This window comes from Convolutriloba macropyga, chromosome 7 (assembly GCF_964194025.1).
Source record: "Convolutriloba macropyga chromosome 7, txConMacr16.3, whole genome shotgun sequence".
Classification (NCBI taxonomy): Eukaryota; Metazoa; Xenacoelomorpha; order Acoela; family Convolutidae; genus Convolutriloba; species Convolutriloba macropyga.
Window position 1 is genome coordinate 16,726,132 of NC_134474.1, and position 66,279 is coordinate 16,792,410.

General features: G+C 34.4%; 6 protein-coding genes across 8 annotated transcripts; all 6 read right to left on the minus strand.

Annotated features, from left to right (window-relative positions):
- Nucleotides 1-799: 799 nt before the first annotated feature.
- LOC142342647 (uncharacterized) lies at nucleotides 800-12,332 on the minus strand. 3 transcript variants are annotated; one of them, XM_075394091.1, is made up of 6 exons: nucleotides 11,693-12,332; nucleotides 6,788-6,956; nucleotides 6,230-6,418; nucleotides 3,409-3,542; nucleotides 1,873-2,055; nucleotides 800-1,391 (listed from the first exon to the last, which is right to left on the minus strand). In XM_075394091.1, the coding sequence occupies exons 2-6, from the start codon at nucleotides 6,928-6,930 to the stop codon at nucleotides 895-897; spliced, it is 1,146 nt and encodes a 381-aa protein (XP_075250206.1). In that variant the 5' UTR covers nucleotides 6,931-6,956; nucleotides 11,693-12,332; the 3' UTR covers nucleotides 800-894. The 3 variants fall into 3 exon arrangements, with proteins under 3 accessions (XP_075250206.1, XP_075250207.1, XP_075250208.1); XM_075394092.1 differs by having other exon boundaries at nucleotides 6,788-6,965; XM_075394093.1 differs by having other exon boundaries at nucleotides 11,649-12,332.
- Nucleotides 12,333-12,573: 241 nt separating this feature from the next.
- On the minus strand, nucleotides 12,574-33,170 carry LOC142342650 (DNA-directed RNA polymerase II subunit RPB7-like). The gene is made up of 3 exons (XM_075394095.1): nucleotides 32,895-33,170; nucleotides 13,356-13,502; nucleotides 12,574-12,959 (listed from the first exon to the last, which is right to left on the minus strand). The coding sequence occupies exons 1-3, from the start codon at nucleotides 33,125-33,127 to the stop codon at nucleotides 12,824-12,826; spliced, it is 516 nt and encodes a 171-aa protein (XP_075250210.1). The 5' UTR covers nucleotides 33,128-33,170; the 3' UTR covers nucleotides 12,574-12,823.
- Nucleotides 33,171-33,398: 228 nt separating this feature from the next.
- Nucleotides 33,399-35,087, minus strand: LOC142342649 (COP9 signalosome complex subunit 7b-like). The gene is made up of 2 exons (XM_075394094.1): nucleotides 34,415-35,087; nucleotides 33,399-33,759 (listed from the first exon to the last, which is right to left on the minus strand). Exons 1-2 carry the CDS (start codon nucleotides 34,982-34,984, stop codon nucleotides 33,511-33,513), a joined length of 819 nt encoding a protein of 272 aa, XP_075250209.1. The 5' UTR covers nucleotides 34,985-35,087; the 3' UTR covers nucleotides 33,399-33,510.
- A 3,082-nt stretch (nucleotides 35,088-38,169) lies between these two features.
- On the minus strand, nucleotides 38,170-38,757 carry LOC142342961 (COP9 signalosome complex subunit 7b-like). The gene is given in 1 exon segment (XM_075394641.1): nucleotides 38,170-38,757. A coding segment is annotated over 1 exon segment (588 nt).
- Nucleotides 38,758-43,962: 5,205 nt separating this feature from the next.
- On the minus strand, nucleotides 43,963-45,922 carry LOC142342126 (notchless protein homolog 1-like). The gene is made up of 2 exons (XM_075393325.1): nucleotides 45,382-45,922; nucleotides 43,963-45,011 (listed from the first exon to the last, which is right to left on the minus strand). The coding sequence occupies exons 1-2, from the start codon at nucleotides 45,869-45,871 to the stop codon at nucleotides 44,017-44,019; spliced, it is 1,485 nt and encodes a 494-aa protein (XP_075249440.1). The 5' UTR covers nucleotides 45,872-45,922; the 3' UTR covers nucleotides 43,963-44,016.
- A 5,956-nt stretch (nucleotides 45,923-51,878) lies between these two features.
- LOC142342127 (adenylate kinase isoenzyme 6-like) lies at nucleotides 51,879-59,096 on the minus strand. Its single transcript, XM_075393327.1, has 3 exons — nucleotides 58,910-59,096; nucleotides 52,721-52,880; nucleotides 51,879-52,217 (listed from the first exon to the last, which is right to left on the minus strand). Exons 1-3 carry the CDS (start codon nucleotides 59,006-59,008, stop codon nucleotides 51,907-51,909), a joined length of 570 nt encoding a protein of 189 aa, XP_075249442.1. The 5' UTR covers nucleotides 59,009-59,096; the 3' UTR covers nucleotides 51,879-51,906.
- Nucleotides 59,097-66,279: the final 7,183 nt, after the last annotated feature.

Genomic DNA, 66,279 nt, shown 5'->3' on the forward strand with positions numbered 1-66,279 from the left:
ACAAAGATTGCCTAAACTCACTTTAATTTAACGATAAATTTAAGGGGGTACCACCTAAAATTTTTCCAGAACTTACCTTAACTTCACCTGAAAAGTACCTTAAGTGGTAAAAGTTAAGGTACGTTAAGGTTAAATTTAAGACACCGCGCCCTGAGCTTTTTAGGTGAATTTCAGTTAACTTAAGGTAAAGTAAAATTACATTAACATTGCAGCTAATGTGACTTTTAAGTAAATTTACCACTGTATTTTTTATTGTTCAGGCCTTAGCAATTATTTAACAATTACTTAACAGTTTGTTTTTATAACAGAAGCTGCTTTTTGAACAATAATTACGTTAGGGATTTTATGCGTCATCACTGCAAGGTATGGACAAACTGAATTGAAATTTACAACACGCACTCTTTTACTGCTTTGGGTGACAGTATTGTGTCCGTATATTTAAAACGCAGTGGATATGTTAGCTTGTATAAATGTCATTATAGTCCAAAACAAGATCACAATTAAACAAATTAATTGATTTTAATACCATTAAGCAACCAGAGATTAGCAAGCGCAATTATAATCAAGACAATTGTTTAAACTATCATTGCCAGAATAATGTGTAGCTCAACTAATTTTCGGACGTTACAATTATTTGTTCCGGTAATCCAAGGTACTAAATAGCAGAAAAACTTAAATCTGACTTGAAGCCACAGCCTTGAACTCATTGATATCATACTCATGAGCTTTAACCATAAACTTAAACTCAATGTAAATGCTAACACCAAAACAGTTCACGTCACAATTTGATTATTTAAGCATAGCAACAATTTTCTGGTAAACATTAGGCTAATCTCCGGTAACGTTAAATATTTGGCACCTAGAAACGGGGAACTGAAGGGTAATTTACATTCATTAATCTGGACTCTCGGGTACCGTTGAAAATTCTTTAAACAAACTATCTACAAGCGCTCGGTTGTTTCGTCTTGTCGGTGCCAGTGCATCGGCCGCGTCTTCGGCTACGCCTCCCAGTCGACCCGAGCCCGCAATATTTTCTGATGCTGTCGGAGAATTGCACGTCGTAGTACCTGAAGGATGGTTGCGGAGGATCAGACTGGGGTTGGAGGCTGCCGAGGATAAGGTATTGTCGTTATGATGATAGAAGACGGCAGAACTGGAGGTCGGTGGGAGGGTATCGATGGTGGCGGATGCCATCGAGTGTCTGTTTCCGATGGTGGCAATTGAGGTGGTATTGTAACTGAAGTTGTAATTGTACATGCTGGAAGTCTCTGTTTGGGAGGGTTGTCGGGAATGGACTGAGTTTGTGGAGAGATGACGATGATGATCGGGGTTCATTCCCACTAAGGGGAAGTCTACGTTGGCAGAAGGGTTGCGAGAGTGAGATCCACCACCTAAGGACACAGGAACATAGTAAATAACTTGTAGCAGCAAAACATTTACAACACTGAGGTAATCGAAAGCTGTTTGTTTACATATTTCCCAGTACAAATTCAATTGACCAACAGCATTGCCAGATTATCTTCAGACGTTCAGCTCACAGTTACTTTTTATCGTCTAACAGCTGCTTAGCATTGCAAGAGGGCGTCTCTATAGTTGATATGATATCAAATATGTGCACTTGGGTAGCAAACTGTGCATTTTCTTTAAAAAACTGCCGTGAATTAAACTCTTTAAAGAATTTCGCAAACATGGAGAGAAATCCCTTCTTGTTAGCAATAAATCAATTGTAATGCTAGATTTCAAGCAGACAGTTTTTTTTTCTAATCAAGCATTTCAGGCATGCACAATTATAGATCTAAAAAAACAAATTTAGAAAAATAGCATAAGTGCGAGTCTAGGGTAACAAACACCCGACACAGATACTTCAATTACCTTCTGGAGGTGCTAAAGTCGAGTGTATAGTAGCAGAATCAGGAGCAGCTGATCCACCCCCAGCCGAAACAGCACCAACAGAGGTAGCAGTTGCATTCGGATTCAGAATGTCAATCACATTCCTCTCTCGCAAGTTGTACGAGTTGTACTCCGTTCCAGCCGAGAGAAAACTCATCGGATCCCCTGCGCAAGCAGATACAATTTTCGACGCTGAAGGAGGGTTTTTTAAACATGTGGTTGGGATGTACACATTGCAGCCTACTAAAATTTTGGTACTGGAGTTTAAACACTGTAGCCAAAAATGGCGTGTACTAAAGCGAAATATTATCACTCATGTTATTCAAAATGAGAAATCTAGATTTGGCTTATTTTGTCAATTTTGACAATAACATTTTTCGCCATTTGAAACCGGCAGCTGCTTAAATCCGAACCCGCAAAAAAAGATCCATCAACAGAGACGAAAAAATGGAGTGAAAAAAATGGAGTGAAGAGATCAAAATTCAATACTTCTCGTTTTTATAGAAAATTTTTCAAAATCGCTTCAAAATGACACGACTGTCGAAGGCTGCTCTTTAAAAACACAAACGAGCAAAATCATAGATGCTTTCAAAACTGTTAAAGAAAAATTACAATTATGGAAAAACAAAGTTTGCCGCACCATTGAAAAAAAAATATTTTAGGCGGCCATTATGTATTTAAAGCGAGCGATGAAAACATTATACGCTTATGCAGTCGCTCATGAACATTATCCACCCAAATACGTTTACTTTAAACTTTAATTTTGAAATTAAATTTGTGTAAAGTTGTGGCAAAATATTATAAATCAGGCGCGAGTGTTGGTTTTCGATATCAGTGCTCTATGACCATTAAAATTGGTCCAAAATTCTAGTCACAAAACATAACCGACTAAACGTCGGAAGAATTGCTCTCGAACGACTAGTGGGAGCTCTAATCAATTTGAGCCTGCTTCAGTCGGTAGGGGGGACTCTAAATGGGACTAAGAAGTTCAATAGTGGGTTTCAAATAACCACATTAGAGGTTAACATATACCACTATTAAGATTTAAAATGAAAAATGGCACCAGTTTCGGCGCACTTTTCATTTTACTCTTAGTATTAAATTGCCGCCATTGAGTTCAGCTGCTTGAAATTGTGATTGAGAGAGAATTTTAGATCACGCGAAACGCAAAAAGTCAAGGGGGTAAAAGTCACTCGAAAAGTCAAAACGGTCAAGCGAAAATCTTGCATAAAAAAGAGACACACGTTTACAATAATTGCTTTGAACTTTATTCAAGAGCAATTAATAATAAACTCCAAGACGCCGCTTAGATATGTCAGGTATCAATATGCTTTACTAACTAGTATTGAGAGTATCACTTAATACTGATCGGAAAAGGCTCCTTGACCGTTATGAAAATAAATTGTTGCAAATAAACAATCAAACAATCTGCTGACAAGGTTAGCAGCACCAACACCAAAAAAACCAATAGACACAGCCACAGACGATGCTACCTAAGTAATGTAACTACAAATGCACCTCTGGTAAGTCGCATGTTGATCCTGAGAATGATTCTGGAGTTGTCCTGTCTCTCCTTCTTATTGTTCCTGTACCCTGTAAGAAGGGGCTTCCGCGTGTTCTCTCCCGGACACAGCTCTGCCAGGTTGATGTCACTGCAAACATACCAACATCAACATATGCTGACCATCAAGCCCAGTCATTAAAATGGATAGCATGTGAGAGAAGCGGAACTATTCTAATCACTGCAGTAGCAAATTTTGCACTTCTAAACACCACTTAACCATGCAAAAAAATTTAACGAAGTACATTGCGGGGGTATAGATTCAAGTTAGCCACTAAATTAGAGAATACGGAGTTTCGAGCAGTAATCTGACACAGCTGTTTGATTAATAACCAACTTGCTCCTCGATAAAGTTTGTCAGCATCCTGGTTCGTTTAATCTTACAAAGCAACAAAGATAGCTAATTTGGCTCCTAATATAAAGGCTAAATCTAACAAAAAGCTATTATAGAAGACATTTGAGTTCATTTCCCAGTTGCGTTGTAACAACTTATCATTACTTTCAAACTCTTTTAAACATAACCGACTAAAGTAGGGCGAATTGTTCTCAAGCGACTGGCGAGTGATACGCTTCGTTAGTAACCAGCTGGGGTTTAGGAATCCTGGGGCTTAGGGGTGACGGGGGTCAAAAATTTCAACAAAAAGAATCGTCCTTCACGCATTGAATTGTCAGCTCAAAATATTGTTTCGGTGAATCGCACATTTAGCGACTATTAAGGTTCTAAGAGAGCTGCTCGGCCAATTAATGCCTTCCGAGCGTTACCTCTTTAAACCACTTCTGAGGATGAAAAGTCATATGGGTCAGACAACAAATCATTCGCGCAAAAAATTGCGTAAAAAGATCACAGTACGAATATAATTGCTATAAAACGTCGTTTGAGAGCAATTAAAAACGTCTGTTTAGATCCGCAGACTCTTTTACATTAAAATAATCTTTAACAATAAAACTAACCAAGAGAGCCACTTCGATTAACTTGGTGACTGAAGCAATTATTAAAATAGAAATAGGTTGCTGATCTATTTCATGGGAGCAAACATAATTGGAGTCTAAAATCACCATTAGGCACAAGCTAAACCCCAGTATCTATCTGATTTACGTCAATAATTTTTTAAGGACTGCTAAAACTAATTCAATTGAGCAGTGAAGTATTTTTTTTGCCGATTTTATGCCTTGTTTCTTAAGAGTAAGCTCGCATCGATGAGTTCAGTAGTTGAAAACTTTCGCAAAATAAGTAAAAAAAAATGGTCAAAGATATAAACAGGACGTCATCGAAAATTTTCTCCGGCAAAAATAAATGGTGGCCTGGTTTCAACTGCAACTTCCGGGAGCATAGCATGAGAATATAGCTGGCAGACTGCCAGAAAATAGCCGCAACAGCTTCGCAGAATTGTAGTCTCAAAAAGAAAGTAAAAAAGACAGACAAAAAAACGTATTCTTTTCATAAAGGGCTGAGATAATAAATTTTGATTACGGATCTGTATAATTTATTGTTGTTTCTATTAGCTGCTATTGAACAACTTTCAATTAGAGTGATATACACTCACTTGACCTTATCTCTTTGAATCAAAGTAAAGAAAAGTCAACTTCAGAGCGAGGAAGTCATTTTTGAGAGTGAGGTGAATCACGTGTGACCAAAAAATTTAATCACGCAAATGAACAAAAAACTCGCTCCACTAAAATGACGTCACGCACGCAATTCAGTTGAAATTGCATGAACGAATGAACAAAAAGCAGATTTGAAGTGATTGTGACATCATATGGTGGTAACAAAAATCTTGACGACGAAATAAAAAACCAAGAGAAGGCCAATAAATTCCTTCGCGGCTATTAAAAAGGGCTTCAAAATATCTCATATAACCGACAAAATGTTCAACCAATCTGGGGCCCGGCGACCAATTAGAAACTGCTTCGGTGCAGGGGGTCAATCGTCGGTTTGAGAGGACTGGATGAGATGGGAGTCCAAATAGCCAATTAGGGTGGACGGGGAAAGTGTTGCGGTGGAGGTTGACTGAGGAGGACTCATATTTTCAAATTAAGCACAATCCTTCACATTAAATTGTCTCCTCAAAAAAGTTTCGGTGAATCGCATACTTAGAGATTAGAAAGGCGTCAGACTCGCAGACAGCTGCTCGGCTAATTAATGCCCTCCGAGCGCTACCTGTATATATCGTTTTTGATGACGAGGAGTCAAATGGGTCCGAAGAAAAATCGCATAAAAGACCACAGAACATATATAATTGACTGAAACGTCAACTGATTCAAATTCCAAATGTAATCGAATTTAACAAATTTTCCATTTAATTTCTAAAAGAAAACTGCCGCCGGTTAAACTAGGCAGCTTCAAATTCTCATTCAGAGCTTTTGAAAGTCACTAGAAAAATTGACAGACGACGAATAGGTCCCATGCAAATTAACAGAACTAAAATAATAGCTACCAGTTTCGTTTGAGAGCAATAAATACGTTTATTGGAGCCAACTATGAACAAAACTTGAAACCAACTTGCGCGCCCTTTTCATTTGACTTTTAGTTGTAGATTGCCATCAGTTGAGCTCAACTGCTTAAAATTTTGAATGCGAGAGTAATTTAGATCCCTAAAAACTCGACGAGTCAAGGGTGAAGAAGTTACTCCTCAAAAAGTCAAAAGAGTGCGCCTCTTATAGTTGCTTCAAACTTCGTTCGAGAGTAATTAATCAATTTTCAACTGTCATTATAACGAAAAGCCGACCAACAATAAATTCATTGCTTGAAGAAACAAAACGACTAAAAAAGTAACCGACCTGTATCCCAACTTCTTCTGTGAGTTGTTAGTGTCAATGAACTTCACGGAGACTCGCATAATCTGTGACCTGAGGACTGCTTTGCCGTCTGTAGACATCTGCACCACGAAAGAGTGACTTGAGTTGAACTGTGCCTGGTGGTTCTCTATCTTCACCGGCTCTGTTATCACCTTTCTGTCATCTTTTAGCCTGTCGTCAATTCAAAACATATTAGAGGCGAACATCAAATAAACTAACTTTCTTTCACGCTAAAATCTTAGTTAACGCTGATACTTACAAGTTGAGTGTAGGTTCTAATAGAAGATTCCGAATTATTTTTTCTCTGCCAAACGTCAGCCATAAAATTGAGACGACCGCTCATTTCTTAAGGGTATGATCTTATTCACCCAAAAAATATAATGACATTTATTTCAACTGAAGCAATATTTTTATTTTAACACAAGCAAGGACACAAAATCAAAAGCTTTTTGAGCATCTTTTCGCTTTCACAGTTTTCAATAATCTAAGCCATAGTGTTGGCATGGGTATTTATTTTCCACAAATAGAATTTTCACGAACCTGCGATTTAGAAGTAGACTTCCCCTCTTGGCTCCAAGGAGTCTGAGTTTGCACTGAATGGATCCCTGCAGTCGAGGCACATCACTCAGAGACTCAATCAACACATCGAACGTAAACTCCAACTTTGAAGAGTGCAGCTTCATTTAACAGTTATTCGATCCTTCTCTATCTATGGCAACTGTTTCATATAATACAACCATTCAAACAAATTATATTTGACCAATTGTACAAAATAATCTTAGGTCAAAGTGAATCAGTAAATTGAATTTTAATCTCAAATATGAACTTAAAAAATTAGAACTCTGAGCCAGTATATATCCTACTTATTTATGGCTGTAGTTAACACAGAAAAACAGGGGTATTGGCCGACTATCCAAATAACTATTTTTCTCATGGGGGTACGAGTGGAAATGTATGAGCGGAGCGCAGACGAGTAAAGATTTTTAAATCGATAGATCGGAGTACAACTGAAAAACAAATTGTTCAATCAGACACAACCACTTTTTCGAATCACATAGAGTGATGACAAATGTCTTATTCTTAGATCGAAACATTTTATTTTAAGTAACTTTACAAATAATAAGTAACTTCTGATATAAACAAAAAAGTAGGAAGAATTGCTCTCGAACAACTAGTGAGAGCTCAGATCTATTGAAGCCTGGGCGCTTCAAATTCACTAAGGGGATCCAAATGACGTCATCAGACATTATTATACAATACTACAACCACTAATCAAATTTGAAGTAAAAAATGACCGATTTCGACAAACTTTTCGTTTGAAATCTAAAAAAGTCAAGGGCATAAAAGTCACTCAAAAAGTCAGAGTGTTTTAAAATATTTAATTGACTAGCCTTTTGAGAGCTCATATAGCCGTACCGAAAATACAAGCTCTGAGATTTTGTGAGTTTTTTCAGTGATTATCAAGGCTATTTTTTTGCAGCTATCCTTCGAACAAAAAAGATCAGAAAGACACGTATTAATCAAACGGTTTATTATTTGGTTTGATATGACCGAACAACCGTTTCACTATTAATAAGCTGATATAAAACATAGAAGGCTAAATTTACACCAAAGTAGCATACAATATTTTGTATAAGTGGATGAAAGTTTGACTTCGACAACACGAGGCAAACAAATTTTGCGCGAACAAAATTAGAATTACTCCGAAAAAAAAGAGATTCATTTTGTCTTTATCAAGCCAGAATTAGGGATACACTTACATCTGACTTTTAAAAGTATCATCCGTCCTTCGATATTAGAATCTTTCCCATTAGCTATTACATTAATGAAAGTTCTGATAGACGAAAAAAATATTTTCATTTTTTTCTGTCTTTTAACCAAATGCTGTTAGGTATTAGCCTGCAAACCTGGGGTTAATTCTAGGCCCTATATTGGTCAATTTGTACAATAATTGAACGCTGTCAACGATTGCAAGTTCGATCTCTATGCGGATGATATGTATTTGCTGTTCAGGGTGAAAGTGAGGAAAGACCATAGAGAAAAACATATTGGTTCCGCTGTAATAAACTAACTTTAAATGAACCAAAATGTGGAATTGTTCGATTAGGTGCTGGCAAAAAACAGCAGCAACCAAACATCGTCAGAGAAAACTGATTCATTTAAGTATCTGGGATCAATTTGGACACAGAAAGGAAGTTCTGAACAGACTCAAATGAATTACTTAAGACAATTTCTCATACTATACAACGCCTACGCAAAATCAGCCATTCCATTTAGCATAGCTGGTTATGCTTTTACACTGCAAAAACCAATTATGCGAGCAAAATTTGTTGGCAGCAAATTTGATTCAAAGACAATTTAAAAAAAATATATTTTGAGTATGAATTACATGTCCAGATTTTCTGCGAGCTATTTAGACAATAAAGATGAAGATGTGATAAATTAAATGTCAGAAAGGCTTCAAGAATCCAAAACAGCCCTTGCACCAAAAGAGCATCAAAGAGGTTGATAACCCGGTTCAGCTGAAAACAACTCTTACAAGATTCAATAGCAAACAACATATCAAAAGCATTTAATGTTACAAACTTTTGAAATTGAACAAGCTCGGTACAAAGATGGACGCCATTAAGCTTCCAAATAATCAAAAATTGACCGAAACTTAGAAAAAGACTGCGGTGACGTTACCAATGTTTTCTCCTCCATTGAGAAGCAGTAAAAAATTAATATTTTCTTTAAGGTTTTCATTTGGGCAACCACTTGAACAGAAATTGGCTCATTGGTTTGTCAATGTTATTAAAATTTATCTCGCATATTCTCATCATGTCTCATATCTCATATCACCTTAAAAATAACATGGTTCATTTTGGATAACCTATTTTTCGATACGATTAGCTTGCGAAAGTCATCAAGGATTAGTTGCTAAGTGATTACTGGTGAAATAGTTACTAGTTAATTAGAGGTGAAATGAGCAATACTTAGTAAAAAATCAAGGCATCATTTCTTATTGCTATTAAACAGCTTTTACGTAGATGATGCCAACATTATGACTCCCCTAATGATGCAATGAGGAAACAAATAGACTAGCGCCAGAAAAATTTGCTCTCGAACATGGAGCAATTTAATTCAGGGGCTTTATCCCAGGATAAATTTTTCTTTACGAGTGCAAAAAATCTGAGTAGCTCAAAAACACTCAAGCAAAAATATTGCATAAAAAAGGAACACACACGTTTACTATAAATGCTTCAAATTTTGTTCGAGACAATTAAACACGTATAATTAAAAAAAGTTAAAGAATAAATAAATAAAAGAGCGGAAAAAACCAACAGCAATCTAGTTTGCTTTAAAAAATGAATTGAATACCAAAAACATAGCCGGCAGATAGCTAGAAAATAGCCCCGATAGACGCTTGTGGCATTCCATGTAATTGAAATAACTAAAGAAATAAGATAGACAGAATGACCACCAGTCCTTTAATCGACCACTAGACTTTTTGGGTTAGCTCGGACTGTCATTTTTATGAGACAAATACTTCAAATTAATATTCGAAATCAAAAATTCAAGACTCTAATACTCAAGAACTAGGGCATATACGTTTAACGCTACTTAGATGCACTCTATTGATCTGTAACTAGTAAATGTTCATAAAATTAAAGTTCATTAAGTGAATTCAGAAGTCAGTTATTTTAGTGAGATACGTCACGAAATTGACTTAAAAGCAGAAAAAATCACGTTACGCACAGAAATTTAAACTGCAAAGCAATAGAAGTCACTGAAATCGAAAAAGTCAGTGGTAGCAAGAATCATCAAAGGGGAAAAATTATAAAACATAGCAGGACACGTCCCGAATTACAATCCAAAGAATTGATTTATCTTTGAACTGACAAACAATAAGCAGTGTTAGATGTCCAATGAGAAAAATTAGCTCGACACCATTGATATTAAGCAGTTTTACCACAAGAACAAAAAAAAACAAGCAAGACTAAAAAATCAGATCTATTTTTAAAGACATGCTCAAAATCAAAAATTGACTTCTAAGAACTCAGGGTATTAATAAAATTTTCTCATTATCAACCGATGAAACCTGCCATTAATGAGGTTAAATAATAACCCAGCAGTAACGTCAATAAATACTTGCAAAACTCAAAAATTCAGAAACTGTTTTTTTTTAAAAGGCAGGGTACAAGTCAAAGAAAGCAAAGCTAATAACTGAAAAGATTTCAAAAAAAGGACAAGCTTTTTTAGAAACAAATAAAAACGGTCAATAATGAGAAAAAGAAATTATATAATAAAGTTTACAACAAAAACTCGCAAAACTCAAAATTCTATAATATTTGTTGAAAACAATTGATGTCAAAGTCATAGAAGGCAACAGCTTTGAACAGAAGCGATTTAATCGACTAAAATAACCCTATTAGAAACCTATGAGGCCTGTTATTAATGGGAATAAACGATAAGACAACAAAAACTACAAAAGTACAAAAACTCAAACATTAACTCATAATATTTGAGAACAAATAGTGTCAAAGTCATGAAAACTAATAAGCTATTAACTTGGACCATTAAATAGGTTCTTTTGTGCCTCATCATCAACCAATGAGACCTGTCATTAGTGATACTAAGTGATAAGACGACAGAAAGAATTTTTGAAAGTGCGCAAAATCGAATATTCTTTTATGTTTTTAGATAAAAAAAAGTGTTCAGGTCATAAAAAGTTGCAGCTGCCCCTTGATGAATTCTAGCAATTTCAACTAGGCGCAATTAGAACACATAGACATTGTACTAAAAGCACTCAAGGAAGAGAAACTCTGAAAACAGAACTCAAATTGACGCAAAAACTCCCTCTCTAAAAGCCCAAAATTTGTTCAAACATCAATTTCTTACTCCACTTTAAAGGTAGTTTGAAAACAATTACGCCTTAAATCTACTCTAATTTTCTCCTCATTTAGTACTTCAACGCGACTAAAATCGTCACTCTAATTTGACTTCTCACAGACCTGAAAAACCGAAAAAAGCGTGAACAGATCTAAAAAAAGACAGCACACCAATAGAATCCAAATCCTTTAGATTCGAAAAAACTAGATGTCCTCAATAATAGCCGCTATCGCTTCGCGGCTATTAACGAATCGTATAAAAAATATTTTGAATAGTTTACAACCTAATAAACGCATAAAAGTCATTGTGTTCGTTGTTTGAATTAATTGTTTTGTCCCCAGTAGATTATGACCATACAAAATTGATATTTGAACATCTTTTTAAATGGTACATATAAATTGAACTGAATCAGTCTCACCTCGCATCAGGCTACACAATAATCATCCATTATCAGGACAAAAGTAAACATTCACACAGGGTAATTAAAACCAGACAGGGAAGTAAACAGTTCATTTTTAGTTGGACATACCCTCTATGATGCAGGTCTTTTTGATGAAACAGTTCCCAACTTACAACTGGAATAATAATAATAGTTTTGGCTACTTCCACGCAGGATGTTGTATCTGTTCGAATGTATATGGGCATGATATCATTATCGATTATCGTCCGCTAATGTCCGGGTCAAATTACAAAGGCACCAAACACTCGTCTCATAACAACTAATGGCCTTCCAGAAATTGTATAATTTCTCATAAATCTTTGTCAGTAGTTGCTAAACAACACAGTTGCACAACATTCAGAAAGGATTATAATAACGTTCGAGTTATTGCAAGTTTACATGTTTAAGGTTGCAAAAGGTCTCTTGCAATTTCAGCGTGACAGCTGTGAGGTTATGCAAATGCCCATTTCATCTAAAAATAGAACATGTTGGTAGCCAAACACAATCCAGATAAGACTAACAAGCAAAAGACAACCAGAAAATACAGCGCTGGAAGACAGCAAGTCGCAAGCTGAGGTATGTTTGACCAAATTATAATTGGAGGGAGGAACTTGTAGCAAATGCCAGCAGTAATTTAATTCATTAAATAACCCCCCTTCTTGAATAAATTTAAATTAAGCTTGCCATTTTATTCTCAATCAACAAACTTTCTTCAATAACAATCGTGCTTATATAAAGCTTTTTTTTTGGAATAACTGTAGTTGTCAAAAAATTGATATATTTATATGAGTCATATTTATATTTTCACGAGGACTCACCATCAATCGGAATCGAGCAACTATGTTCGAGATAACATTCTAGTGCCTCGTGGTAAGAAAAATATGACAAAAATGTTGGGAAGGCGATAAACTATCTATATGATACGGCCGGCTAAATTTATGGAATAGCTATTGAGAGATCATGTTTTCCTAGATTAAAATTCCCACTCAATAACAGAGTTAAAAACTATACGGAACAATTTCACAAGTATTAAATTTGTTGAAGTAAGACATCAAACACAAGTTTCGAACAAAATAACTTCAATTTATAAATCTAGCAGAAGTGGAAAATGAATCCTTTGTTTGCATTGAAACAGATTGTTCACTCTCTTTTGTTAGTTTTCCATTGAAAACAAAGGAGTGAGACAGCTACACAAGTTGAAACAGAAACGGGGAGAACTTGACTCAAAATAATTTAACAGTTGAAATGATTCCACCGCGATAAGTTTAAACCGGTCCAAGGTAGTCGTCCAAAAGTGTTCCAATAGCAAATATGTCATTTGCATCTATCCTCGTCCCCATCAATTTGACCCGAATTGTGCTTCCCAAATCAATAATATCTGTTTCATCTTTCGATTTGTATCTGAAACCAAAAACTATTCACCCTGAATATGAAAACTGTTCTCCTTTTGCTATATTGCAATCTTACGGGGCAGAAGGTAACAGCAACTTCTATGACACATCATACATCATTGATTAAATTTAATTTTATTATGCAAAACGATTCAAAGGCGACACTTTTACCACAAGAATTCCGAAAAAATATTCCGATACACGGGTTGTTAATAAATGCTGCTTGCTTTGAAAACCAGAATATTTATACAACCTGTAAGGTTTTACACTCGACCTAAGAATTTGAGCCATGTATGAAGCAATCCCAAAAATAACATCGTTTTTTCCAGCAAAGACTTTCTGCAATCATATCCAAACGGGTATATCCCCCGAATAATCCTGGTGTATATATATCTCAAAGAATAACCTCGGTTTTTTGTCATCTGAGACAAACTCCATGTCTGAGGGTATGCCGTGCTTGCTAATGAAACATGCCATTGGTCCAATTTCAGTGAAAATGCCCAATTTGGTCACTTGTGTCACTACTGCTTCCAACACTTCACCTTTGAATGGCCTGAAGCAAACAATATGATTTAAATTTATCCGACCACTACATATTAGCACATATGAACACCAATACATGGCTACATATTAGCATCACTAAATAGCTACATATAAATAACAGAATCTCAGCGAAAAACTTATTTTCTATTGATTCAATTTCCAAATATATCCAATAATGATTTCAACTAATAAACACTGGCAGAATGTTACACAAAAATTCTTGAGTACCCCATTCACCATCAGTTAGAGGTAGTTTCTCAAAAAACAAATCTAAAACTTAGAATGGGAGCCAATATAAGGCCAGTGACATTAGATTGGCATACAATGAAACATTCATCAAGCATGCGCAGTAAAAATTTGCTTTAATCTGAACGCAATAACAGTAACCGTTAAATCAACTGGCAGCAATTCGGAATCCATTTCTTCAGATTTTTGTACATATCGATCCGTAAAAATGTCAAAACGCTCAATTCTCAAAACTTCACCCGATAAATTGTTTTTTCTTCAAGAGCATGCATGTAAACAAAATTTTAACGTTTAGATATTCCAGACATTGAAGATTTGAAATCAAGCCATTAACGTTTTGATGACTATGTGTTGATTAAAAAAAGTTGAAGTAAAGGGACATTGCAAGAACGTAGATAGGTTTTCAAAAAAGGAAATAAGCACTTTACGACGTTACCCAAAGTTGATGTTTCTTAGAGGAAAAATGCAAAAAGGACTAATAACACATCGTAAAATTTGCTTAAAAATGTTTTTGATGAAGGTTCAAATACACTTTTTTTTAATAAAGTAACAAAAAAAATGAGGTTATGTAAGGAAAATTTTATTACAATCCACGTTCTTTGGTGCCCTGACTTTTTACAATCCAAGAATTGTATTGTATTGGGGCTCTGACTTTCTAAAATCCAACCAAACTCAATTGTATTGCAGCTCTGTTTTTTACAATCCAAGAATTGGATTAAATTGGGGCTGTCTTTTTTTTGTAAGATGTTTTCAGACATTTTTCAATGACTTCAATCTTTCAAAACGAGATAAACAGGTAAGACCCATTGGGCATTAAGTTCGATTAGAGGCCCAAAGCTGGCTTTAGTAGTCCTTCAAGTGTTTAGAGTGGCCAGCTGCTGTGAAGGCCTTAATTGATGGTTGAAAGGTCATTTCTGTGAGTCTTTGAGCCCAAAAATGGTGCAAATTTTCACGTTTTTTGTCATTTTTCAAGTTTTTTATTTGATTAGACTTGAATTGACGTTTGTCAAAGTAGGAAAAGGTCTTTCGCAAGTTACTTTTTATGACCATTTTTTGAGCTACATGTTTTGGTACTGCAAACAAACACGAAAAATGATACAAATTTTTGTAATTTTTTTTTGAAGTTTTTTAAAAGGTTTGTCATTTTTGAGTTCTGCTAGCCTCAAAGGTCTGAAAATAGATTACTGTATTGTTTTTATTGGCATTTGAATTGTTTCCAACATTTTAATGTCATAAATTCTAGCAATTTTTAAAAAATAAAAATTGCTATCTTTATAAAGTTTTTTTTGAAAACAATTGACTTTTATTCAGTTTGCCTTGCCTCAGTGGCCAGTTAAACTCATCCATGGTTTGACAAAATTGTACTGCATATCTCCTCGTTGCAATGGAAAGGGTTTAGACAATTTATTGTCACGAATTTTTGCAATTTTATAAACCTTTCAATTGCTCTCAAATTTTTTGAATATTTTGGCATTTTTTGAGTTTTTCGAGCTCTAAGGACCAGAGAACCTCCTAAAGGGTCTGATAATAGGTTACTGCATAATTCTTAAAAGGTTACTGCAAAAAATAAGTTACTGCTTCTTAATAGGTTACCGCAAAAAATTACTGAAAGTCTTTTGGAAATAGAATTCTCTTCAACAGTTTAATAGCACAAATTTTTGCAATTTCTGGAAAGAATTTTCAATTTGTCATCTTTAAAATCAACAATTTCGGAAAATTTTTAAAAAAATTCTCAAATATTTTGAATTTGTTTTGTCATTTATTGAGTTTTTCAAGCCCACGGTACCAAGAAACATCTATGGTTTGATAATAGTTTAATGAATAGTTGTTAGTGGCAACGGAATGGTTTTCAACAATTTAATATCGCGACTTCCTGCGAACTTATGATAAAATGTAAAATTTTTTTCAAACTTTCTGAAAAATATCATGGAACTGAGTTTATCGATCTTTATGGCTCAGTGAAACTATTTTAGGCTAGGAGTTGATAACAGGATAAATTGAAAGAACAAGACAGTGAAATGGTTCCAAATTTATTAATATCACAATTTTAGCAGCATTTTAATATAAGTTGCGAATGTTTTCAAATATTTTGACAAATTGTCTGAGATTATCAAAAGATTAATGAGGCAGGCAAAAACTGGTTATGAACTTATTAATATTGCAAAATTTTTGCAATTTTCTGAAGTATTTGGCGTACTTTTCGAGTTTTTCTTTATTTAGAGGTCAATTACCCACTTTTCAAGGCTTTTGCGTGGGTAAATGGTATATTTACGTGGATGAAATTTGACTTTCAGCCTCAAGAAAAGCTTCAAGAGTAAGGGCAATGATTACATTTTTTTAGTTTGTTTGATTGTTTTGTTTCTCCAATTATGGAACTGTTTGCCTTTTTTGGCTGCCGTCAATTGATCTGCGGGTCAGATGCAGCAGTTCAAAGTTATTGAATCAATTATTTGGATTGTATTTCAGGACTTGTCCTGTCATGTTTATCGATCTTTATGGCTCAGTGAAACTATTTTAGGCTAGGAGTTGATAACAGGATAAATTGAAAGAACAAGACAGTGAAATGGTTCCAAATTTATTAATATCACAATTTTAGCAGCATTTTAATACAAGTTGCGAATGTTTTCAAATATTTTGACAAATTTTCTAAATTGTCTGAGATTATCAATAGATTAATGAGGCAGGCAAAAACTGGTTATGAACTTATTAATATTGCAAAATTTTTGCAATTTTCTGAAGTATTTGGCGTACTTCTCGAGTTTTTCTATATTTAGAGGTCAATTACCCCTTTTCAAGGCTTTTGCGTGGGTAAATGGTATATTTACGTGGATGAAATTTGACTTTCAGCCTCAAGAAAAGCTTCAAGAGTAAGGGCAATGATTATATTTTTTTAGTTTGTTTGATTGTTTTGTTTCTCCAATTATGGAACTGTTTGCCTTTTTTGGCTGCCGTCAATTGATCTGCGGGTCAGATGCAGCAGTTAAAAGTTATTGAATCAATTATTTGGATTGTATTTCAGGACTTGTCCTGTCATGTTTATCGATCTTTATGGCTCAGTGAAACTATTTTAGGCTAGGAGTTGATAACAGGATAAATTGAAAGAACAAGACAGTGAAATGGTTCCAAATTTATTAATATCACAATTTTAGCAGCATTTTAATATAAGTTGCGAATGTTTTCAAAATATTTTGACAAATTGTCTGAGATTATCAATAGATTAATGAGGCAGGCAAAAACTGGTTATGAACTTATTAATATTGCAAAATTTTTGCAATTTTCTGAAGTATTTGTCGTACTTCTCGAGTTTTTCTATATTTAGAGGTCAATTACCCCTTTTCAAGGCTTTTGCGTGGGTAAATGGTATATTTACGTGGATGAAATTTGACTTTCAGCCTCAAGAAAAGCTTCAGGAGTAAGGGCAATGATTACATTTTTTTAGTTTGTTTGATTGTTTTGTTTCTCCAATTATGGAACTGTTTGCCTTTTTTGGCTGCCGTCAATTGATCTGCGGGTCAGATGCAGCAGTTCAAAGTTATTGAATCAATTATTTGGATTGTATTTCAGGACTTGTCCTGTCATGTTTATCGATCTTTATGGCTCAGTGAAACTATTTTAGGCTAGGAGTTGATAACAGGATAAATTGAAAGAACAAGACAGTGAAATGGTTCCAAATTTATTAATATCACAATTTTAGCAGCATTTTAATACAAGTTGCGAATGTTTTCAAATATTTTGACAAATTGTCTGAGATTATCAATAGATTAATGAGGCAGGCAAAAACTGGTTATGAACTTATTAATATTGCAAAATTTTTGCAATTTTCTGAAGTATTTGGCGTACTTTTCGAGTTTTTCTATATTTAGAGGTCAATTACCCTCTTTTCAAGGCTTTTGCGTGGGTAAATGGTATATTTACGTGGATGAAATTTGACTTTCAGCCTCAAGAAAAGCTTCAAGAGTAAGGGCAATGATTACATTTTTTTAGTTTGTTTGATTGTTTTGTTTCTCCAATTATGGAACTGTTTGCCTTTTTTGGCTGCCGTCAATTGATCTGCGGGTCAGATGCAGCAGTTCAAAGTTATTGAATCAATTATTTGGATTGTATTTCCGGACTTGTCCTGTCATGTTTATCGATCTTTATGGCTCAGTGAAACTATTTTAGGCTAGGAGTTGATAACAGGATAAATTGAAAGAACAAGACAGTGAAATGGTTCCAAATTTATTAATATCACAATTTTAGCAGCATTTTAATACAAGTTGCGAATGTTTTCAAATATTTTGACAAATTTTCTAAATTGTCTGAGATTATCAATAGATTAATGAGGCAGGCAAAAACTGGTTATGAACTTATTAATATTGCAAAATTTTTGCAATTTTCTGTAGTATTTGGCGTACTTCTCGAGTTTTTCTATATTTAGAGGTCAATTACCCCTTTTCAAGGCTTTTGCGTGGGTAAATGGTATATTTACGTGGATGAAATTTGACTTTCAGCCTCAAGAAAAGCTTCAAGAGTAAGGGCAATGATTATATTTTTTTAGTTTGTTTGATTGTTTTGTTTCTCCAATTATGGAACTGTTTGCCTTTTTTGGCTGCCGTCAATTGATGTGCGGGTCAGATGCAGCAGTTCAAAGTTATTGAATCAATTATTTGGATTGTATTTCAGGACTTGTCCTGTCATGTTGATCGATCTTAATGGCTCAGTGAAACTATTTTAGGCTAGGAGTTGATAACAGGATAAATTGAAAGAACAAGACAGTGAAATGGTTCCAAATTTATTAATATCACAATTTTAGCAGCATTTTAATATAAGTTGCGAATGTTTTCAAATATTTTGACAAATTGTCTGAGATTATCAAAAGATTAATGAGGCAGGCAAAAACTGGTTATGAACTTATTAATATTGCAAAATTTTTGCAATTTTCTGAAGTATTTGGCGTACTTTTCGAGTTTTTCTTTATTTAGAGGTCAATTACCCACTTTTCAAGGCTTTTGCGTGGGTAAATGGTATATTTACGTGGATGAAATTTGACTTTCAGCCTCAAGAAAAGCTTCAAGAGTAAGGGCAATGATTACATTTTTTTAGTTTGTTTGATTGTTTTGTTTCTCCAATTATGGAACTGTTTGCCTTTTTTGGCTGCCGTCAATTGATCTGCGGGTCAGATGCAGCAGTTCAAAGTTATTGAATCAATTATTTGGATTGTATTTCAGGACTTGTCCTGTCATGTTTATCGATCTTTATGGCTCAGTGAAACTATTTTAGGCTAGGAGTTGATAACAGGATAAATTGAAAGAACAAGACAGTGAAATGGTTCCAAATTTATTAATATCACAATTTTAGCAGCATTTTAATACAAGTTGCGAATGTTTTCAAATATTTTGACAAATTTTCTAAATTGTCTGAGATTATCAATAGATTAATGAGGCAGGCAAAAACTGGTTATGAACTTATTAATATTGCAAAATTTTTGCAATTTTCTGTAGTATTTGGCGTACTTCTCGAGTTTTTCTATATTTAGAGGTCAATTACCCCTTTTCAAGGCTTTTGCGTGGGTAAATGGTATATTTACGTGGATGAAATTTGACTTTCAGCCTCAAGAAAAGCTTCAAGAGTAAGGGCAATGATTATATTTTTTTAGTTTGTTTGATTGTTTTGTTTCTCCAATTATGGAACTGTTTGCCTTTTTTGGCTGCCGTCAATTGATGTGCGGGTCAGATGCAGCAGTTCAAAGTTATTGAATCAATTATTTGGATTGTATTTCAGGACTTGTCCTGTCATGTTGATCGATCTTAATGGCTCAGTGAAACTATTTTAGGCTAGGAGTTGATAACAGGATAAATTGAAAGAACAAGACAGTGAAATGGTTCCAAATTTATTAATATCACAATTTTAGCAGCATTTTAATATAAGTTGCGAATGTTTTCAAATATTTTGACAAATTGTCTGAGATTATCAATAGATGAATGAGGCAGGCAAAAACTGGTTATGAACTTATTAATATTGCAAAATTTTTGCAATTTTCTGAAGTATTTGGCGTACTTTTCGAGTTTTTCTATATTTTGAGGTCAATTACCCCTTTTCAAGGCTTTTGCGTGCGTAAAAGGTATATTTACGTGGATGAAATTTGACTTTCAGCCTCAAGAAAAGCTTCAAGAGTAAGGGCAATGATTACATTTTTTTAGTTTGTTTGATTGTTTTGTTTCTCCAATTAAGGAACTGTTTGCCTTTTTTGGCTGCCGTCAATTGATCTGCGGGTCAGATGCAGCAGTTCAAAGTTATTGAATCAATTATTTGGATTGTATTTCAGGACTTGTCCTGTCATGTTTATCGATCTTTATGGCTCAGTGAAACTATTTCAGGCTAGGAGTTGATAACAGGATAAATTGAAAGAACAAGACAGTGAAATGGTTCCAAATTTATTAATATCACAAATTTAGCAGCATTTTAATACAAGTTGCGAATGTTTTCAAATATTTTGACAAATTGTCCAAATTGTCTGAGATTATCAATAGATTAATGAGGCAGGCAAAAACTGGTTATGAACTTAATAATATTGCAAAATTTTTGCAATTTTCTGAAGTATTTGGCGTACTTCTCGAGTTTTTCTATATTTAGAGGTCAATTACCCCTTTTCAAGGCTTTTGCGTGGGTAAATGGTATATTTACGTGGATGAAATTTGACTTTCAGCCTCAAGAAAAGCTTCAAGCGTAAGGGCAATGATTATGTTTTTTTAGTTTATTTGATTTTGTTTCTCCAATTATGGAACTGTTTGCCTTTTTTGGCTGCCGTCAACTGATCTGCGGGTCAGATGCAGCAGTTCAAAGTTATTGAATCAATTATTTGGATTGTATTTCAGGACTTGTCCTGTCATGTTTATCGATCTTTATGGCTCAGTGAAACTATTTTAGGCTAGGAGTTGATAACAGGATAAATTGAAAGAACAAGACAGTGAAATGGTTCCAAATTTATTAATATCACAATTTTAGCAGCATTTTAATATAAGTTGCGAATGTTTTCAAGTATTTTGACGAATTGTCTGAGATTATCAATAGATTAATGAGGCAGGCAAAAACTGGTTATGAAATTATTAATATTGCAAAATTTTTGCAATTTTCTGAAGTATTTGGCGTACTTCTCGAGTTTTTCTATATTTAGAGGTCAATTACCCCTTTTCAAGGCTTTTGCGTGGGTAAATGGTATATTTACGTGGACGAAATTTGACTTTCAGCCTCAAGAAAAGCTTCAAGAGTAATGGCAATGGTTATATTTTTTTAGTTTGTTTGATTGTTTTGTTTCTCCAATTATGGAACTGTTTGCCTTTTTTGGCTGCCGTCAATTGATCTGCGGGTCAGATGCAGCAGTTCAAAGTTATTGAATCAATTATTTGGATTGTATTTCAGGACTTGTCCTGTCATGTTTATCGATCTTTATGGCTCAGTGAAACTATTTTAGGCTAGGAGTTGATAACAGGATAAATTGAAAGAACAAGACAGTGAAATGGTTCCAAATTTATTAATATCACAATTTTAGCAGCATTTTAATACAAGTTGCGAATGTTTTCAAATATTTTGACAAATTGTCCAAATTGTCTGAGATTATCAATAGATTAATGAGGCAGGCAAAAACTGGTTATGAGTTATTAATATTGCAAAATTTTTGCAATTTTCTGAAGTATTTGGCGTACTTCTCGAGTTTTTCTATATTTAGAGGTCAATTACCCCTTTCCAAGGCTTTTGCGTGGGTAAATGGTATATTTACGTGGATGAATATTGACATTCAGCCTCAAGAAAAGCTTCAAGAGTAATGGCAATGATTATATTTTTTTTAGTTTGTTTGATTGTTTTGTTTCTCCAATTATGGAACTGTTTGCCTTTTTTGGCTGCCGTCAATTGATCTGCGGGTCAGATGCAGCAGTTCAAAGTTATTGAATCAATTATTTGGATTGTATTTCAGGAATTGTCCTGTCATGTTAATCGATCTTTATGGCTCAGTGAAACTATTTTAGGCTAGGAGTTGATAACAGGATAAATTGAAAGAACAAGACAGTGAAATGGTTCCAAATTTATTAATATCACAATTTTAGCAGCATTTTAATATAAGTTGCGAATGTTTTCAAATATTTTGACAAATTGTCTGAGATTATCAATAGATTAATGAGGCAGGCAAAAACTGGTTATGAACTTATTAATATTGCAAAATTTTTGCAATTTTCTGAAGTATTTGGCGTACTCTTCGAGTTTTTCTATATTTAGAGGTCAATTACCACTTTTCAAGGCTTTTGCGTGGGTAAATGGTATATTTACGTGGATGAAATTTGACTTTCAGCCTCAAGAAAAGCTTCAAGAGTAAGGGCAATGATTACATTTTTTTAGTTTGTTTGATTGTTTTGTTTCTCCAATTATGGAACTGTTTGCCTTTTTTGGCTGCCGTCAATTGATCTGCGGGTCAGATGCAGCAGTTCAAAGTTATTGAATCAATTATTTGGATTGTATTTCAGGACTTGTCCTGTCATGTTTATCGATCTTTATGGCTCAGTGAAACTATTTTAGGCTAGGAGTTGATAACAGGATAAATTGAAAGAACAAGACAGTGAAATGGTTCCAAATTTATTAATATCACAATTTTAGCAGCATTTTAATACAAGTTGCGAATGTTTTCAAATATATTGACAAATTGTCCAAATTGTCTGAGATTATCAATAGATTAATGAGGCAGGCAAAAACTGGTTATGAACTTATTAATATTGCAAAATTTTTGCAATTTTCTGAATTATTTGGCGTACTTCTCGAATTTTTCTATATTTAGAGGTCAATTACCCCTTTTCAAGGCTTTTGCGTGGGTAAACGGTATATTTACGTGGATGAAATTTGACTTTCAGCCTCAAGAAAAGCATCAAGACTAAGGGCAATGATTATATTTTTTTAGTTTGTTTGATTGTTTTGTTTCTCCAATTATGGAACTGTTTGCCTTTTTTGGCTGCCGTCAATTGATCTGCGGGTCAGATGCAGCAGTTCAAAGTTATTGAATCAATTATTTGGATTGTATTTCAGGACTTGTCCTGTCATGTTTATCGATCTTTATGGCTCAGTGAAACTATTTTAGGCTAGGAGTTGATAACAGGATAAATTGAAAGAACAAGACAGTGAAATGGTTCCAAATTTATTAATATCACAATTTTAGCAGCATTTTAATATAAGTTGCCAATGTTTTCAAATATTTTGAAAAATTGTCTGAGGTTATCAATAGATTAATGAGGCAGGCAAAAACTGGTTATGAACTTATTAATATTGCAAAATTTTTGCAATTTTCTGAAGTATTTGGCGTACTTCTCGAGTTTTTCTATATTTAGAGGTCAATTACCCCTTTCCAAGGCTTTTGCGTGGGTAAATGGTATATTTACGTGGATGAATATTGACATTCAGCCTCAAGAAAAGCTTCAAGAGTAATGGCAATGATTATATTTTTTTAGTTTGTTTGATTGTTTTGTTTCTCCAATTATGGAACTGTTTGCCTTTTTTGGCTGCCGTCAATTGATCTGCGGGTCAGATGCAGCAATTCAAAGTTATTGAATCAATTATTTGGATTGTATTTCAGGACTTGTCCTGTCATGTTTATCGATCTTTATGGCTCAGTGAAACTATTTTAGGCTAGGAGTTGATAACAGGATAAATTGAAAGAACAAGACAGTGAAATGGTTCCAAATTTATTAATATCACAATTTTAGCAGCATTTTAATACAAGTTGCGAATGTTTTCAAATATTTTGACAAATTGTCTAAATTGTCTGAGATTATCAATAGATTAATGAGGCAGGCAAAAACTGGTTATGAACTTATTAATATTGCAAAATTTTTGCAATTTTCTGAAGTATTTGGCGTACTTCTCGAGTTTTTCTATATTTAGAGGTCAATTACCCCTTTTCAAGGCATTTGCGTGGGTAAATGGTATATTTAGGTGGATGAAATTTGACTTTCAGCCTCAAGAAAAGCTTCAAGAGTAATGGCAATGATTATATTTTTTAGTTTGTTTGATTGTTTTGTTTCTCCAATTATGGAACTGTTTGCCTTTTTTGGCTGCCGTCAATTGATCTGCGGGTCAGATGCAGCAGTTCAAAGTTATTGAATCAATTATTTGGATTGTATTTCAGGACTTGTCCTGTCATGTTTATCGATCTTTATGGCTCAGTGAAACTATTTTAGGCTAGGAGTTGATAACAGGATAAATTGAAAGAACAAGACAGTGAAATGGTTCCAAATTTATTAATATCACAATTTTAGCAGCATTTTAATATAAGTTGCGAATGTTTTCAAATATTTTGACAAATTGTCTGAGATTATCAATAGATTAATGAGGCAGGCAAAAACTGGTTATGAACTTATTAATATTGCAAAATTTTTGCAATTTTCTGAAGTATTTGGCGTACTTTTCGAGTTTTTCTATATTTAGAGGTCAATTACCCTCTTTTCAAGGCTTTTGCGTGGGTAAATGGTATATTTAGGTGGATGAAATTTGACTTTCAGCCTCAAAAAAAGCTTCAAGAGTAATGGCAATGATTATATTTTTTTAGTTTGTTTGATTGTTTTGTTTCTCCAATTATGGAACTGTTTGCCTTTTTTGGCTGCCGTCAATTGATCTGCGGGTCAGATGCAGCAGTTCAAAGTTATTGAATCAATTATTTGGATTGTATTTCAGGACTTGTCCTGTCATGTTTATCGATCTTTATGGCTCAGTGAAACTATTTTAGGCTAGGAGTTGATAACAGGATAAATTGAAAGAACAAGACAGTGAAATGGTTCCAAATTTATTAATATCACAATTTTAGCAGCATTTTAATATAAGTTGCGAATGTTTTCAAATATTTTGACAAATTGTCTGAGATTATCAATAGATTAATGAGGCAGGCAAAAACTGGTTATGAACTTATTAATATTGCAAAATTTTTGCAATTTTCTGAAGTATTTGGCGTACTTTTCGAGTTTTTCTATATTTAGAGGTCAATTACCACTTTTCAAGGCTTTTGCGTGGGTAAATGGTATATTTACGTGGACGAAATTTGACTTTCAGCCTCAAGAAAAGCTTCAAGAGTAATGGCAATGGTTATATTTTTTTAGTTTGTTTGATTGTTTTGTTTCTCCAATTATGGAACTGTTTGCCTTTTTTGGCTGCCGTCAATTGATCTGCGGGTCAGATGCAGCAGTTCAAAGTTATTGAATCAATTATTTGGATTGTATTTCAGGACTTGTCCTGTCATGTTTATCGATCTTTATGGCTCAGTGAAACTATTTTAGGCTAGGAGTTGATAACAGGATAAATTGAAAGAACAAGACAGTGAAATGGTTCCAAATTTATTAATATCACAATTTTAGCAGCATTTTAATACAAGTTGCGAATGTTTTCAAATATTTTGACAAATTGTCTAAATTGTCTGAGATTATCAATAGATTAATGAGGCAGGCAAAAACTGGTTATGAACTTATTAATATTGCAAAATTTTTGCAATTTTCTGAAGTATTTGGCGTACTTCTCGAGTTTTTCTATATTTAGAGGTCAATTACCCCTTTTCAAGGCATTTGCGTGGGTAAATGGTATATTTAGGTGGATGAAATTTGACTTTCAGCCTCAAAAAAAGCTTCAAGAGTAATGGCAATGATTATATTTTTTTAGTTTGTTTGATTGTTTTGTTTCTCCAATTATGGAACTGTTTGCCTTTTTTGGCTGCCGTCAATTGATCTGCGGGTCAGATGCAGCAGTTCAAAGTTATTGAATCAATTATTTGGATTGTATTTCAGGACTTGTCCTGTCATGTTTATCGATCTTTATGGCTCAGTGAAACTATTTTAGGCTAGGAGTTGATAACAGGATAAATTGAAAGAACAAGACAGTGAAATGGTTCCAAATTTATTAATATCACAATTTTAGCAGCATTTTAATATAAGTTGCGAATGTTTTCAAATATTTTGACAAATTGTCTGAGATTATCAATAGATTAATGAGGCAGGCAAAAACTGGTTATGAACTTATTAATATTGCAAAATTTTTGCAATTTTCTGAAGTATTTGGCGTACTTTTCGAGTTTTTCTATATTTAGAGGTCAATTACCACTTTTCAAGGCTTTTGCGTGGGTAAATGGTATATTTACGTGGATGAAATTTGACTTTCAGCCTCAAGAAAAGCTTCAAGAGTAAGGGCAATGATTACATTTTTTTAGTTTGTTTGATTGTTTTGTTTCTCCAATTATGGAACTGTTTGCCTTTTTTGGCTGCCGTCAATTGATCTGCGGGTCAGATGCAGCAGTTCAAAGTTATTGAATCAATTATTTGGATTGTATTTCAGGACTTGTCCTGTCATGTTTATCGATCTTTATGGCTCAGTGAAACTATTTTAGGCTAGGAGTTGATAACAGGATAAATTGAAAGAACAAGACAGTGAAATGGTTCCAAATTTATTAATATCACAATTTTAGCAGCATTTTAATACAAGTTGCGAATGTTTTCAAATATATTGACAAATTGTCCAAATTGTCTGAGATTATCAATAGATTAATGAGGCAGGCAAAAACTGGTTATGAACTTATTAATATTGCAAAATTTTTGCAATTTTCTGAAGTATTTGGCGTACTTCTCGAGTTTTTCTATATTTAGAGGTCAATTACCCCTTTTCAAGGCTTTTGCGTGGGTAAACGGTATATTTACGTGGATGAAATTTGACTTTCAGCCTCAAGAAAAGCTTCAAGACTAAGGGCAATGATTATATTTTTTTAGTTTGTTTGATTGTTTTGTTTCTCCAATTATGGAACTGTTTGCCTTTTTTGGCTGCCGTCAATTGATCTGCGGGTCAGATGCAGCAGTTCAAAGTTATTGAATCAATTATTTGGATTGTATTTCAGGACTTGTCCTGTCATGTTTATCGATCTTTATGGCTCAGTGAAACTATTTTAGGCTAGGAGTTGATAACAGGATAAATTGAAAGAACAAGACAGTGAAATGGTTCCAAATTTATTAATATCACAATTTTAGCAGCATTTTAATATAAGTTGCGAATGTTTTCAAATATTTTGAAAAATTGTCTGAGGTTATCAATAGATTAATGAGGCAGGCAAAAACTGGTTATGAACTTATTAATATTGCAAAATTTTTGCAATTTTCTGAAGTATTTGGCGTACTTCTCGAGTTTTTCTATATTTAGAGGTCAATTACCCCTTTCCAAGGCTTTTGCGTGGGTAAATGGTATATTTACGTGGATGAATATTGACATTCAGCCTCAAGAAAAGCTTCAAGAGTAATGGCAATGATTATATTTTTTTAGTTTGTTTGATTGTTTTGTTTCTCCAATTATGGAACTGTTTGCCTTTTTTGGCTGCCGTCAATTGATCTGCGGGTCAGATGCAGCAGTTCAAAGTTATTGAATCAATTATTTGGATTGTATTTCAGGACTTGTCCTGTCATGTTTATCGATCTTTATGGCTCAGTGAAACTATTTTAGGCTAGGAGTTGATAACAGGATAAATTGAAAGAACAAGACAGTGAAATGGTTCCAAATTTATTAATATCACAATTTTAGCAGCATTTTAATACAAGTTGCGAATGTTTTCAAATATTTTGACAAATTGTCTAAATTGTCTGAGATTATCAATAGATTAATGAGGCAGGCAAAAACTGGTTATGAACTTATTAATATTGCAAAATTTTTGCAATTTTCTGAAGTATTTGGCGTACTTCTCGAGTTTTTCTATATTTAGAGGTCAATTACCCCTTTTCAAGGCATTTGCGTGGGTAAATGGTATATTTAGGTGGATGAAATTTGACTTTCAGCCTCAAGAAAAGCTTCAAGAGTAATGGCAATGATTATATTTTTTTAGTTTGTTTGATTGTTTTGTTTCTCCAATTATGGAACTGTTTGCCTTTTTTGGCTGCCGTCAATTGATCTGCGGGTCAGATGCAGCAGTTCAAAGTTATTGAATCAATTATTTGGATTGTATTTCAGGACTTGTCCTGTCATGTTTATCGATCTTTATGGCTCAGTGAAACTATTTTAGGCTAGGAGTTGATAACAGGATAAATTGAAAGAACAAGACAGTGAAATGGTTCCAAATTTATTAATATCACAATTTTAGCAGCATTTTAATACAAGTTGCGAATGTTTTCAAATATTTTGACAAATTGTCTAAATTGTCTGAGATTATCAATAGATTAATGAGGCAGGCAAAAACTGGTTATGAACTTATTAATATTGCAAAATTTTTGCAATTTTCTGAAGTATTTGGCGTACTTCTCGAGTTTTTCTATATTTAGAGGTCAATTACCCCTTTTCAAGGCATTTGCGTGGGTAAATGGTATACTTAGGTGGATGAAATTTGACTTTCAGCCTCAAGAAAAGCTTCAAGAGTAATGGCAATGATTATATTTTTTTAGTTTGTTTGATTGTTTTGTTTCTCCAATTACGGAACTGTTTGCCTTTTTTGGCTGCCGTCAATTGATCTGCGGGTCAGATGCAGCAGTTCAAAGTTATTGAATCAATTATTTGGATTGTATTTCAGGACTTGTCCTGTCATGTTTATCGATCTTTATGGCTCAGTGAAACTATTTTAGGCTAGGAGTTGATAACAGGATAAATTGAAAGAACAAGACAGTGAAATGGTTCCAAATTTATTAATATCACAATTTTAGCAGCATTTTAATATAAGTTGCGAATGTTTTCAAATATTTTGACAAATTGTCTGAGATTATCAATAGATTAATGAGGCAGGCAAAAACTGGTTATGAACTTATTAATATTGCAAAATTTTTGCAATTTTCTGAAGTATTTGGCGTACTTCTCGAGTTTTTCTATATTTAGAGGTCAATTACCCCTTTCCAAGGCTTTTGCGTGGGTAAATGGCATATTTACGTGGATGCAATTTGGCTTTCAGCCTCAAGAAAAGCTTCAAGAGTAATGGCAATGATTATATTTTTTTAGTTTGTTTGATTGTTTTGTTTCTCCAATTATGGAACTGTTCGCCTTTTTTGGCTGCCGTCAATTGATCTGCGGGTCAGATGCAGCAGTTTAAAGTTATTGAATCAAATATTTGGATTGTATTTCAGGACTTGTCCTGTCATGTTTATCGATCTTTATGGCTCAGTGAAACTATTTTAGGCTAGGAGTTGATAACAGGATAAATTGAAAGAACAAGACAGTGAAATGTTTCCAAATTTATTAATATCACAATTTTAGCAGCATTTTAATATAAGTTGCGAATGTTTTCAAATATTTTGACAAATTGTCTGAGATTATCAATAGATTAATGAGGCAGGCAAAAAATGGTTATGAACTTATTAATATTGCAAAATTTTTGCAATTTTCTGAAGTATTTGGCGTACTTCTCGAGTTTTTCTATATTTAGAGGTCAATTACCCCTTTCCAAGGCTTTTGCGTGGGTAAATGGTATATTTACGTGGATGAAATTTGACTTTCAGCCTCAAGAAAAGCTTCAAGAGTAAGGGCAATGATTATATTTTTTTAGTTTGTTTGATTGTTTTGTTTCTCCAATTATGGAACTGTTTGCCTTTTTTGGCTGCCGTCAATAGATCTGCGGGTCAGATGCAGCAGTTCAAAGTTATTGAATCAATTTTTTGGATTGTATTTCAGGACTTGTCCTGTCATGTTTATCGATCTTTATGGCTCAGTGAAACTATTTTAGGCTAGGAGTTGATAACAGGATAAATTGAAAGAACAAGACAGTGAAATGGTTCCAAATTTATTAATATCACAATTTTAGCAGCATTTTAATATAAGTTGCGAATGTTTTCAAATATTTTGACAAATTGTCTGAGATTATCAATAGATGAATGAGGCAGGCAAAAACTGGTTATGAACTTATTAATATTGCAAAATTTTTACAATTTTCTGAAGTATTTGGCGTACTTCTCGAGTTTTTCTATATTTAGAGGTCAATTACCCCTTTCCAAGGCTTTTGCGTGGGTAAATGGCATATTTACGTGGATGCAATTTGGCTTTCAGCCTCAAGAAAAGCTTCAAGAGTAATGACAATGATTATATTTTTTTTAGTTTGTTTGATTGTTTTGTTTCTCCAATTATGGAACTGTTTGCCTTTTTTGGCTGCCGTCATTTGATCTGCGGGTCAGATGCAGCACTTCAAAGTTATTGAATCAATTATTTGGATTGTATTTCAGGACTTGTCCTGTCATGATTTTTTGTAAGATGTTTTCACATTTTTCGAGACTTTGATCTTTGAAAACGGGATAAACAGTTAACGTCCAGAGGTCATTGAGTTTCATTAGAGGCCCATAGCTGATTGCAGTTGTTCCTCAAGTATTTAGAGTAGTGACGCTGCTGAGAAGTCCTTAATTCAAAATTAAAATATCATTTTTAGGAGTTTTTGAGCCCGAAATTTTCCAATGTTTTTTTTTCGTCATTTCTCGAGTTTTTCTTTTGATCAGTCTTAAATTGACGTTTGTCACTCATGTAACTCGAAAAGTCAACACGTTCACGCAAAAAAATAAGCATAACAGACACACAACAACAGTTCAACTTTGTTCGAGGACCGCAAACAAACACATCACAAACAAAAGACATGGACAAGGAACGAAGCAGCTGTTGCTCTACCATGCGTTAATGGACATCAATTTCAATCGAAAAAGTCAAAGGGAAATTGAAAGTACAATTTATCAGCTAAAAACTAGCATATTAATGATTTATAAGCCTTACGGCTGAAACTGAATTACCAGAAGCCGTTCAAAATATATCCTAGTCGACACATTCTGAGCCAACCAGACACTTCGAATAGCAAGATCTAAGCTATCATCAAGTAGCGATCGGCCAATAAAATCTGTCTTCGTAAAAAAATAGCACAGATTGCAAGCATAAGCCGCAAAATAGACCAACGAGATCCAGTAGCTAGCAAAATGACCTGCGACAAAAATGCGGTTGAAAATATGACTCTGATTTCAAAGTTTCGAGGTTTAAAACTACGAATTTACAGTTTGAATTTAGATTTAATAACAACTGAGTACGAAAGTCACTTTATTAGTGAGCGTATCAGTGAGCGTATAAGTCATGTATCAGTACTATTAACTATTATTAACTACACCACTAACCCAAAACCCTTTCCAGAAAGAAGTAACAAATCCCGTCTCTCACACACAAACTCAGCGGCACAGTTGTAGAAATCACCAAGAAAAGTCACACTTTAGAAAAATCAGACTTCAGTGCACCTGATCAAATGGTGGCGCGTTACATAAAAAAGCTACTCGAGCAATAAAAAGGAAACGAATTCAGTTGACTAAAAAGCGTACATTGAGTCCTTTTGTATACAAATATATATGAAAACGTACAAAACATAGCGGTCAGATTGTCAAAATTAATATTTAGATTAAATCTTTTAGATGTTATATTTTAATTAGATTGTATAAATTAGGCGTTGCTTCTATTAGATGCCATCAAATGACATTCAATTAGAATGACCCCCGCCCAATTTACTTTATCTCCTTCATTGAAGTAAACAAAAGGCTTTAAGAGTGAGGAAAATCACGGGAAACCCAATGCTTATCAGGAAAATGATCAAAAAGCTCGCTCCGCTAAGAGTTTAAAAAGACATCTTACACGCAATTGCATAGATGAATGAAAAAAAGCAGATTTTACGAGAGCGTGACGTCATATCGACGTAATAAGAATCTTGACAAAATAAAAAAAGGAAGGCCAATAATACCTCGCTATCGCAATTATAAAAAATCAAAACGTTTAAAGAGAAACAATCGCTCTACTCACTTCTAATCAAATTTCTAAAAAAGCTTGAGAGTTGGAAACACCAAGTCCATTTTACATCTCGTCAAGCGGTTTTCCAAAGCTATCGAAGCCAACAAGAAAGATATGTTTAAAAAATCAACAACTCGGTTGCGCCCATTCTGATATATCATTTTTAAATCCAAAATGATCTGTCTATCTGAAAATCCAGCAATTTTTTAAATTTTTGCACATTCTATAATAGAAATGATGCAAAAAGCAGCAATTCTCAGATTAATTGAAAGTCTTAGATTAAAAGACATTAAGATCTTCGCTTGAAAAAGAAACTTTTAAATGATATTGCGTTTTTTCTCCCGCAATCTGATATAAACAAAACATCCACTTTCTCAATGACGCATATTAAGCAATACAGGGGGAGCCTAAATGGGACTAAGAAGCTCAATAGTGGCCTTCAAATAACCACGTTAGAGATTAACATATACCACTTTTAAAATTTAAAAAGAAAAATGGCGCCAGTTTCGGCGCACTTTTCATTTTGACTTTTTGTATTAATTTTCAGCCAATTGAGTTCAGCTGCTTGAAATTGTGATTGAAAGCGAATTTTAGATCACGCGAAGCACAAAAAGTCAAGGGCGTAAAAGTCAATCGAAAAGTTCAAAAATTTTCAAGCGAAAATTCTGCCCGAATACACTTCAAATTCTTCGAATTCTGAATAACAGCAGTCGAGAGGCTGAGGGTGGCTATTAAGAATAATACAATAACCAAACTCATTGTGGCTATAAGCACATCAAAAGATTTAAACACATCAAAGAATGAAAAAAAATGGTTCTCAACGGTTTTTATTGATTAAAAGGCGATAAAATAAAGATTAAAAATGAAGGCGCTCAGCTCAGGAATTTACAAGAATCTTCACAATCGATTGGTGCATGGTGGATGTTACTAAAAAAATAAGAGCTATTTCTGAGAGAGATCGACCAATCACAATTGAGTATTTCTAAACGTTTAAAATACGTTTTAACTCACGCAGAAGACTCGGAAAAAGTGCTGACATAATTTCAGTAAACCTATTATTTAATCAAATAAGGCGTATTTAGACTTAATAATTTTTGGCTTTTTGCACGGTTTTAACAGAATGATGACCGACTTTGATCATAAGTATCAAAAAAGACTGATACCTGTTAAAAGAGCATTAAAAACTTCGACGTCTAAAACCACTTGTTGCTATCTTCTTACCAATGCTAATACGTTGCTTTATGGTGATATGATCATTACAGCTGTTAATTCGTGTTTGAAAGCTAACGTTGCTTTGGCCGAATGTAAACTTGTAGTTCCTATACTTACGCGTTGATATCAGACGAGTTAAACATTCCGAACTTCAGATTTTCTTTGAGTTTATAGAGAATACTTCAAAATCACTCACCTGAAAACGATGGCTTGGTATGTGACAGGATATAATACGAAACCCCTTCCTGGTTGAATGTACCCAGATCCTATGCTGGTCAAGTTATGCACAGACACTATAAATCCGTATTTTCCACTGCAAGTGCCTTCAACTTCACTGTACAGTTTCTTCCGCACTGTTTCGAGCAGCTTTGGGCCAAAATACCTCGGGTGCAATAGAATTTCATGCTCCAATGTCATCAAGTAAAACATTTTGAACCTCAAATTGACCTGAAATTGAACCTGAAGAAAGACTCATCTCCGCGAACAGTCTAAAATATCTCTTCAGAGGTTTGATAATGCAGCACTGATAAGACAGCACGACTTCATCAAACAAAGTAGCGAGCATCGAATTCATTTCTTTTTACCAGATTGAATTAATTGCAACTAATTCAAGCAAACTGAGTAGTTCGAAATTACTGTCTTTTTTTGGGTAACTTGAGCTTGGAAAATCAGCATTTGCTAAAAAGATCAGAAAAAAACATTCAAAATCTTTACTAGATTAATTTACTGAAAACATCAACTAAATAAATTTATCAATTGTTTTGCGCATTATATCAACAGAACACGACACATTTTCAGATCAAAAAGAAATCTCATTTGCTCTTTGAAGGAGTTTTGCTACTACTCCCACCAAAAGCAGCTTTAATCTTGGGGTATTTCTTCTCGCCTCCGCCTCCCTTGGGTTTAGTAGTAGTATGTGAATCGGCAACTCCTGTTTCGGCTGCTCTCGCGTGTTTGTTTTGTTCATCCTGGGCTAACGCGTGTCGTGTACTGATAACTTCACTTTCTATCTTCACTCTGTGATTGTACAAGTCTTCCAAGTGCGTCTTCGTCAATTCAACCTGTTTAAAAATATCAATAAAAGAACAGAAATGATACCAATTGTGTTTCTAATGCCTTACAAAATGATGCTTAAAAAACTGAAAATCTCAGCCAACTTTCTAGAAACCGGCCCTTTAAAATGTAGCACAAATGTTTGGTCGGCAAATATTCTGAGCACACGTCAAACAAATATTACGTTCCAAAAAAATCGTGAAAAGGCGGTTTAAACGCTATCCAGCCTTCACGTATTTTTAGTACAAAGACAAATGTTTGAAATTAAAAGTTTGAAATGAATATGCTGAACCGAGAGTAAAAATATGCGCTTCTAAATTAATTTATAAAGTTTTTTCATGAAAAATTCTTTTCGAAGAAAAGCCCTTAAAGATTTCAAAATCTCATCGAGATCTCAAAATTTATGTTTAATACTACACAACGTACCTTTTAAAGGCTGATACTTAAAGATATTTGATTACCATTTTTATCATGAAAAAAAGTTTTTGAATGGTAACGATTTCTGAGCCAGATAAAAGCACTTATTTTTCTGAAAAATTTAAAAATTGAAAAGAAGGGCAATCGTGCCACTATAAGAATCAAATGCATTTCCAGCAAAGCAGGTTTTAGAAAGTTAGCGATCAGCTTGTTTCTATGAAATAAATTTAAACAAAATGTTTGAACCTGCGATTCGACAGAGCCCAAAACAGACTGACAATTCTCAGACCACTTAGTCAACACATCAACCATATTCGTCATTTCCTCCTCTCCCTTTATGTCTCTCGAAACTGCCGACTGAACAAGCAGAATCCTATTCTTCTGGTCCATTTTACCCTTTATAAGTCCATAGTAAATGGCATCAATTATCAAATCCTCTAATTCTCGAACGTTTGAAATTTTAAGCTCAGTAAAAAGCTGATCGTAGCTGATTGATTTTGTTTCATTCGCAAGGGATACTAATGTTAAACATTGAAGTTTACGGTAAGCTGCCGGTTCTAATTGCGGATGTTTGCTGGAATCGTAATCTGATAAACGTCCATACGCGAAAACATTCAATAGTTGATATAAAGAAGCATGATTGCCGCTTTTCAGATCCACAATATTGGGCAACGATAGAATTTCCCCATAAACAAATATTTGGGGTGAGGTTAGAGCTTGTTTGATCATGGCGACCAGAGCTTCACCTTTGTGACTTTTGGACATGATCCGGAATCTTTCCAAATGAGGGTTGTTAAATGCAGTTTCGGCCGTCATTTCCTTCTGAAAATCAAAAATAAGATTCTTACCGTTTACTTCGTCAATCCATTGTCAATGCAGATAAACACTTCTTCTTTACTTTTTCAATTTCATTAAACAGCTCGAACAGAGTGAGCAGATATAAATACAAGGCTGCTCGGTAATGTGCGATCGCACATAAGGTTCCGACCCCGCTCATCCACAATTTTGGCATAATCGTCTACCAAATGAGGAACAGATAGAAAAACACAAAAAATTCAAGTATTTTTCAAAAAAAACTGGTGTATGAACGAAAAGATAGCCTCCAAAGCAAATAACTCAGTGGAGTAAAAAATGATGCATTAGATTGATGAGATATGCCGATATTAAGAAAGCGAGCGAAGACGAACGGCAAAATCAAACAACATCCAACATTAATTACATCAAAAAATTTATGTCCGTTTTAAAAATCAAAACTTAATAACAAAGTCAAAATAGCGTCAGATAAAACTGAAAATAAACAAAATACTTGTAATTCACCAGAAAAAATGGTTATTCACCAGTTCATAATAAAGCTTGGTAAGATTTAGACAAAAAAGAACAGAAACTTTAAAATTAGAAAATTCGCTGTATTTTAAAAAAAAAACAATTAATTTCAAAGTAATGAAAACCATTAGGAATCAATTAAAATATCCCAGAGGTTTACAATTAACAATGCTTCTATCGAAAGGAGTTAAAAACTCTTGGTATTCAATTGTTTATGCAGTTACAAAAAGAACAACAAATAGACAACAAACTAAAAATCAATAAAAACTTGCCAGAAAATGCTTTGGAAGCCGTAAAGCCATACTTTGGCCCCCAAAATATGTTTGATTGCACCTTCGTCGAACACTGATAATGTAGTATGTGACCGCTCATTAATGAAAATAAGCAACAATTAGACAAAATTTTGTAATACTTGTTTTTTTTCGAAAAAAAATTTATTTCCAAAACATGAAAGCCATTAATTATAAAATGAACAATTTGAATAGGTTCGTCCATTCTTCCAAAGGAAGCCCTTGAGACCTGCAATTATCCAGAAGATGTCTTACGTCTACAAAAAGAACGTCAAATATGACAAAAATCAAATATTCATTTACTTTTTTTTGTGAAAAACCTGTGTTGAAGCCAGTAAAGTCATAACGAATTCTCTTAAAACATTAGATTTTATGACACCAATCCCTTTTGACACCTTCCCTTGAAATGTATTATGTGAGCTCTTATTAATGAAACTAGGTAACAAATAGACCAAAAAGAAAAAAGCAAGATTATGTAATTCTTATTTTTATCGAAAAAAATTTATTTCCAAAGACATGAAAGCCATTAATTATCAAATGAAAAATTTGAAGAGGTTCGTCCATTCTTCCACAGGAAGCCCTTGAGACCTGCAATTATCCAGAACAAGGACCTGCAATTATCCTTACATCTACAAAAAGAACGTCAAATATGACAAAAATCAAAAATTAATTTACTTTTATTGTGAAAAACCCGAGTCGAAGCCAGTAAAGTCATAACGAATTCTTTAAAAACATTAGACTTTGTGACACCAATCCCTTTTGACACCTTCCCTTGACAAACATAATGTCATCTTTAACCTTTGATTAACGAGACCGGGTAACAAACAGACAATAAAAGGAACAAAATTGCGAAGTTGAAATGTTTTTTTTTTCGTTGTTTTCGAAGTCATGAAAGCCATTATCTATCTTCTAATATCAGAATATTGGCTGATCTACTCTTCCAGGAAAAGCCAATCAAACCGGGTCATTGTACAGGAAATTAAATACGACTAAAAAAAACAAAGTAAAAACGACAGTTAAAGACAAAATTAAAAAATTCAATTAAATTCTTCGAGAAAGTATTGTCGAAGCGGTAAAGAACCACAATCTATATCTTTAAGGATTTAAATATTATCAATTGTGCGTTATTTTGAACGCCAAACATGTGATATATGAATCTAGTAGTATCAAAGCCAAAACACCATAACTTCAGGCGAAAAACCGCAATAAAGACTAAAATTGATTTCAGCAGAAAGAAGGAGCACTCTTTGATTGCTGACACTAAGCTACAAGTTGACCAAATTAAGAGAAAAATGAAGGCAGAGTTCAATAAGCCATTTTATATAAAAATCAAATATTTTGAAAGTCAAAACGACCAAAAGCTTTCAAGCAATCAACTAGATAAATTAATTTCGATATAATTAGGAAGCCAATAGGACCTATCACTAGTGAGCTTTGATCTGAAATGTTCTGTTATTTAATTAATATAAAAAAGATCGATTTTTTAAAATAAAATCCGACTGATGACAATCCGAATTATTTTTGGATTGTAACGGTCCAAGATTGGTACAGAACTAGGTCCTGCTAATGCTGATTGTCCATTAGGAATGTTTAATTTTTGGAATGTCATTGATATAGATATTTTGTTAGTTAAAAAATCAAAAATAAATGCTGCGTTTTTGATAATCAACGAATAAAGTTAGCAAAAAACGGCGAAGTTTTATTTACAGAGCACTCTCAACGGAAGTTGAAGTGGAATGAGCCCCCTTTTCAGTCTACAAAGATTGTGCAGTGGTGTTTGGTTGTGCACTTCCTAAAATCGAAAAGCTCAGGTAACTTTCTAGAAACTGGTCCCTTAAAAAAGCAGAAACGTTTGGTCGGCAAAAATTCTGAGCACACGTCAAACAAAAATTACGTTCCAAAAAATTGCATCTCAAATCGTGAGAAAGCGACTTAAACGTCATCCAGCTTTCACGTTTTTCTAGTACAAACACAAATGTTTGAAATGAAAAGTTTGAAATGAATATGCTGAACCGAGAGTAAAAATATGCGCTTCTACATTAATTTATAATGTTTTTTCATGAAATCTTTTTTTCGAAGAAGCCCTTATAAATTTCAAAATCTCAATATTTGCAAATTGAGATCTCAAAATTTATGTTTAATACTATACAACGTACCTTTTAAAGGCTGACACTTAAAGATATTTGATTACCAGTTTTAAAGATATTTGATTACCATTTTTATCATGAAAAATTTTTTTAAATGTTAACGCTTTCTGAGCGAGCTAAAAACAGTTATTTTTCTGCAAAATTGATACGGAGGGCAATCGTGTCACTATAGGAATCAAATAAATTTCCAGCAATGCAGGTTTTAGAAAGCTAGCGATCAGCTTGTTTCTATGAAATAAATTTAACAAAATGTTTGAACCTGCGATTCGACAGAGCCCAAAACAGACTGACAATTCTCAGACCACTTAGTCAACACATCAACCATATTCGTCATTTCCTACTCTCCCTTTATGTCTCTCGAAACTGCCGACTGAACGAGCAGAATCCTATTCTTCTGGTCCATTTTACCCTTTATAAGTCCATAGTAAATGGCATCAATTATCAAATCCTCTAATTCTCGAACGTTTGAAATTTTAAGCTCAGTAAAAAGCTGATCGTAGCTGATTGATTTTGTTTCATTAGCAAGGGACACTAATGTTAAACATTGAAGTTTACGATAAGTTGCCGGTTCTAAGTGCGGATGTTTACTGGAATCGTAATCTGATAAACGTCCATACGCGAAAACATTCAATAGTTGATATAAAGAAGCATGATTGCCGCTTTTCAGATCCACAAAATTGGGCAACGATAGAATTTCCCCATAAACAATAATTTGGGGTGAGGTTAGAGCTTGTTTGATCATGGCGACCAGAGCTTCATCTTTGTGACTTTTGAACATAATCCGGAATCTTTCTAAATGAGGGTTAATAAATGCAGTTTCGGCCGTCATTTCCTTCTGAAAATCAAAAAGAAGATTCTTACCGTTTACTTCGTCAATCCATTGTCAATGCAGATAAACACTTCTTCTTTACTTTTTCAATTTCATTAAACAGCTCGAACAGAGTGAGCAGATATAAATACAAGGCTGATCGGTAATGTGCGATCGCACATAAGGTTCCGACCCCGCTCATCCACAATTTTGGCATAATCGTCTACCAAATGAGGAACAGATAGAAAAACACAAAAAATTCAAGTATTTTTCAAAAAAAACTGCTGTATGAACGGAAAGATAGCCTCCAAGCAAATAACTCAGTGGAGTAAAAAATGATGCATTAGATTGATGAGATATGCCGATATTAAGAAAGCGAGCGAAGACGAATGGCAAAATCAAACAACATCCAACATTAATTACATCAAAAAATTTTTGTCCGTTTTAAAAAACAAAACTTAATAACAAAGTCAAAATAGCGTCAGATAAAACTGAAAATAAACAAAATACTTGTAATTCACCAGAAAAAATGGTTATTCACCAGTTCATAATAAAGCTTGGTAAGATTTAGACAAAAAAGAACAGAAACTTTAAAATTAGAAAATTCGCTGTATTTAAAAAAAAACAATTGATTTCAAAGTAATGAAAACCATTAGGAATCAATTAAAATATCCCAGAGGTTTACAATTACCAATGCTTCTATAGAAAGGAGTTAAAAACTCTTGGTATTCAATTGTTTATGCAGTTACAAAAAGAACAACAAATAGACAACAAACTAAAAATCAATAAAAACTTGCCAGAAAATGCTTTGGAAGCCGTAAAGCCATACTTTGGCCCCCAAAATATGTTTGATTGCACCTTCGTCGAACACTGATAATGTAGTATGTGACCGCTCATTAATGAAAATAAGCAACAGTTAGACAAATTTTTGTAATACTTGTTTTTTTTTTCGAAAAAAAATTTATTTCCAAAACATGAAAGCCATTAATTATAAAATGAACAATTTGAATAGGTTCGTCCATTCTTCCAAAGGAAGCCCTTGAGACCTGCAATTATCCAGAAGATGTCTTACGTCTACAAAAAGAACGTCAAATATGACAAAAATCAAATATTCATTTACTTTTTTTTGTGAAAAACCTGTGTTGAAGCCAGTAAAGTCATAACGAATTCTCTTAAAACATTAGATTTTATGACACCAATCCCTTTTGACACCTTCCCTTGAAATGTATTATGTGAGCTCTTATTAATGAAACTAGGTAACAAATAGACCAAAAAGAAAAAAGCAAGATTATGTAATTCTTATTTTTATCGAAAAAAATTTATTTCCAAAGACATGAAAGCCATTAATTATCAAATGAAAAATTTGAAGAGGTTCGTCCATTCTTCCACAGGAAGCCCTTGAGACCTGCAATTATCCAGAACAAGGACCTGCAATTATCCTTACATCTACAAAAAGAACGTCAAATATTACAAAAATCAAAAATTAATTTACTTTTTTTGTGAAAATCTCGAGTCGAAGCCAGTAAAGTCATAACAAATTCTTAAAAAACATTAGACTTTGTGACACCAATCCCTTTTGACACCTTCCCTTGACAAACATAATGTCATCTTTAACCTTTGATTAACGAGACCGGGTAACAGACAATAAAAGGAACAAATTTGCGAAGTTGAAATGTTTTTTTTTTCGTTGTTTTCGAAGTCATGAAAGCCATTATCTATCTTCTAATATCAGAATATTGGCTGATCTACTCTTCCAGGAAAAGCCAATCAAACCGGGTCATTGTACAGGAAATTAAATACGACTAAAAAAAAAACAAAGTAAAAACGACAGTTAAAGACAAAATTAAAAAATTCAATTAAATTCTTCGAGAAAGTATTGTCGAAGCGGTAAAGAACCACAATCTATATCTTTAAGGATTTAAATATTATCAATTGTGCGTTATTTTGAACGCCAAACATGTGATATATGAATCTAGTAGTATCAAAGCCAAAACACCATTACTTCAGGCGAAAAACCGCAATAAAGACTAAAATTGATTTCAGCAGAAAGAAGGAGCACTCTTCGATTGCTGACACTAAGCTACAAAATGGCCAAATTAAGAGAAAAATGAAGGCAGAGTTCAATAAGCCATTTTATATAAAAATCAAATATTTTGAAAGTCAAAACGACCAAAAGCTTTCAAGCAATCAACTAGATAAATTAATTTCGATATAATTAGGAAGCCAATAGGACCTATCACTAGTGAGCTTTGATCTGAAATGTTCTGTTATTTAATTAATACAAAAAAGATCGATTTTTTTAAATAAAAACCGACTGATGACAATCCGAATTATTTTTGGATTGTAACGGTCCAAGACTGGTACAGAACTAGTCCTGCTAATGCTGATTGTCCATTAGGAATGTTTAATTTTTGGAATGTCATTGATATAGATATTTTGTTAGTTAAAAAATCAAAAATAAATGCTGCGTTTTTGATAATCAACGAATAAAGTTAGCGAAAAACGGCAAAGTTTTATTTACAGAGCACTCTCAACGGAAGTGGAAGTGGAATGAGCCCCCTTTTCAGTCTGCAAAGATTGTGCAGTGGTGTTTGGTTGTGCACTTCCTGCAAATTTAATCAGAGTGGACTAAATAAACTTATTTCGTGCTGTTTGTGATGAAAAAGTCTGAATTTTGTGAAATATTTAGCCGGAATTTGTGACAAAAAAAATTCAATGAAAATAGCCGACAATATATTTTGTCTTTAAACGTAAAATCAACAACATTTTCTTGAAAAATTTTATTAAATTTTATCAAAATTGGCGAAATTTTAGTTAAAAATTCCAAAAAAATGTGAATGAAATCAACGGAATTCACTCTATTTTCTCGAAAGTTTAAACCTCGATATCTCCCTGTCAAAAACGAAAACCAAAAAAATCTTTTTAATTCAATATTCTACGCTGGACAAGCTTTCTAATGATACCAGTCTCAACTCTCTACGATGAACATATCGATCGGCCAAAATTGACTGAACAAAAAAAACCCATGAGTATATAGTTCCTCCCCCCCCCCTCAAGATGGGTCGGAACAATAAGTCGTACGTGTCGCTTCCCTTCGCATCCGGAATTACGATACGAAATGAAGAAATATAGCAGGAGCAAATTTACCAAATAATTTCAAATAAAATTTTTGCATTTATACGCTATTAACCATACTATTTGCTCTAATCTCCAACTATGTACGGCTTTCCCTTCCTAAGGTTACGAGGAATACAGAAAACATGACCATACTTCGGTGGCAAGATATTGGTAAAGAGCATCAAAGTAATTTTTTACTGAAAACAAAACTACTGTTTTGCAGTTCCCGCAACTTGATGACTTTCCATTTATTGTGCGCAGTTGATATTTGATAACAGTTTAGGGAACAAAAATTATTAAAAATAATTAAAATTTTCAAAAAAGATAGTCTCTTAAAAAAATAAATCACTTGGTAAATTAATGGCTTTTCGTATTGGATTAATGAACTACGTTGTCTTTGACTATGATCATCTTTTGGTGGCAATATACAAAGATAGTGGTAAATAGCATGCAAGTATTTTATGAACATGAATATTGTTTACTGTTCTCACATTTTGATGACATCCCATTTATTTTGTGCAACTGATTATTAATAACAATTTACGAGAACACAAATATTTTCAATTATTTGACGACGTTTAAAATTTTCAAGTTTTGCTTTCGTAAAAAAGAAATTTTTAGTTTTACCAAACCAATTGATATTGTTAAAGTTGACCTTGATAAAGCTTGAAATATTTCTATCGAGGTAATCCACTTGTCCAAGTGGTGTTTTTATAATGAGTAGATTTAGTCTTTTTAGAAAAACGGGTAAACAGAACAAGAAGGTTTCCAATCATCATTTTTCTAATCAATTTCATAGAAATTAAACCAACTGGTAATGGAGGTCAGTCACAATAAATATTTCCTAGTCCCATCACTTCCACGTGCACTTAATACACAGTCAAATAGCAGATAGTAGTATGCGATTAAATAAAACATACCCGGCAGATTGCCGGAAAATAGCCGCCGTTGATTCTAATAAGCATGATTGGGATTGAAAGAATAGAAGATATTGAAAAAAAATATTTTTGTACAAAAACATTTTTTAAGTCCGATTTATTTTGATGGCATTTCGTAGTTGAACATAACGTACTTCTGTTTCCTAGAGAGAGGGTACAGGGGCTACTATCAATTCCAATAAGCATTAGAGATGGTAACTAAGACTTATAGGAACGACGTTCAAATAGCGGGCATCTAAAATTGGGCTTTATGGGTTTATCCCTTTTCTATTTCTGACTTCAATTTTTTATACTGACTCTGTTCATTTTGAATTGCTTTGCTGAGCAACTGATGTTCAAAATCACTTTTAGCAGAATGAGAGAAGAGAGAAACTAGCCTAGAGAAGTCAAAAAGATATCACGCAAAATGTTGAAAAAGCGGCAAAATGAGGTAAAGCGAAACATTTTTTTATTCGACGAAGTAAAAAAACATAGCAGGACAAGTCCTGACGTACAATTCAAAGAATTTTCATTGACTAAACAGAAAACTAGACCTAGAAAGGACTATGAATGGATTGGAAAAACCATTTAGAAAAAAATCCGATCTAAAAAATCGAAAAAACAGAAAAAATCAAAGCGAAATTGCCGCATGTGAACAAAAAACCACTAGCGAGAAAGCGAATTTTTGTTCAAACACCGTTTTCTCACTCTACTTTAAATTCAGAGCGAAAAAATTTCACGCCGCAAAACCACTCGCTTTTTCGCTCCACTTCCTGTTTCGGCGTGACCAAAATCACTACTCCAATTTGACTTCAAAAATCATGAAAATGTGTGAACAGATCTTAAAAAAAAGACAGCGCCCCAATACAATTCAAATTCTTTGAATTGTAAAAAAATAGGAGCGCTATAATAGCCGGCTGAGAAGATGAGGGCGGCTATTAACTAGCAAGGTACCAGTCAAAAAGTCATTCAGAGCCCACAAATTGATCCAAGGGAAAAAATAATTATCAAAAAACACATCGACGGATAGGACACAATGAAAGCCACAACTTTTCCTAAAACTGTACAAGCAAGGTGTCAATTATTCAGTTTCAAATCATATCTAAGTTTGCTTCGTTCCAAATTAAGAAAGACGTCCGAATACGACGATCTCATCATAAAAAAGGATGCTACAATTCTCGAAAAGATCAACTCATATTGGAGCTTTATTAGATATTCGACTAAAACAAGGAAAACATTCGAACGTTCAGCGTCTCCATATTTTCAGAGTTCTGTCTTTGCTACCAGAAGCAACACACTGGCCATCGGGCGACCAATCAATTGCATACACCTGGTCTGCATGTCCGGGCAAATCCAGCAATAATTTTCCATCTTGCCAACACTTAATAGTCGAATCTTCACTAGCTGAAACTATCAATCTGGAATCGGCGGACCATGCTAATTGGTAGACACTTGCCACATGACCTCGCAATGAGTACAAAAATTTTCCATCTCTTCCGTTCCAAACTTTTATTGATTTATCGAAAGAGGCACTTGATAATAATCGACCATCTGGGCTGAATCTGACGTCATTGATCAAGGCTTGATGACCTGTCATTCTGTTTATAGACTTCGGAGATTTCAAAGGTTCCCATAGAAACAATGTAAAATCGTCAGAACCTGAAACTAACCGCTCCGGATTTGATTTCGAGAACAAATCAAATTTAACTTTTGCCTCAGCTTTTAGTTTTTCAGGGTCAACATTATTGAAGGTGGTGGGAAGAATCGACGCGTCTTTAGGTTCAAACGCTCCGATTCTCATAACATAATCTGAGTTCAAGGCTAATGTATTAACCCAATGAGCGTGACCTTGGAGAGTTTTTTTGACCTGTCCTGATGTCGGATCCCAAACCTTTATAGTTCTATCCTGGGATGATGAGTAAACGAATCCTTCACCTGACCACTTCACACATGTTACAGATTGCAGATGACCAGACAACACAAAATCGCATAACATAGTTTGACTGTTCCATATTCTTAAATCACCATCTTTACTCGAACTGACAAATTTAACGCATTCGCCATTGAGATGTAAAGGTTCCCAAGCTATACATGTTATCCACTGTTTGTGTCCAGATAGCTTTCTGCCCATTTGTGCACCAGTTGTTGCGTTCCAGATAATGACGTCGCCCCGTTTGCACCCAGAGGCAACTTTGAGGCCATTGGGCGCCCAGGCTAAGGCCAAAACCCAATCTGAGTGACCTGAAAGATTTTGAATGAAAAACTACATTTATTAATAATAGCCGTTTGGGTACACGGCGGCTTTTAATTACAGACAGAAATGACAGAATTTTTCATAGGTCTATAATACATTACAATCTACCATTGTTAACAATGTTATTTTAACGTATTAACTACGTGGCCTATAAAACTCGTTGCTGCTATTTTAATATCCCGTATAAAAAACCACACAGTATTACAATAGTTAAAACTTCAGAATCAACAACTTAATTCACAGTCGTGTCACGAATCAACTTTTTTTATTCCGAGATTTTTTATTCCGTATCAATTATGGCCCGTCAGCTGACGTCACCGATTGACTTATATTATAAGATAAATACATTTTAGTTACCTGCGCAAGTATGCTTGGGCGTCTCTGTAGTCAAATCCCAAAACCTCACAGTCGTATCGCCAGACCCCGAAGCAAGCTGCGATCCTGTGGGCGAAAAAGCAACATGCAAAACAGGCTGCGAATGACCTTCTAATGTTGAAGTACATCTAGCAACAGCTCTAACTCTGAATACTGCTTGTGCGTGGTACACAATATCAACTGCTTTCTCTACATTAATTTTAGTCCAGTCAATTGTTTTCTGTAGAGAGGTTAGAACCTCTTTGTCATCCAGGTAAAACGAGTAGGGAACCCGGAACGCATCTCCATCATCCTCTTTCTTCGTATTTTTCAGAATCGAGTACAGGATTTCAGTTAATTGTTGCTTCGTGGTCGAAACTGGAACATCAAATGACTGTGGGTTCACTTCACCCGTTTCGTCGAGCAAATTTACGAGAAGTCGCGAGTCTTCGGTTATACCGAGACGCTCCATCGGGTCTAATACACGCTTCATCTTCAAAAAGTTGAAGCTATCAATCCAGGAATTGTTTTCAATGGCACATTTGCATCTGAAAGAAACATTTAAATGTTAAATTCTTCACATTTCAATTTCCAGTTTGAATAAGCTTTCACTTAAAGTATTGCATCTGTTCCGAAGTCATATAATGAGGGCAGGAATTATATGCTAGCTTGGCCTTTTGGTTCCGTCATTGTCAACCCAATAAATATTAATTGAAGAAAGATGTGAGTAGTATCATCCGAAAGCCGTTACGTGAACAGAGTATATACACAAATGGATTTCTGAATTTCGTTTCTAAGAAAAAAAAATGAATTTTCAAAAATATTGAAGTTTTTCCCCAAAAATTGATCAAACCGTTAACGTTGAAATTCATTAAAGTTCTTATAGCATGTAATATTTAATCACATTGCCTTTTCTCAGGGAGGATTAAAAAATGTTTTTCTCTCGAAATAAAATCAAAAGCTAATTATCTCTGCTGATTTTTTCGCTGGTTTGAATAAAAAGTTAAAAATCTGGCCAATTAAATGGAAAAGTTTCATAACTATTTTGACCATCAGCTAATGATCAAAAAATATCTACCTCCACATCTTTCGTCATTTACAAAAAAAGGAGGCTCGCTAATGTGGAATGGCACAATGCGCCGACCTCGCTCATCTAATTTCTTAGCTTAATTCTCTGCCAATTGAAGTTAACCCTCCTCCAAAAAATAGATTAAATTTTGTTATTTAATTTTTGATAGATTCGAAAAAAAGAATAGTTGAGAACTCCACTACCCTAGAATGAAAATTTTAAAAAACGAGACAAGAAAAATGCACTTTTGTTGAGCAGAAAAACGATTTCATCAAGTAACCACCTAATTTTACCAAACGACAACAAATGTGAGCCAGAAATCAACCTACATCCCGTCTGTAAACTGAACCGCAATTGGTATTGAATTTTCAGTGACATATTTAATGATATCAGCAAACTGAACAACAGGAATGTAGAGGGGTGAATCAAAATGAATAAAAAACTGCTATAAAATGGTCTTTCATTAAGTAAAAGGAACTAAAAATTAGCATCAGCTTCTAATTTAAATAATGCCTCATCAAAAGGTTGACCAAATTTGTCACCATTGAGACTAACATAGACATCAACGCAAAAGAACAATTATGGGCAAGACACCTTTTAATCACTTTTATTCACAAATTTGATTTTAATTTAAACATTAAAATCAAAGCCAAGAACAAAAACATCGCTGGCAGATTGCCAGAAAATAGCCTTAATAGATTCGTAGACCCGCAGTCTAAAAAACAGTAAAAATAACAGACCAAAAAAATTTGTCTTTTCATTGAAGGCTGATCTGTTATATTTTGATTTAAAATCTGTATAAGTTATTGCTGCCTCTATTAGCTGATCTCAAATAAGCTTCATTTAGAGTGACACACACCCATTTGACCTTAGCTCTTTGAATTAAAAGAAAATAAAAGTCAATTTCAAATTGAGGAAGTCATTTTTGAGAGTGAGGTAAGTCAAGTGTGACCAAAAATTTAATCACGCGCATGAACAAAAAAACTCGCTCCACACCACTAAGAGCGACAAATGACGTCACACATGCAATTCAGTTGAAATTGCATGAACGAATGAACAAAAAGTGGCTGTGACGTCATATGGTCGTAACAAAAATCATGACGACGAAATAAAAACACATAGCAGGACAAGTCCTGATGTACAATTCAAAAAATTTTCATTGACTAAACAGAAAAACTAGACCTAGAATGGACTATGAGTGAATAGAGAAAACCATTTTTTAAAAAATCAGAACAAAAAAATAAATAAAAAGAAAATCAATATCAAAATGCCGCACGTGAACAAAAAAAACCACTAGCGAGAAATGAAAACTTGATTCAAACAAAACACTAGGCCTAGAATGAGCTGTGAATTGATTGAGAAAACCATTTAGAAAAAAATCCTATCCAAAAAATCGAAAAAACAGTAAAAATCAGAGTGAAATTGCCGCATGTGAACAAAAAAACCACTACCGAGAAACCACTCGCTTTTTCGCTCCATTTCCTGTTTCGGCGTGACCAAAATCACTACTCCAATTTGACTTCAAAAATCATGAAAATGTGTGAACAGATCTTAAAAAAAAGACAGCGCCCCAATACAATTCAAATTCTTTGAATTGTAAAAAACCAAGAGAAGGCCAATAATAGCCCCAGCTATCGCTGTGCGGCTATTATACAATTTATTACAAAACACATGTTCTTCGGAAAGATACAGGTAGGATACCTTGTTAATGAATTTAATTTACAGCAACAAAAAAAATAATCAGGGACCGAAATTCTTCAAAAATTCAATAGTTCTCAAATTTTCTGATCGACTCCTCAATTTCTGCAAACCATATAGCATGTAATATTTAATCAAAGTGCCTTTTCTGTGGCAGGATTTAATTAACAAAACTGCACGTTTTTTCCTCTCGAAATAAAATCAAAAGCTAATTATCTCTCAGCTGTCCTGTTTTCTAAAAAGTTACAAATTCTGGCCAATTAAATGGAAAATTGTCATAACTATTTTGACCATGAGCTAATGATCAAACACTATCTACCTCCACATCTTTCGTCATTCACAAAAAGGCGACTCGCTATTGTGCAATGGCACAATTTGCCGACCTCGCTCATCCACTTTCTTAGCTTGATTTTTACCAAGTGAAGAGATGGACCTCATTCAAAACAAAATAGATTAAATATTTTTGATAGATTCGCAAAAGAGAACTGACGTAAACTTTATTACACTAGATTGAACACTAAAACAAAGGCATTCAAAGAAAAGCAACTTTGTCAAGTAGAAAAACGATTTCAGAAAGTAACCATTATATTTTTACCAAACGACAAAAAGTGAGATCCAGAATCAATCTATATCCTGTTTGGAAACTGAATCGCAAATGGTATCAACTTTTCAGTGACATGTTTATTGATATCAGCAAATTGAATAAACCAAAAGTAGAGACTTGATTCAAAGTAAACAAAAAAAATTGATAAAAAATATGGTTTTTCATTAAGTAAAAGGAACTAAAAATTAACATCATGGTCCAATTTAAAAAATACCTGATCAAAGAGTTGATCAGATTTGTCATCACTGAGACTAACAGAGCAATCAACGCAAAAGAACAATTAAGGGCAAGACACATTCTATTCACTTTTACTCACAAATTTGATTTTAATTTAAACAAAAATCAAAGTCAAGAGCAAAAACACTTTTTTAAAAACGCATGTTCTTCAGAAAGATGCAGCTAGGATTCCTTGTTATTGAGGATAATTTCCAACAAAAAACAATAATGAGGGACCAAAAATCTTCAAAAAACTAGTATCTTTGGGACAAAACTTAAAAACAAAAATTCAAAACACAGTAGATATCAATCATATAACCCATTAACGCATTAGAAAGTTGCAGTTTTAAAGGCTCATAATGTCTGCCGGAATTGCCAAAGCTGCCTGGATCAGAAAAACCAAATAGTAAAAAAAACAAAAAACGTCCATAGTGACAATTACGTATTTGCCATAAGCAATCAACTGAAAACAAAAATTAGATTCACTCATTGATCATTATATATCACTGAAGAAATTAAAAAGGAGAATAAAGGGCAAAACAAAAAATAAGAAATCAAAGTTCATTTCAAATTACCTGAAGATATAATGTCAGTCATAAAAATCATTAGCAATGAATTCAAACAATTAAAAAGTTATTTATGATACTATCGCGATCAGCGGGACTTTTTAACGATTAAAAAACTACAAAAAACAGTAAGTCAAAACTGAAAAAATGATCAAATATTTACGAAAACAATTGGTTTCAAAGTAATCGGTAGCCCAAAGTGGTACCTGTGTCAGTTCAATTATTCCTCGCTAGAACTTCAATGGACCCTGTCAGAATCGAGAATCAGTAACAATATAAACAAAAAACGGGCCAAATTCACATAAGTTTAATGAAAACAGCTCTAAAGTAAAAAAAATCATTGTTGCCCACAGAACAATTTAGCCAACAAAATTTATGCATAATTAATGCACGTAAACTGCCCTCTGTATACTTTGCCGCACAGTCACCAGAAAAAAAAAGCAAAATCAAATGGTCGCAGGTGACAAAAAAATTGCTCTGAAAACGAAAATATCTGTATTCAAATGTGTTTTATTTAGAAAAACCACAATGATAGCCTGGTTATCAATTTGGTGCTACTAAAACACGGAAATGTTGAAAAAGCACAATTGAGCAAAAATTACCCGAAAATGGCCAAAAAGTGTGAAAATCTGTGCAAAAGTTTTCAAACATTTTAAACCTCGATGGTTCCTCGAAAAGGAAAATTTTGAAAAACAGTTTGTAATCTGTACTTTCAGCAATTTTACTTTCTATACTTAAATTCTATACTTTAATCTATGCTCTAAGCAAGACGGCCTTCCTAGTTATACCACTCAACTGTCTACGATCTTACAACTTTCTATCGGACAAAATTGACTAAAAAAAGTTGAGCACTCCTCCCCTCCACCACAACTGTCAAGGCAAAATGGAAATCCCAACGTTTATTAAATTACCTAAAAACAGAGCGCCGATTGATTTAACTTAAGGAACTTAAATTGAAAAAAAAGAATTTTCACTTCAAAATTATTTATAAAAACAAATTCAACAATGAAACAGTATTAAAATTATTTGAGACTATATTCTAAAGCTGTAAGGAAATAATTTTGAATTGAAATGGTTACTCAAAATATTTTTGCGCTAAAAATAGGTTTCAAATTTATTTTTTGATTTTTTTGCAATTGCAGATAATTTTGTCAAGATTTTTTTGACAAAATAATTGTATTTAACGCTTTCAATTTTTTCGAACTTTATTCCAGAAGATGTCCTGGGGATTCATTGATGTAAAATTTTCATCACAGTCAAGTTCATGCAATGAAGTTCAGTGGTTACAAACAAAAGAGTTTCATAATTCTAAGAGTTAATTGAATAACAATTTTCTTAAGAAAAAGGTAGTATATAAGTCTTAAAACTGATAAGAACTCTTGATCTGAATTTGTATCAATAATTCAAAAACTGGTTTGATAATATAAGATTAATGGCCAAAACTGGAAGTTTACTGTTCGGAACCAGATCTAAGTAGGTTTAAGAACTAAAAAAAGGCAATTTCTCTTATTGTTCAATCAACCTTTTCGAGATTATTTTAGACGCAATAGTACAAATCATGTCAACGCTTAAGAAAATTTAATTTCACGTGGCTGTCCAGGAAGGGGTCGCAATAGAAGAAAGACAATTTTTTCAAAAACTGAGTTTCAATCGCTTAAATGCTCAAAGTAACGCAAACATGAAGGTCAATGGTTGACCTGTTTAAGAAGTTGCGCTCAAATGTCTATTTTTAACAGAGGATCTGTCTATTTTTAACAGAGGATCATCCAAATTTCAAAAAAAAACATCTCATGCAATGAGCTTCTTTAATATCTAAAACAAAAACGTGTAATTGGCATATTTTACCGCCCTTCTTCAATTACGACGATAGAAACATTTTCGCATTTGACAACATTTTCAGATCAAAATTTGCGTTCGATAGCGGTCGTAACCTTATACAAGGATGCAAATTACTAAACCTCATTGTTTACGAAATCAATTTAAATTTCGATCAAAATTGGACACTATTTAATCACCAATTCAGATAACTTTAGTCATTAGGCATGACAAGGTACATGACACGGCAACATCGCGCAGCCCAACTATATTTTTGTGTGAATGGAGAATTCGGTGTGAGAAATGTACATGAACGAATGTACATTTCGAGTGTACGTTTTTCTTCGAGAATGAGACTAGTGAGTGTCATTGCAAAGCATCTGAAGTTAAAGGCTATTTACTTTACAGATTCGTAAAAAAAACAAAATTCGTCAATAATTCGTTTAAAAATTTTAAAAATGCTCACCCTTTTTTGACCAACGACTTGGTTTTTGAGGTTCTTGGATTATTGCTCACTTTGATTGAAAACAAACAAGAAGTCGCAAAAAATGTTTTCAATGTCACGAAGGCAACGAGCCTTTTAACAACAACCAATTTTTGACAAACGAGGAAATAGTATCAATATTGCTTTGCATATCATCAACTGAATTCGAGTCTAAATGAAGCACAATTTCATGTTTGTACGAACTCTGCGCCTCTTCCAAAATTGTCTGGAAAATTTCACTGTCTAAATTCGAAGACAACTTTTTCTCATTATAGCCACGAGATTTCAGCCGGTCGAACAAGATCTCAGTGGAGCAACGAAGCACGACAACTAAGTCAAACCAGCGTTCGGGAAAGAATTCACAGCCATGGTAGTCCACAATGTTTCCTAAAACAACCGCGTGATCACATCAACTGGATGATTAATATCGGCTACATCAACCTTAACGTATTCCCTTTCTCAACCAACTCGAACGTTCCATTATGAACTGACATTCAAATTTTCCCAAAACCACCCGCCTTAACCTAACGAAAGCAGATGCACTTCAATTACCACAGGTGACCATTAAGGCGGCTTCTTGAATCTTTCAAGGGGTTTGCAGCGCCTGTGAACTTTTTGACGACTAAAGGGGGCTCAACAGAAAAGAGGAGAAGCAATAGTACGAAAATCGACATACTAAAACCATATCTCTGTACCAGTCTTGACAATGCTTTTTGAGAATTTCGATTTTAGGTTTCTTAAAAAATCAAATCGTTGTCTTTTTAAAGCATGGTCTAAAGTAGTTAGCAAAATTGCGTTCAATCAATGAACAACAGCAAGCTCACACGGCTGACAACATATCTAAACATAATAGCATGTGATTTGAAAGCATTAATTAGCATAATTGTTACCTCCGGGATGCATTCTGGGCTCCAACTCGTCCAGGAGGAGGTCTTCGTTAAGTACATGACACTGGAATTCTTCGTCCCACTCATCCAGACAGGAGAACTCCTTAGCCACATCTCCAACATTGATGTAGGTAAAGTCAGGGAGGGATGTTGATAACTGCTCCTTAAAATGGAGAATTCGAGAGGAATTGTCCACAAAAAAATCCTAATCCTACTAGTATAATTTGATCTAAAAAATTAGATTAGATCTTTTTAAAGCATGGTCTAAAGTAAAGGAAAAATCAGAAAACTTAAGGGGAAAAAGACAAAAATGTTTTCAGCTTAATTTTATGAGTTGTTAAAATTGAAATTATTAAAGCGTTCTTCGAAGCTTCGAAGCTAAGAGTTTGAATTCATTTTAAAAACTTACCAAAAAAACTGAATCAGCACACACTACTGAGTTCATAGGATTTTCGAGTTTCCAAAACCATCTACAGACATTCAAAACTGAGGCGAAGTTTGTACCAAGTGAATTTACTAAAAGACGAGTTTAAAATTCTAAAAGGTATGGTCAACTGGACTACAATTTTATGCAAGTCTCTGAGCATTGAGTGATAAAAACGAGAGCAAAAATTGCAGATCATTAAAATTCATTTGAAAAAATTGCTAATTCGCCTCTAATACAATAACTGGTAGTCGAAATATGCAAAACAAAAATTGCTGACAGAAAAGAGCTTTGCAGACCATTCACATAAAAAATGATAAGCTTAAAAACTAGATTGAAAAAAAAAACATTTGGATTTCTGATAAAACTTTTTTTTGTCTAATATTATGACCCCCGAAAAATTGATCAGAGGCAAATATACATGGCAAATCATGGTCCATGATTAGACATTCATTAGTACTCTATTTTGGCTTGAACCAAACAATGGGGAGGAACTATAAGCTCAATTCTTTTTTGTTCAGTAAAATCTGACCGATTGATAAACTTGACGTATCAGGACATGAGTACCATCACCAGAAAGACCATCGAGTTTAAAAACTTTAATAGGAGGCGCGTCGGGAATTAATGAGTAGTTTTTTAACATTAGCTGATTTTCACCATTATTCATGTTTTCATAGCAATTCAGTCATATTTTATATACTATTAAAAATACTCATATTTTACATACTATTAAAACTAGAGAAAGCAAGAAGGTTTTGTCAGCTGACACTGACAAAACTACAGAGCTTAGTCAGGGGGCAAAACAACGCAATTTATCTTCGGGATTGACTAAGCAAATGAATAATTTAATAATTGATGACACCGCTTCCCGCCTTCAAAGGCCTCCCAAAACAACCCTTTTCTACCCCTATAAAGGATGAACTGCACCAGATATCTGTTATTGACCATCTGTTGTTGACTAAATTAGATATGACTAGTGGTGACCGAACTTCGATGAGATGATGTACTCCAAATCAATATGGGCCTACTCGCAATTTACGCCTTTACTTTCTAAAGTGAAAAAGATACCACGCGATTTAGCGAAGCGGATAGACGAGATTGTGCAGTCCGCGAGTTCAGCAAATCTAGCTGCAACAGATAAATCTAAATGAACTCCCAGACCTCGAAGCTATCAGCAGTAAGCACATCCCTATTATAAGGTTCATTCCTGTAAAGTTTTGGGTGAGATGGTCAGAATTACTAACGTCCGCTATCGGTGCTTGCATTTCTCACGCGCAATCGGAAAATTGAAAAAAACTCTTTGCATTTAGCATATGTGTTCTACGCGCGTCTAATCGTGAGGGTAAGAAGCACGAGCAGTAGCAAGAGAAACAGTTGTTGAGCAGACTTGAGTGATAGAAATCAGGTGATTATGCTGCACTGTGGTACGAGGCGGCCCCAATGAAGCAGTCAAGTAAAACTAGGAATGAGTAAATAGACGCTTTAGCAAGCCGCGCGAAATCTCTTTGTCTGCAGAGGCAGTTTGGAAGGGCAGCGAAAGTTCTGTCTTCTAACGGCGTCGCTTCTGACAATACTGCAACGTTGAATGAACTTAAAAAGCTCCACCCTAAGGAAAAGCAACCTGATCACCAATTCGATCAAGATGCTAACACGAACGCATATCAATTTGACGAGGCATCAGTATTCTTCCAAATCGAGTCGCTTTCCAAATTTACTGCAGCTGGGCCGTCAAAAAAGTATCCCGAGCATCTGCTGCATGCAGTAAACTGCGGTGCCCTAATCAATCAAAGCGACCATTCACTAGTTTAACAAAATTCGTCAACTTAGCCAGCAGGGGTCAGCTTCCGGAATTCCTTGCTCCTATACTATGTAGTGCAACCCTAAATGCATCGCAAAAGCTGAAAGGTGGGGTCCGTCCTATCACTGTTGGGGAAGTAATTCGACGTCTTATTGCTAAATGCATAGCTCGTGAAGCGAATTCAGAAGCTGCTGATCTATTTAACACAAAATAATTGGGATTAGCAGTCAGCGGTGTTGCTGAGAGCATAGTACACGCAACAAGAATTTCCTTTGAAAAACTGCAAAAATAAAAAAATTCCGGAATATTGCAGATTGATTTCAAAGCTGCCTTCAATTCGGTAAAAAGAAGCAAGGTTTTGGAAGCAGTCGCTAAATTCTTACCTAGTGATGCTCCTTTTTGCTACTCAACACAGTCATTTGCATTTTAACAACCCATTTATATGGCCAATCGGGAGCTCAAAAAAGGAAACATTTGGAGCCGCTTTTAAAAAAATTGAAACAAAATTACTAAATCTAGTACAGCATAATTGGTATTTGGATCTTTGTTGGTACCCAACAAAAGATTTGCACAGCATTGAATTTTTAAAAAAATTTGGGTGAAGGATGCGGTTTCGAGCTCAATAGAAAAATGTGAGCTTTGGTCACCCGTTGAACTGAATGCTATAGATAACTGAGTAAGGAGAAATAGCAAAGAAGGACTTGAGATCTTGGGCGCTGCCATCGGCAATCCCAGCTTTGTTGCTGCATCTTTGAGGAAAAGAGTCAACAAAATATAGCTGCTCGACCACCTGGCGTATCTAGACGACCCTCATTGTGCACTAGGAATTCTTTGAAGCTGTCTGGGTGCCCCAAAGATGGTATATTCCATGCGATGTAACACTATCTGACAAATCCTCTGTTATTTTGAGAATATATTAGGCACAATTACAAGTGACAACGCTTGGAAGCAGGCTTGTCTACCAATAAGCAAAACTGGCATTGTAATTACACAAGCAGTTGACCAATTGAAAGCGGCGTTTGTTGGGTAAGTATCGCAGAGAGACGCTTTAGTAGAACAAATAACCAGTGAGAAAATAGCAGACAATCAAATTTTCAGAGAGACAGTGGAAGAACTGAAGAATCTAGAAATTAGTGAATATACACAACACAGGAGACACTTGACGAGGCTGTGCAAGATTCAGGAGGCACTTGACGATATTGCTTTTTCTGACCTTTTTGGTAATCAGATTTCAAATCGGGAGAAAGCTCGTTTGCTTTCACTAACGTTGCCTCAATCTGGTGCCTGGCTATCCGCACCTCCAATCCCTAGTCTGGGCCTTCACCTTCAGCCAAATGAATTCAGAGCCGCATTGAACTAACGGATCGGTGTTCCGTTATACATTGAGGAACGAAAGTGCCCTTACTGTCAAAACGGCAGACTGGACAAGCTGGGTGATCACGCCTTGAGCTGTCATGGTCGGGTATTAACTCAAGGCCAGGAGACATACTTGCGCAGCTGAACAGCGGGACAACCATCTGCGTTAGATGTAACCATCACTTCCCCACTGCAGCCCCGTCTAATTTCAGATGCGGCGAGGAGGTGTGACTTTGCTCTGACAAATGCTGAAGAAGTGAAATATGAACAATATGACCAAAAATGTGCCGAAATAGGTATTCAGTTTGTACCACTTGAGTTCGAATCTTTCGGGGGCTTCTCAAACATTTGGTTCGAAAAAATTTGAAATGAATAGCCTTGCTTGCCGATAACCAAAGCTCTCAACCGGCTGGTTTATCAATTGCCTACAATCGGGTATCTCAAGGAGTCTCATTGACCTTAAAGAGAGGTTCAGCCATAATAATGATTGCCAGAGATCCCCTGTTATGAGACTCATTCGTGCGACAACACCCTTAGCCCCACAATGGTTAATTTACAGTCTTGGCTCTCCCAATTTTAGTTGCCCAGTTATTGCCGTGCGCGAACATGTTTGTCACCCAATGAGTGGGGACAATGGTCATTTCTTCCGTTCAACCCGATTGTGTGGACTGATGACAAAAATTTTGAAGACCCGATTGTGAGGGTTTCTGGGAACAAACAAAAGGCAAATACTCAATTGCGTGGGCACCAAGGTGATTTGTGGGCTTAAGGCTTATCGTAAGAAAACTTTCTGAGAATCGCCTGAACTTAAAAATGATCTCAACCATGAGTTCCCCAATCAAGCATCCCTTAAATGTATGATTTTAAAAGTTACAAAAAATTCAATATGCTAAAGAATATTATCATAATGGTATTACGTGAGTTGCTGGACGTTTATAGATGAATAAAAGTTGCAGAATTCTGCCTCTTGCTTCATTCTGCTAAAACTTGACTATTCACTGATTAAAATTTTAACTATTTCAAAATAAAAAGGTAGAAAAATCGACCTATTTTGCGGGTTTTCATAGAAATTTGTCAGAAGTAATGACCATTCGCACTTTCTAGCTGAATAAAAGCTATTTTTACTTCAACTCAGCGGAGCGCCCTGGAATTAAGTGCTGCCAGCTTTTGCTAAATTGAATTTTATCCAATTTGCAGTAATTTCAGCTAATTTTATTGCTCATTGCTAATTTCTATCAACAATATAATTTTATTTGCTAATGAAGAGCACCAAGGACAACGTCTTATGAATTCAATCATTATTTTTTCAAGTAATGGTACAACTTGACGAGTCAAGTGACATTGAATTAATTAAAATAAGTTTATGTTTTTGCTAAGTCTAAGGTTATGTTTTTGCAATAAAATTGATTTCTAGAAAACCTTTCGCCTTCTACCTCAAGAACTTACCAGGGCGCTGATTGGCCATTGTTCTCAAAAATCAGCCATTGTTGTCAAAGTTGAGCGTTTGGCAATGTTAATTTTTATCGATTTTCAAAGTCATTGTTTTTGTTGTTAAACTTCAGGCAAATACGTTTACTTAGCCTGCATATACGTAGGCCAAATCAATCGACGCCTTCTCGCTAAATTCTATCAACAATATACTTTTATTTGCTAATAAAAGCACAAAGGACAACGTCTTATGAATTCGTTCATTATTTTTTCCAGTTATGGTACAACTCAAGTGACATTGAATTTATTTAAATAAGTTTAAGCCTAAGAGTTTCGACATTTTTTGAAAACAATTTTACATAACAATGTTTTTGCAATTAAATTGAGTATGTAGAAAACCTTTGGCCTTCTACACCAAGAAATTACCAGGACGCTGATCGGCCATTGTTGTCAAAAATCAGCCATTGTCGTCAAAGCTGAGCGTTTGGCAATGTTAATTTTTTTTTCGATTTTCAAAGTCATTGTTTTCGTTGTTAAATTTTAGGCAAAGTCTTATTATAGGCAAATACGTTCAATTAGCCTGCATGTACGTAGGCAAAATAAATTGACGTTTCCTCGGTAAATCCCTTTTAGATGTTTTTGGATACTTTGCAAATTTCTGAAACATAATTGGTCGTTTCTCCGGAACTATCAGCTAATCATAATCTCCAACATTGATATTTTTCTTTTCGAGCACATGTATAACTTAGATATCTTTAACAGTTCTCTAACAGTATAGGCTGCTTTGCGCTATCTTTGATCCCAATTGCGCAATTTTTCATTCAGATTCTCAATTACCTTTTCATTTTATCGAGATGGAAACAAAATACACCCCCGTCTTCTAGTTGTCAAAAGTTGAAAAAGGAGATGGGGAATGAGGGGTGTCAAAAAATGTGCATCAGCACATTATCGAGCCTCCTTGCTAGAGATTAATGGCGACCAATAAGATTTAAAGTAAAAAAATGAAACCAATTCCGATGCACTTTTGGTTTGAATTTAGTAGTACTGCAATTTACGAAATCCTCAACCTATGAATACCTATAAATTTAACTAACTAGTGATTGCATTTGCACAACAAATGTCTTGATTTATTAGATCATACTTTTCCAGATATTAAGGCAGATTACTCAGATTAAGCAATATAAACCTGCAAAGTCTGGGACAGCGTGCTTTTCCCAGTAGCGGGAGTTCCACAAATGAGAATATTGGGAAGAGTGCGAGTTTCAGGCGTAGTATGAGTCGCCATGGGACAAGTCCACACTCCTATGCTGACAACCCGATAGTCACGTAACAAAACAAAATTATCTGAAAAATAATTGGCATTAATTTAACGGAAACTCAAATACGAAAATACTATCAGTTACGGAAAATCGCTAATGTGCATTCGCACACAATGTTTGAAACCCAACCCCCCAAATGATGGCTAATGAATAAATTTAATTAAATTATAATTTACCATCGCGCTGAATGTTAATCTCAGTTAAGTTTTAAAAATGAATTCTACTTCATGGTATTGTTAACGAATAGATTTATACTATTTTGACGGTCTGATTCTTTCCAGAATGATAGTAGCGTCCCTTTTTTAAAAAATGTACAACAGCTTTCAAAACAATTCAGAATCCATTCCTTATTGTCCCTTCCAGACAGCATATTACAAAACCTCCTCTATTAAAAAAATGAAAAATAGGCGGCAAATAGCCACCTTTGACTCCAGTGATGCACATCGGGATTAAAACAGAAAAAGCAGAGATAGGAATTTGTTGAAATTTCTCTAGGTGTCAAAAATGTTCTAATTTGGTGTGCAGCTTCAGTTCGATTCCAAAATTAAAATAAAAATCAGCTTCTAAACTGAATACTTATAAGCCTAATACTAATGCCAGCTAGCAACCCCTCCAATAAACTTTGATAAATTTACGCAGCATGACTTACTGACATATCTTGATGAATGACATGATTTTGGGATAAAAAGACTTCCTGTACAAAACATTTTGGTACTTAAGTTTACTTAAATTTCGTTTAATCAGGCCTGGTAAGACAAAGCAGCTTAATCTGCTGTTTTGCAGCACCTCATTATACCATAATCCTTGAATCAACTTTTCAAACATAACTAGCATACTGACAAGAAATAGATTCGATAGCTTTATAGACCAGTAGTCTCAAAAAACAGTTGAAAAGGTACCTAAAAACCATTGACAACGAAAATTTTCATACAAATATTTGCGGTGTCTGCAATTGGTAAAGACTGATGAGCTGCAGAGCTGACCTCACTTAACTATGAATAAAAATTATATATCCTCAATTCACATTAACACCTCAAATAACACACGCAAAAATCAATTTGAGAGAAAGGAAAAATCATTTTGACGAGGTACGCAACATTTGGCCGAAAAAAACTGTCACGTGAAAGAGACAAAATTCATCGAACAAGTCTAAAAAATTACGCATTCAACTCAGTTCACAAATTGCCTGAATGAATGATAACGATGATCTGAAATAAACGTGGAGTCATACGATCGCAACAAAAATCCCGTCGAAATAATCACCCTAATACTCCGGAATCGAATCGAATTAAAATGTGATTTACACAGCAGACAATATTCTCACGTAAAAAAATTACTTAACATTTTTTCCGTTAAAAAGTCCCATAAATCTCTCGAATTGAAAATTTATTCTGCATTTTTGTGCGATATCATTTGCCTTGAGGAATAAACCAATATCACGTTCAAAAAATTCAAAACCGCTTCATCTATTTCAGGATCTACAGGCCTATCAATCATTCGGTTGCTGACTATTTAGCAAGACCCATTTAACACTTCTAAATCAGAAATTGAATCAGAAAAAGTATCTAAAAATATGCAAAACAGGAGAATCATTCAAAAGTTATCGAAAATAGACAAAAGAGACCAAAATAATGAATTCTTTGACCTAATGAATTCTTTGACTCGAACAAAATACTTACAAATCAAAACAAGAGATAATCAATACCACGACGAACATTAATTGCAATCAAAATGAGTCAGTCTCCAACGCAGTGAAAACTTGAATTTAAAAACGCCCAACAAAGTGTCTAAAACGTCAAGATGAGAAAAATATATCAACATTGCTCATGAAACATTTCCGTACAATTGTCAAAACACTAGCCAACGTTCTATAACTTGTTAATATATCTGCAGATAACCAATAACACCTTGCATTGTCGCACATGAATAAAAAATTCTATTCACTTAGCGAAATTTCTCTCGCCTATTTCACCTCTTTCCTTTTTTTCAGGAGATCACCAAAACTCCCTTTTGAGTCATATAAAAACCAAATAGATCCATAAGCATCAATAGCCTCAGATAACTATCAAGGCTGTCAAAATATATATGAAAGAAAATGTACAACATAGCAGGCAAATTGCCGGAAAATAGCCGCCGTTGACGCGGTTGATGCATATTGGGAATGAATCAGAAAAAAAAAGAAGAGATAGAAATTGACCGATTTTTTTTCTGTTTTTTTTTCAGCGTCAAAAAGTGTTCTAATTTGGGGTGCAGTTTCAGTTAGATTCTTGGAAAACTATTAAGCGTAATGCTGATATCAGGTAGCAATCTCTCTAATGAACTTTGATAACCCAAGGCAATATGACTTAATGACCGGGCTTTATCGGTTTATCCCGTTTTTTTTACTCTGACATCGAAAATCCAATCAGTTGAAACAGTGAGTGAAGTAAGTCAGAAGTCAAGCGCGAAAATCTTGACTTATGCAAAACGAAAAACGTGTTCAAAAGGTATAGCAAGTTAAAAAACATAGTACGACGTAAATTTTCTGACGTAAAATTCAAAGAATGTTCATTGACTAAACAACAGTTAGACCTAGAACAGACCATGAGTGAATTGGGAAAACTATTTCCAAAAAAATAACATCAAAAAATTTTAAAAAAAAACAGAAATTCAATGTCAAAATGCCCCATGTGAACAAAAAACACAATAGCGAGAAAGAAATTTGGTTCAACAAAAACTAGGCCAAGAATGAACTATGAATGGATTGGGAAAACCATTGGAAAAATATCCGATCCAAAATATCGAAATAACAGTAAATATCAAAAGGAAAGTGCCGCATGTGAACAAAAAAACCACTAGCGAGAAAGCAAATTTTGTTCAAACACCGTACTCTCACTTTGCTATAAAATTACAGTAAAAAAATCACGCCCCAAAACCACTCACTTTTTCGCTCCACTTCCTGTTTCAGCGTAACTAAAATCACTACTCCAATTTGACTTCAAAAATCCTGAAAATGTGTAAACAGATTTAAAAGAAACAGCACCCGAATACAATTCAAACTCATCAAATTCCAAATAACAGCCGTCGAGAGGCTGAGAGCGGCTATTAAGAAAAATACGATAATAATATAATAATATTTCTGAGAAAGATTGAATAATAAAAATCGAGTATTTCTAAACGAACGTTAAAAATACGTTTTAATTTACGCAGAAGACTCGGAAAAAAGCTAATAACACAATTTTAGTAAACCTATTAATTAATCAAAAAAGGCATGTCCAGACTTAATAATTTTTGATTTTTTGCATGGTTTTAACAGAATGATCGGCTTTGATCTTAAGTATCAAAAATAGACAGGTACCTGTTAAAAGAGCATTAAAAACTTTGACGTCTAAAACCACTTGTTGCTATCTGCTTACCAATGCCAATACGTTGCTAATCTGATATAACCACTTTCAAAATGACACATGTTCAGCAATAAAATTACTTTCCTCTGTTTGCTCGTGTTCCCTTTCTTGGATTAAAACAACCACCAAAATTAAAAAAAAAGAAATAACCATACCTCAGTACTCGTTAAAATTAAAAAACATAGCCGGTAAATTGCCGGAAAATAGTCGCCGTTGGCCCGCTTGTCGCACATTGGGATTGAAACAGAAAAAGAAAAAATAATAGAAATTGACAGAATATTTTAAGTGTAAACTTTTTCATTTGGTGTGCAAATTATGCATATTCGGTTAGATTCTAAAATTACAATTAATTCAGCTATTAAACTGAAGCATAATACTAATGCCAGCTGGCAATGGCTTTAGTGAACTTTGATAACCTAATACACTATAATGACCGGGCTTTATATTCTTATCCAGTTTCTTTTGACCTGATTTTGCTCTTTTGACTTTACCTTAATCACTATATTGCTTAATTCAATGCGTGAGAAAATAAATGTAAAATCCATTGAGTTGACACAGTGAGTGAGGTGGTTCAAACGTGAAAATCGTGATTATGTAAAACGAAAAACGTGATCAAAATATAAAGCGAATTAAAAAAACATAGCAGGACAAGTCCTGACGTACAACTAAAAAAATTTTCATTGACTAAACAACAATTAGACCTAGAACAGACTGACTGAATTGGGAAAAGCATTTCAAAAAAATCAGATAAAAAAACAGAAAATCAATGTCGAAATGCCGTATTGGAACAAAAAAAACCCTAGCGAGAAAGCGAATCTTCGTTCAAACACCATTTTCTCACTCTACTAGAATTTGAGTGAATCATTTTACTCTGCAAAACCACTCGATTTTCACTCCACTTCCTGTTTCGGCGTGACCAAAATCACTACTCCCATTTGACTTCAAAAATCATGAAAATGTGTGAACAGCTCCTAAAAAAATTCAGCGCCACAATACGAGCAAAAAAAAGGAGAGCGCCAAAATAATAGCCGTTGAGAGGCTGACGGCGGCTATTTAAAAATGCTCATAAAATGTGCATACGAAGCGCGAAAGTCAAAAGTTGTGAGCCTTAAGTTTTCATTGATAATAGAAAAATTATACATCTCCTCAACAAAAGATTCAGTTTTTCAAGAGCTTTTCATTTATAAAACTACATCTGTTTATCTCCGCAAAAAAATGGCCTAACAAAAAAGTAAGGCTTGCATAAAGTTCCTAACCCCACTTTTACTTGTCGTTGGATCAATAATGCAAACAGCTGGCTTGTCCTACTTTTCAGCTTATAAAAATCAGGGATAGTTTGTCCCATCGGTCCTACTTCAAACCTGAATTCTAGCATTTACAATCGGATATCAATCGCTTTTGCATTTCACTACAGACTCATCTTACATGAAAATTATCTAACATGAAAATCGTGACATCAGTACATTGCGTCACCCATAGCACTTATGTCACGAACGATGACACTCAGTAGTCAATTATTCTGATATCAAGGACAGATAACGCATAAACCTAATTATATATCATTACCGTTTGAAAGTAGCAAACAATATGAAGGTCTCATGGGTTACACCCAGGGCTGATTTATCAATTTTAGTCAAAACAGGAGAGAAAATACATCTACACTCCTGTAGGCTCCACACCTTGTTTTCCACCGACACAATAAATAAATGGTCACTTCTATCATTCATTAAATTTCTTCAAAATCCGGTTAAATAAGAAATTCGGTCAGTACAAAAATAAAATCTTTAAAAATAACCGACTAACGTCGGGCAAATTGCTCTCGAACGACCGGCGAGCGGTTGGCTTCGTCAGTAGCTAGCCACAGTTTAGTGAGGCTAGCTTTAGATTAATTGAAGGGGAGTAAGGTGAGCGCAGCGGGGGTGCACCGCAGCAGAGGTGCAAAAGTCGATTGGGGGACTGTGGGGGCGGTGGCCCGATGTGGGGGCGGTGGATGAGTGGGGTGTGGGGTCAATTTCTAAGAACCGCCCTTCACACCATAAGTATAAGTCTCCAAAACAGTTTCTGTTAATCGAATACTTGAAGACTAATGGGCTGAACGGCTCTAATAGAACTTAATGCAAACTAGGATCAGACAAAAAATCGGCCAATCGAAAAATTGCATAAAAGAGACAAACAGGAATAATTTATTTGTTACAAATTGCTATTGAGAGCAATTAACAAGAATTTCCTAAAAAGTGCCTGTTAAGTCATGTATGGTAAAATATTTTAATTGTTAATGAGGATCAGAGATGATGACATTACGCCACATAACAGGAGAGAGAGAGAGAGAGAGATAAAACGTGAACGAGAAAGAGAAGGAAAGAAACCCTAACCGACAGAGAGAAAGAGATAGGAATAATTTCCACGAAGGGAGGAATAATTTCGTTCGCCAGTAATGGTCGTTAAACTCAGAAAAGGACAAAATAATGAAAAATTTTGGAAACAATTGCAAATTTAAACAAAAACTTGAAAATACAAGATAATAATATCTTGAGAACCACTTCATTTTTTCAAGAGACTATCCAGTATCCCTGTTTCTAGCCTGAAATAGTTTCACTGGCTCAAAGATCCATACACTTAGAAGATAAAAATTTTCCAAGAAATCGAAAAAAATTGTATTCAAAAATTACTAAAACTGGAGTCATAAAAAAATTGAGCAATATCCCATTAACTCTAGAAACTATACAGCAGCTTATTAACAAACAATGGAGGACGTCCCTGGTGCCGAAAATTAAAAAAAAGCACAAAATTTAAAATATGGCTTAAATTCCTGAAAAAACTTGAAAAACATTCAATAATATCTATAAAACTATGCAGTAACACATTATCAAGCTTTAGAGGAAGTTACGTGCCTCTTGAGGCTAGAAAAAACTAAAAGATGTTTAAAAAATTCAAAAAATGCTAAAACATGTGATAAGAAAAAGTTAAATATTTCTCCATTACCAACAAAAATTTTCCAGTATCTTATTACCAAACCCTCGGGGTTTTTTTGACCCTTGAGGATAAAAAAAACCTGAATAATAAATGTCAAAAAATTGAAAAACGGCAAAAATTGTCCAAAAAATGCTAAAACTCCTGATGTTCAAATCTTGCAAGACATTCCATTAAATCTAAAAAAAAATAAAGTAACCTATTTTCAAACCCTAGAGGAGGTTACTTGGATCTTGCGGCTGAAAAAATAAAAAACGACAAAAAATTTTTAAAAAAAACCCGAAAAAAAGCAATTTTTTAAAAAAACTAAAATTTGTGAAATTAAAAAGTTGAAAAACTATTCCATGGACAATAAAAATTTGTCAGGAACTTATTATCAAACCTCTTAGGATGTTTTCTGGCCCCTGCGTCTGGAAAGACCTGAATAATGAAAAATAAATGTCAAAAAAATGCTAAAATTCCGGATGTAAAGATCTTGAAATCATACCATTACTACTAGAAACTATGAAGTAACCTATTATTAAAACCTAGAGGAGTTTTCTTGACACCTAGGGCAGATAAAATTTTTAAAAAAATTGCAAAATAGTTTAAATTTGCGGGTTTCTAGCGAGCGGTTGTCCGTCAATAGCTAGCCACGGGGGGTGCACCGGGCTGATTGATGGGGGCAGCAGTGGGGTCGGGGCAACAGCTCGGTGGGGGCAATAGTGGGGGGGGGGGGGGGTGTCTTCACACCATAAGTATAAGTCTCCAAAGTTTGAGCTGAAACAGAACTGAAAGGCTCTAAGATCACTTAATGCCCGCTGGGCGCTTCCTGTTATTCTGTTTTTGAGGACGAAAAGTCAAATGGGTCAGACGAAAAATCGGTCAAGCGAAAAATCGCATAA

Bases quoted from the DNA above. Each gene is read 5' to 3' on its own strand.
- LOC142342647 (XM_075394091.1), bottom strand. From the start codon at position 6,930: ATGAAGCTGCACTCTTCAAAGTTGGAGTTTACGTTCGATGTGTTGATT. The intron at 6,419-6,787 runs GTTCGTGAAAAT...AATTGACGACAG, and splicing joins AGTCTACTTCTAAATCGCAG to GCTAAAAGATGACAGAAAGG. The intron at 2,056-3,408 runs GTGCATTTGTAG...CTGCTTGCGCAG, and splicing joins CAACATGCGACTTACCAGAG to GGGATCCGATGAGTTTTCTC.
- LOC142342650 (XM_075394095.1), bottom strand. From the start codon at position 33,127: ATGTTTTACTTGATGACATTGGAGCATGAAATTCTATTGCACCCGAGG. The intron at 13,503-32,894 runs GTGAGTGATTTT...TGTTTGCTTCAG, and splicing joins TACCAAGCCATCGTTTTCAG to GCCATTCAAAGGTGAAGTGT. The intron at 12,960-13,355 runs GTTATTCTTTGA...TTTTGGTTTCAG, and splicing joins TCAGATGACAAAAAACCGAG to ATACAAATCGAAAGATGAAA.
- LOC142342649 (XM_075394094.1), bottom strand. From the start codon at position 34,984: ATGACGGCCGAAACTGCATTTAACAACCCTCATTTGGAAAGATTCCGG. The intron at 33,760-34,414 runs GTTCAAACATTT...ATTTTTAAACAG, and splicing joins TGGGCTCTGTCGAATCGCAG to GTTGAATTGACGAAGACGCA.
- LOC142342126 (XM_075393325.1), bottom strand. From the start codon at position 45,871: ATGAAGCGTGTATTAGACCCGATGGAGCGTCTCGGTATAACCGAAGAC. The intron at 45,012-45,381 runs GTAACTAAAATG...AAAATCTTTCAG, and splicing joins GCCCAAGCATACTTGCGCAG to GTCACTCAGATTGGGTTTTG.
- LOC142342127 (XM_075393327.1), bottom strand. From the start codon at position 59,008: ATGGCGACTCATACTACGCCTGAAACTCGCACTCTTCCCAATATTCTC. The intron at 52,881-58,909 runs GTTTATATTGCT...CTCCATTTTAAG, and splicing joins CGCTGTCCCAGACTTTGCAG to GAGCAGTTATCAACATCCCT. The intron at 52,218-52,720 runs GTAACAATTATG...CGGTTGTTTTAG, and splicing joins GCCCAGAATGCATCCCGGAG to GAAACATTGTGGACTACCAT.